This window comes from Emys orbicularis, chromosome 3, assembly GCF_028017835.1.
Source record: "Emys orbicularis isolate rEmyOrb1 chromosome 3, rEmyOrb1.hap1, whole genome shotgun sequence".
NCBI lineage: Eukaryota > Metazoa > Chordata > Testudines > Emydidae > Emys > Emys orbicularis.
In genome coordinates, this window is record NC_088685.1 from 163,172,486 (window position 1) to 163,244,574 (window position 72,089).

The following is a 72,089-nucleotide window of genomic DNA, read 5'->3' on the forward strand; positions in this document are numbered from 1 at the left end:
TAGACATAAGAAATGGAATAGGAAAGATATTATGTATAAAATGAACCAGATTATTAGCAAATATTCCTTATCAATTTGTAGATTCTAAGTTTGAAGAACTCCAAGAAAAATACAATAAAGAAGTTGAAGAAAGAAAAAAACTGGAGGCAGAGCTGAGAAATATCCAGATTAAAGTATGGGTATAGAGTATTTTAGCATTATAATCTCATTTAATGTGTGAAATGGAGAAAGGTGCAGTTCTTCAAAATTAGCCATATGATTTTTCAGGGAAACTGGTAAAATTAAATTTGCTCACTGTTCATGCCATTGAGATTAAAGTATAGATTTAAGAAGAGTAAGCAGTGGGTATGGTTAATTTCCTGGCAGCATTTCTGAAAAGTTAGTACTAATTAGAATACACAAAAAGGACTTTTTAAACATATTGTTGTCATGTAAATAATCACACAGTATTGGGGCCCTTAGTGCTTTAGTCAAAAACCCCATTCAAATGTTAGATGTATTGGAAAACCAAGTTCTGTAAGTACCAATAGCAGCTTTTTTGTATTTTTAGAACATAAGACTGGCCCTACTGGATCAGACCAATGGTCCATCTAGCCCATTATCCTGGCTTCCGGATGGTGCCAGATGCTTCAGAGGGAATGAACAGAACAGGGCAATTTATTGAGTGATCCATCCCCTGTCATCCAGTCCCGGCTTCTGGCAGTCAGAGGTTTAGGGACAGAAAAATATCGGATATTAGAGCCAAAACATGTTTTTTGAGTCCAGGTATTTTGTAAAAGTAAGTGCAAATAAATGAGTCTCTCTCTTGTGTGTGGAATGATTTGCATGTAGAATTCTTGCTAATGGGATCACCACACATTTGGAGATGAATAGAGCCCATAGTCTAAAATGTAGCTACATTTGTCCACAGAACACAAATGAGGATCAGAACTAATTTACAGTAAGTCTAGAATGAAGTACAAAAATGAATATTATGCATGTCAACAGCTAGCTTTACAAAACTGATCTGATCGTGAGGAATGTGCAGGGAAGGTACCTCAATGTTAATTGATAGGATGCCTCTCTTAAAAAACAAAACAAAAAACGTGCTCTACTAAATATAAGGAACCACAAGTCAAACTTCTTGTCCTTGAGATGCTGGCCAGCTTAGATATATTTGAATTGCAGATAGTACTCTCCCAACGCTCTTCAGCTGCCTGTGATGTTAATCGGCAAAGTATTCCAGTCAGTTGACTGCTGGGGGTATAAAAGCAGACTCGTGTGAATCATATAGTACTTTGTGTTGATGGATGATCTGTGTCGCTGACTCTGTTATCAAAAATTGTAACTGACAGCTTGACCAATTGCCCTATCTTATTTCCACCATACAGTAGTGAATTAATTCTCTTATGAATTGTCAGCTGTGTAAAGGTAGATATGCTTTCCCCCCCTCTTTTAAAATGGAAAATAAATCATTCTCATCCTCAAAGTACTAAGAGTCACAGAGAGATTGCTCGGCATCAGGCTTCTTCATCGGTGTTCTCGTGGCAACAAGAAAAGACACCAAGCTGTCCTTTATCCAGCAGTCAAGAAACCCCTTTAAAGAGAAGTTTTACTTTTCCCATTCTCCATGGGAACAAGAGGCAACTCCTAGCCACCGTGGCTTAAGATCAAAGAAGACAGATTTCAACAACAGTTTCTTTGACAATTGTAATAATTCTTCTGTCATCGAGCAATTAAAAACACAGAACCAAGGTATCTTGCAAGTGTAGTTATGACTTTAAATCTATTTTGTAAATAAGAACATCTTATTTTTTTAAAGATAATTAAAACCCTCTGTGTTTAAGGACTTCACTGAAGACTGTTTTATATATAAAATAGGGGTAAAATACCTACTCAACTTGTAAGATGTTTTGAGATCTCTGGGTAAAAAACACTATGTACATGTTTATTAATTATTTTATTGATTTATAAAGTTTTTCCAGTATGAAAAAATTAACTGAGCTAAGAAACTGACTTGTTTTATTGTGTTTTTGAATTTAATTCTTTGGAAGATCCTGTAGAGTAATCTGTTCTATCAAGAAGTCATTTTTCATGGAGATCCTTGCCTGGTTAAACTAAAACCATAGTAGAATGAGCATGTGGAGCTTCTTCAAATGAGAAGTCTTTCCCCCCACCATCCCCCCTACGGCTACACTAGAGAGCTTAAGCTTAAGCTCTCTAGTGTAGCCACTCTAAGCCGATGCGATAGAGATCTTCCACTGGCTTAATTACTCCGGGCCCCGCAAGCGGTGGTAGCTATGTCTCCTGCCGACACAGTGCTGTCCACACTGACGCTTAATTCTGTGTAAGTTATGTCGCTCAGGTGAGTGACTAATTCACACGACTGAGCAACACAACTTATGTCGACTTAAGCTGTAGTGTAGCCATAGTGTCAGTGCAGCTGTGCAGAATATCCCCTTGGAAGTCTTTGTAAACATTTAATGAACACTATAGGATGAACCTTATCTTCAGCAGATAAGGTGACCGGTGACTTAAGGCCATTTCATGTCTTCTGCTCTGCCACCTGTCTTTGGTCTTCAGGTTTTCTGTCAGTAAATTTTGTTACATTGTTGGAAGTGTTTGGGACAGTGTCTGTATCCTCCATTTTTTTTTTCAGTGAATGGATGGGTCTCCTTTCTTAGATTTCTACTTTAATCCAATTAAGCCAAAATCGTTGGCAAATGGTCTTCGGAAAAGATAATTTTTTAAATGGTAATGCTGTTCTGCAGGATAGTTGTCTCAATTCAAACACTCACCCTTTGCTTACCGTTAGTTTAAATGGGAAGAGTTTTCATTCAAGGCTTAGTTTATATGCACGGTCACATCGTAAAGTTAATTGCAAACCTAAGATGAAGTTTCAGCTTTGGAAGCCTGAAGGTTGTTGTTTTTTGTTTGGTTGGGGGGGGTGGGGGGTTGGGCGGGGGAGGAGGAAGGGGATGGGGCAGGGTGAAGGGTCAATGACTGAAAAAAGGAAAATTCTCAACTGCTATTGGCTGCCATCTGTTTGTTTGCAGATAGAGTACCAGTGGAATAGGTCTTCATAAAAGAATGATCAGATCATTTATTTCACATGCTAATAATCTGAAATTGATGATTACTGTTCTTCATGTGCAAAATTCCATTGAAGTCTGTGGAAAAGAAACTATAGATTCTGAGCCTCCCCAAACACACACAGGTGTATCATGACAAAAGCAGTTTTGATTTTTAGATACGCAGTGTTTTAGTGATGTGAAAAAAAGACCCTATATTATATTTACTAAAGCCCCTTCCAAAAAGGGAGACATGCATTGAATAAGTTAAATGAACACTATTTGGTTAAATTTGGCCCAAAACACAGGTTTGTAATAGTTTTTCTTAAGAAGCAGCTTTTTCAAAACTTAAGACCAAATAGAAATATTTCAATAACGTTTTAGAAAATTCCAGTGGAGGTAGTTCTTATAAACAAAGAGCAGTGATTCTCAAACTTTTGTACTGGTGACCCCTGCCTCTGAGTGTGCCCCCCCCCCGTATAAATTAAAAACACTTTTTAATATATTTAACACCATTATAAATGCTGGAGGCAAAGCAGGGTTTGCGGTGGAGGCTGACAGCTTGTGACCCCCCACATAATAGCCTCAAGACCCCCTGAGGGGTCCCGACCCCCAGTTTGAGAACCCCTGACAAAGAGCCTCTGCAAAATTTGTGGCCTAAACGCTGCGATGTTGTGCCAATGCATAAGAATCAGAAAATGAAGCTAGTAAAAAACAAAGTGAAACTGATCTACAGTCACTATCCAAGCTCAAAAAATAAACCTAAATTGTGCCAACTAGACTTTTAAAGGCCTTTCAATTTTCCTAATTTGATAATAGATGTTTAAAATTTTTTATATTGCTACATATTTAACCTGATAAGCAGTTATTAAGTAGTTATTTTTTTATTTGCATCTTATCAAGTGCATAGAATATGTCTAATTAGAATGTGTAGGCTGCTTTAAAGTACTAATACAGTAAATACCTTTTTAAGTAGAAGGCATCATATTAATCCTTTTTCTTTTAAATTAAGAATTAAGCTTTAGAGTTCAAGAACTGGAACATCTGCTACAAGATCAAGAAAAAGAAAAGAAATTCCATATGAACAAACTTCAAGAAATTCAACTCCAGCTGGAGAAAACAAAATTGGAATGCACAGAAAAAAGATTCTGTTTTGCACAAAATTAGAGATGAATTGAATAGAATGACAGCACAACATGATCAAGGTACTGCCCAGGTACTGTACCATGTTGCACCAGGCCTCTTCTGGCTGCTTTTATAATTATTGTTAGCAGTAGTGTGTGTCAAACATTCAGTCATATTTACAAGATTCAAGATACTTGAATAATGTTTCTTAGAACATCCTGAGGATAATGAATTGAAAGTATGCATTATGTTGGACAACCTTAAGTTCTTAATTAGCTTGCCATTTTCTGCAAGGGTCCAAGCACTTCTTAGCAGGTACTTAGCATCTTGCAGCCTCATGCCTTTGGGCATGATTCACTGAAGATCTGGAACATCTTCTCCAGTAGGGCCCTACCAAATTCACAGCCATGAAAAACGCATCACGGACCATGAAATCTGGTCATTTGTGTACTTTTACCCTATTCTATACAGATTCATGGGGGAGACCAGTGTTTCTCAAATTGAGGGTCCTTACTTCTGTGCTACCTTCAGAGCTGGGCAGCCAGAAAGCAGTGCCTGTTGGCCAGGCACCCAGTTCTGAAGGCAGTGCCCCACCTGCAACAGCGCAGAAGTAAGGGTGACAATACCATACCATGCCATCCTTACTTCTGTGCTGCTGCTGACAGTAGCTCTGCTTTCAGAGCTGGGCTCCCAGCGAGCAGCTACCACTCTCCGGCCTCCCAGCTTGAAGGCGGCGCCGCCACCAGCAGCAGCACAGTGATAAGGGTAGCAGCACCGCAAACGCCCCCTCCCACAATAATATTGTGACCCCCCCCCCACACACACACACACAACAGCTTTTTGGATCAGGACCCCTACAATTGCAACACCATGACATTTCAGATTTAAATAGCTGAAATCATGAAATTTATGGTTTTAAAAATCCTATGACGGTAAAATTGACCAAAATGGACCGTAGTCCCTACCAATAATATTACATAGAGCAAGAATGACACCTGGTGGCCAATTGTGACCTTAAAGGGACACTGTCATATAGTTTAACATTTTCAGCCTAAACTACCATAAATTCAGGGGAAAGTTACTTGGATTCTAAACTATCGCAGGCTAAATACTTGGGTAAACTCGAGTTAAGAATGAGAGTGCCTTACAATAAATTTGTAGTAATTAAAACTAACAAGTATTAACTTTGAATTTCCTGTATTTTTAAGTTAAACGTAAATCGCAACCCAACATTTAAAAAGTTGGAAATGTATCATTAAGGCTCTCAAACAACCTCAAATCTGCCTCATCAGTGACTCTAGCCTCTAATCTTTCTTCCTGGAAAATGTGTTGTTTTCAAGTCCTTCACATAAGAGTTTGCAAGATTAGGTCTCCATACTGAACTGGTGTTTTGATCAAGGGCTTTTTGTACTGGCTCTAGGACAATTTGTAAAAGCCAGTGTATTATCGGTTTAGTGAACAGACCACTGCTATCCCTTTGTAACTTTTTCCCCTTCGAGTGGTTATCCATATGCACAGTTTGCTGACGGTGTGCAATGTACCCCACTCACCCATGTTCAGAGTCTCATGCACCTTGAGCGGCCTCATGTCCTGCACCAAGGGCATAAAAGGGTGGAGCAGGCCAGCCGCCACTCAGTTCTTCTCATGCCTCCTGGCTTCGAGAAGAACATGGGCAGTGAGCAGTGCTAACAAAATAAGTGGCTCTTTTCAAATTTGTGCATAGTATAGATAGGGCTGGTTAGTTGTTGCCCATTGGCATTTTGGTTTTTTAACCAGAATAGCTATTTCTTTCTGGTGCCAGGATGGCTTCTTCTAAGTCCCCTGGATTTACATACTGCCCATCAAACAAGGGCACTATACCCTTTAATGTTTGGCATTTAAAATATTTATTTTGTCTGGGGGAATATCCCTGGAAAATGTGCTATTTGCAAGTCCTTCACTTGCAATACCTGCAAATCTAGAGAAGCCCTGCTCCAGATGTACTTCATGGGTAAAGCAATGAGACTAGCTTCAGGCCCTGGGTCATATCATCATAGAATATCAGGGTTGGAAGGGACCTCAGGTGGTCATCTAGTCCAACTCCCTGCTCAAAGCCCAACTTATGCTATCTTATGTCCGGACAAAGCGTCTTTAGGACACATCCTGTGTTCCTACTGACAGTTGTCACAGACTTACATCTGAACTAGCAGATTCATCTGCCTATATTTTTCTCTGAACCACCCGCTTCTAAGGCTGCTGCTATGCTCTCTATGTTGAATGTCAGACGTGCTTTGGCATGTTAATTTGCAAAGGCTGAAATCTTTTAGATCTTCATCCAGTTAGGTGCATATATGACTGTGTGAGGGCCTGTTTAATAAGTGGTTAATATGGATTCTCCTGCTTCATTCAGCATTTATTCTACCAGAGCTTAGGCATCATGGCTGATATATTTCTGTTGTGGAAATATGTAAAGCAGCTAGGCTGTTTGGGGAGGCACAGTCTTCCCTAAGAGGCCCTCCATACAGTTTTGCACCCCGATGTGGCCCAAAAAATTTGCCCACCCCTGCTTTAGGGGCAGAGGGACTTGCCTACTTTCAAATGTTAGGCTGTCTTTTATTTTGATCTTAACTCTGAATTACCTTGGTTTCTAATGCTTGATTTTGTTTGTTTTTAATAACTGCAGCATTATTATGAATGTAAAAAAACACTTACATGTACTGTCAACTTTACTCACAGATTTTAATGATTTGTTTGGTTTGGTTTCTGCCTGGGGATTTTCTTCATTATTTTTTTAAGACATTTTGAAATCTTTTCCATGCAAAGAAAGAAAGCTGGCAGAGAGCCCCCGGTGTTATGCAGAGAACAACGGGGGAGCTAAGTAACAGGAAGCATTGTAGTGCTTAGAAGTACGATAGGGGTTAACCAGTCTGTATTCCTCAGGTTCTGTTGTTACCAGGAGCACTGCAGGTTCTGGTGGAGCTTCTGAACTTTGCAGGCACTCTGAGTTGACATTAGTGGAGAAACTCTGAGGGGCTACAGGAATTCCTGAGAACATGGGGAAGTTCAGCTGAATGTTTTGGCCTCTGCCAATTGCTGCAGCTCCACAATTTTCCTGTGCATTTGGTAGAACATTGTAGCTCATGCAAGTCATGGATTCCATGATTCTTCATATTTATCTTTAGCTTAACTCTTTTCCCATCCCCTTTGTGCCCCTCCATACACACTTAGATTAAAGAAGTTATGTTGCCATGGGGAAAGGGACCACCACATGTGTCTTCTGTAGATGTGATGGTTGTCACCTACCCTTTGCTGTCAGGGTTTTTATATATGCATGCAGATTCTGCTGCCTACTTAAGAATGTTAGAAAATTCTGCTGCTTCCTACATCCTATATACAGGATGCTGAAGATTATACCATCATATGAATGGGGGTTAAGAATTTCCCTCTGGAGAGGTACGGTAATGGCTGTTCTTTGCTACCTCTGTGAGGCCCCCATTGAGAGAAGGTCTTGGCTGGGAGTAGGTTGAGGCCAGGGACATTGAGCCAATCCAGTGTTATTACCATGTTTGTATACAGATGTTCAAGTAATTTAACAATGAGAACTTTTGACCTGTGAATAGGCCCTCTCCACTTCAGTGACTGATAGCAAATTGCAGAGGAAAGATTGATTGGTTGCTACTTCTGATGTCACAATGATGCTACTTATGAATCACCTGAGTTACTGAGCAAATTGCAGAGGAAAGATTGATTGGTTGCTACTTCGGATGTCACAATGATGCTACTTATAAATCACCTGAGTTACTGGCATAACTCTGTCACCATAACCTCTAGGTGTGACTGTTAAGAGCTTTTCTTATTACAGTCTAGCTTCTTTAAATGAGTTGGAAATCTGACTGAATTACAAATTATATTATTAAATATGGAATATATGAAGAGTCTGGGGTGGGTTGCCACTGGAATATTCAAAACCCAGAAAAAGGTGAGAGAACAAGTGGTGAATTTTATTAATATTGTGATTTTTTTTAAAATTGTTTTCTTTGGCAAAGTAAGAAACTATTTGATGCAGAAACTTAATGTCATCTAAAGTGTAACTCTGCTAAACTTGGAAAGTAGATACATTTATTACACTGTGAAACAGGGATTTTTAGTTCCACTTTAAATGCCAATGTCAACCTGTTGGGTGAGAACCAAATCCACTTCAATTTAGGCTGAAACAATTTATTTTAGCCTTTATTATATATGTTTTCAGAAAATGCTACTATCACCTATGAATTACATAAACATTCAAAAAAAGATAAGGCAAGAAAAGGAAATGCTCAAGTTATCTTTCTTGGGGACAGGGTGACTCTTTTCAAATCTCTGCTATGCTTGGCTATTTTTCCTCTGTATCTTCTCCACTATTATGTCAATCATCTATTTTTTTAATCCTCTGTTCTGTAACTTTGCGCAGACTCAGTATAGCAAGCTACCTCATCTGTGTCTTTATCCGTATATATTCCACTCTAACCCCCTAATTAAAAGATTCTCCTGCATAAATCACAATAACTAACCCAAATTAATACATTTTTTGCTTATCCTGCTAAAACTTACTTATATCTGTGTAGTTCCCACTGCATCTATTCCTTGCTGTCACGCTCACTGGCTCCATGCAGTTGTACTTACATTACAGCAATTTTTGTCTTTTTACTCATCTGTTTTTGTGGTCTTGAGTTTTTACTTGTTAGCTGGTCGAATGGACGGGTGGAGGATGAGGGATTGTACCTGACTTACTGAAAGCTAACAGCTCTCTTCTCTACCCTGCTATCTGCTTGGTCAAGAACTTTATATATGAAACACACAAACCAGTTTTCTGATTTACAGACTGTTTCAGCAAAATCTGATGATCTAAAGCAGCAGAAATACATACAAAAAGCAAAAATTCCTTCCTATTTTCTTATAGTATTATATATAATAATTTCTCTAACATTACTTAGTACATATTTGACTAACACAATTCATTACACAGTTCTCCAACAAAGCTTAACTATGTATGTGCTTGCTCATGGTGGCTCCATAATGTACAGTAGAACTTCAGAGTTACGAACACCAGAGTTACAAACTGATCAGTCAACCACACAAATCTCATTTGGAACCAGAAGAACACAATTAGGCAGCAGCAGAGACACCCCCTTTCCCTCCCCCCCCCCCCCCACAAGGCAAATACAGTACTGTACTGTGTTAAACTACTAAGAAATAAAGCAAAAGCAGCATTTTTTCTTCTGCATAGTTCCTCACTTCAATAAAGCATAAATTAAAATGAAATATATCTCCACATATGCCAGTAGCATTTTTCACATCCTTTTAAAATTATATTCAAATAAATTGTTCATCTTTTGCTTTAAAAGCATCCAACCATGAAGATGATTTAAATCTTATCAGCAGTTCACTTTTTTATTACCTTTAAAAATAGTTACTTGTCTTAAAGAAAAGATTTCAGAAAATAAAAATGTGTTCTGTAGAGAGAAAAACAGTTATTCTGCTAGGACAGCTTTCTGGTAAATTGGTTGTAAGTCTCCCTAACATGCTGTGAATACAATGAAACTGTAAGAGGCAAAGGAGCGACGGTAGTATTGTGTTCTGAGAAAATGTATAGTAGTGTGCTTTGGGCAACTTTCAGACTTTTATCAGCAGATTGTTTTCACAATAGAAATTACACTGGGAATTTATTAAATGGGGTTTCAGTGTACTCTAGTTCTTTATAAACCACCAAAATTACAAGCAATATATTATTTTAATAAAATGACAGATAAACTGAAACACTTCTAATAGGAGAATTTCCTCTAAAAAGGACATTCTTAGCATATTGATTTTCAGTTTAAAATTCCAGTCTAACCTACTTTAAACAATGAAAATTGTTCTGTTCTTGCTGTTCAAAATAGTTCACTAATTTTTTTCAGTTGAATCACTGTGCTGATTCACTGTAAATTGAAAGTTGCATTGAATTTATCTCCTGTGCCTAAACACTTCTAGTTTTTGCTGCTCATTTATTGAAACTTAGCACACACTTGTACTATAGCCAAGTGTAATCTGTTATCAGTTTGGGATGGGATACCTGTGTGGGTGTTCACTAGGTCATGGAAGACTGTAAGCAGTTTGGGGGCAGAGACCATGACTTCCTTGTATGTATGTGGTTTTTTGTTTTTTTTTTTAACAGTGCCTACTAAAGTGGGGTTTCAATCCTGATTGCGGGGGCGGGATTGCTATTGTAGTACAAATAATAAATATTCCCCTTGCATCACTGTGATTTATGATTAAACTTTTTATAGACTGAAATGATGGAGGAAAACATGAAAAGATTACTGAAATGGCAAAGCGAAGTTGAAATTAATCGTCGCTCCTTAGAAGAGAAAAGAAAAGAACGGGAAAAGGTAAGACAAGACCCATTTTTTCACAAGTTTAAAGTTGCCTCCAGACTGCTGTTACCAGAGTGAACAAGTTGTTCATTGAGTATTTGTCCATGTAGATCCCACTCTAGGTGCATATGTGCCTCAGGCACGCAAGATTGGATTCTTCTTCTTTGAGTGCTTGCTCATGTCGATTCCATATTTGATGTGTGCGCACCCCCTAGGGCCGGCTTTGGCAACCTCTGGAGCCCTGTGCTTATGCGCTGGTACATTGGGCCCTGCTGGCCCCATGCCCTCTCAGTTCCTTCTTTCCACCAGTGACGGTTGTTGGAACGCTTCTTGTTTTCACAAGTCCGATAGTGGTTTCTCTAACTTTGGACTCTGAGTTTTTCTTGTATATCGTTACTGTAGTGTTAGTAGTTAGTATTTAGGAGCGGAGTCCCATTAGGGACATAGCCTCAAGGACGGGGTATGCCCCGGTCCCTGGGGTTTAAGCCATGGGCTGGGTGCAGCAAACCTATGTCTATTAGTGACCTGAACATGAGCTGCCTTAAGTGCCTCAGAGAGGCGCATATTAAAGAGAAGTGTAGGATCTGCAAAAACTTCAGACCTCGCACTCTTAAAGACAGGGATATCTGATTAAAAGCCATGTTGATGGAGGCTGCCCTGTGTCCTGCGTTGGAACCATGCCGCTCCAACTCTGCATCGAGCACCTCGGCATCATCAGCACTGGTCTTATGGGCCAGAGCCCTCAGCAGGCCCGCCATCGGGTCCCTGGCCATCCACCCAATGGCCACCCCAGTGTTGTATTGGACCCTTTGGGGGTTCCCTCCCATGCCGTGCTCATATTCTCTCCAGGCACCCTTGGTAGTTTCTGAGGGCCAGGCCTTGGCTATGCCGAGGATGAACCAGCTGCAACACTCATGGCTGCCTCGTTCCCTGACGAGGCGGTGGCTGGACCTGCCAGCCTTTTGCTACCCGACGATTTCCGTGCCCACCAGGAGCTGCTTGAAAGAGTGGCCTCCAACTTGGGGCTGGAGATTGTGGTGCTCAAGTGTAGTTGGCTACAGCAACTACACTTCCCCAAGTGAGGGACCTTCCTGGGACCAAAGTATTGTATTCCTGGACCTAATGATCTCCCCCCTGTCCCTGTTAGAGCCTTTATCACCTCTCTATCAAGACAGGATTTTTGGTGGCTGTTATCTCCGCTCAAAGGATAAGCTAGATTTAGGCGTTAATGGCAGGACCTCTTTTACTATATTTCACAAAGACAAGATGACTGTTCTTTGATCTTGCCCTAGGTTCTTATTCAGAGTGGTCTCAGGCTTTTGTTTGCATCAGTGCATACACCCTCAGTGTTCCCCCCCAAACCTCATTTGACTCCTGGAGAGGCAAAACTTCATATGAGTGGTGTCTTTAGGGCACTTTTCTACCACCTCCATAGAACAAAGCCTTTCCATAACTGGCCTAGAACTTTTTTGGTAATATTTGGGATAGGTCTAGAGGGCTCATTATTTCAACCCAGAGACTTTTGAAATGGATATTTGACTGCATAAAGATCTTCTGTGAACTAAATAAATTAGATCCACCTTCTCATATTAAAGCAAACTATACTAGGCCCCAAGTGACATGGGCATGCTTGAGGAAGGTTCCTATGTCAGAAATTTGCTAGGGAGCCAGTTGGAGCTCATTGCATACTTTTATTCAGCACTACTCCCTAGTTGCAACTACTAGATCTGATGCCCAGTTTGTTAGGGCAGTCCTGCAGTCTTTATGTAAATTAGACTCTTGACATCCCCCTCCATAGGGAGATAACTGCTAGTCACCTAAAGTGAGATCCATGTTAACAGATAATGGGAGACAAAACTCCAATTACTTACCTTACAGTAATTCTGGTTCTTCTGGCTGTTCTGCCCACATGGACCCCATGACCAGTCCTCTTCCTCTACTATTGTGAAATCCATTAGTTTTGGGATTCTGTATTGGCAAAGAAGCTGAGAAGTGGCTGGGCCTGCTTTGCCCGCAGGTGTTATGTGTGTGTGAGGGGGGTGCGTGTGTGTGTGCGTGCATATTAAGATACCTGCTGATGCTACACTGTGCACTGTCAACCCAAAAGAACTCAATCTCATGCACATGGGGCACATGCACACCTAGAGCAGGATCCATGTAGCCAAAACATCTCAAAAGAAACCAGTTAGTGTAAGGAAAATAACTTTTTTGTAACATGATATTCTGATTTTGCTACTAAGGGGCAAATTTTAGTAGCTCGTATTCAAATTGAGGGTAAGTTAGTGGGAAAATATTTTCAGTATCTCCACTCTGACCTTCCCGCTTTCATTTTTTTCTCCTTTGTCATACTCTCCCTTGCTACTTTTATTTGGATTTTTTCTTTTCTTTTAGTTTGGCAGCTGGATGGATCTGCATTTGTTAGTGAAACAATTTATTGGCCTACCACGAATTAAATTGACTAAAGCCATGTTCCCTACCTGTTGATAATAGTAGTCTGGTGGTTATAACTTGGTAAGAGGAAGTGTATCCGTATTTCTTCAAGGTAGGCTGGGCAGGCAGGCTACCAATTTGTTCCCCCCCAAATTATTGTTAGATGATAAAAAAAATCAGAAAAAAAGTGTGAACATTTTGCTAGTAATTGGCTCACTTATTCCTGAGTGTGACCCTCCCCACCTGCATTCTTCTGCTCCTGGCAGGCCAGCCCAGGGTAGGAGTGGGCCTTTGGAAAGGGTATGAGGGCAGAGAGGCTGGGGGTAAGTGGGGGAGACATAAAGATTTGGGGAAATGGATCACTGGGATCCAAAAGGGTTGGGGACTTCATAGGATGGGTCTCTGGCTGGCAATGAGAGTGGGAACAGGCTGTGGGGGTACTTGAGGACATGGGATGGAGCAGGTGTCTTGCTGGAGGATAGGAGGGTGCTTAGGAGAAAGCAGAGGGGAAGCACTAGCACTTCACTACCTTCTCCATCTGACAAACCTGCTGTGATTTGTTAGAGGGGAGTCCTGCAACTGCTGCCAAGAGAAGTTTGGCAGAGAGGTTTGTTGCCAGGAGACGCCACTAGTGCTTTCCCTTCCCTATCTTCCTCCACTTTCTGCTCCCCCACTTAGCTCTCTCTTTTCCTTACCAACCTCAACACCCTCTACTAAAAGTCCTGTGCCCCTCATAGCCCTATTCCCCCACATAAATCCCCTCTCAAATTCATGTAGAGCCCCAACCATAAGGACCGTGGGGCTGGGAAGAAGCCTCAAAAACTAATTATACCTGGATGGATATCTACTTTGCATCTCCTAAAGATTGCAGGAGATGGGCTAGATTCCTAAGGATCTTAGGAGGTGTGCATTAGTGAAGTTCTGCTCCCCCAGAACTGAGGCGGGAGGAGTGAATGCCCCTCTACCAAGCTTCTGTTGCTACTCAGTCTTATGGTAAGTCAAAATGAAAAAAACTAAGGCAGTTTCCTCACAAAAAACATTTTTACAGCAGTAAGTTAAACATGTAATCATAGCAAAGAAGGGAATTTTTCCCCCCAAAGGATCATGATTATTGGGGATTAGTCTGGTTGCTTAGTTGTAATGCTCAATGTTGTTATGGAGATCTACTTTTGAATTGATATATAAGCTTCATTCCATTATTTGCTAGTATTTTTTTGATCCACCTGTATTGGTGTAACAGATTCAGTAGGCTACTCTGATTGGCCAAACTGAGTCATGGCCATTAGTGGCCATAACAGAATTTATGCTTTACTTAAAAATGGTTTTTAAACTCTTTTTGCTTCTGTAAGAGAGGGCTTTAGTGTAATTAGTAACTATTTACAGAGACTATTTACAGTCCCTCCCCCATGTTTTCCAGTGTTAATAGTTATAGTAACTTGACTAGAAACATGTAACAGGAGTGTGTTTCTCTCCCCTCCTCCCTCCCCCTCCCCCATCTTCTACATTTCTAGGAAGTATTACGTCAGCTCCGTGCCTTAGAGACAGTGGCTCAGCAGGCCAAGGAGATCATACTGAACCAGGACTTGCAGCAAGCCAAGCATGAGTACCGTGGTCTACGGGCAGAATTTGACAACGTAGGATTTTTAATATCTGAACTATTCAAATGGAAGTGGTGATGCTGAGTTTTTCTTTTATGTAAAATTTTAACTGTCCTCTTTTTTGTGTTTAAAGCTCTAGACATGACTAATATTTAAGTGCAACTAAATACATCCCAGGTCAGAGCAAGCTGCGATATGTTCCTGTCACAGGGTGAGCTGGTCCATTAAAAGACTGGGGCACAGCTGCACTTTTTCTCAGGTTTAGCCCATCTCCCTGTATGATGGGAATGAATACAAGGGTCATGTGACAGAAGCATGCATCTAAACCAGGCCTGCTGGTTTAGATGCATGGCAGCCTGAGTCATTCAAGAGAGAGACCCCTCCCCCCCACCCCCCAAAAGTTCAGAGAGACACTCTCTCTCTCCTTAGTTCCCAGGCAGAGAGCCTGTGAAGAGGACAGGTGACAATTTTCCAGAACTCTAAGGCAGAAGACTTTTGGGGGAAGAGATTTACAAGGAACTGGAAACTGTGCAGGGATAAGCCTCCATTGATGGACCTGCAGGATGCAGAAATCCCAGCTAGGAGAGGGGCTGGACTGCAGGGATGGGCATGTTCTGATAAAGACCTGGAAAAACTTGAGGCATTATAAATGGAAAGGAATAATTGAGGCTGGTAAGGGTATGTTTGAGTGTTGTGTTATGATAATAAACCAAACTGGAAGAGAGCACTACTGTAAAATCGCCACATGTGATAGCTGGTTTGATGCAAGATTGAAGGTAAACTGAGGTAGCAGATGGGCCCAAAGGCAGTTTGGGGGTAATGCCCTGGAACCGTTCCCTTTAGCCTTGTTCGGATTTGAGCACTGCTTCTTTTCTACCCACACTCTCTAATAGAAAACTGCTTTTTTATTTTTGATACACATGGTCTACACTGACTTAATACAGAGGTTCTAAATTTGTCCACGATAGCTGTCCGGCATAGCTATGTGTCATCCTAGCTGTGTGAGCACATTAATCAAACATTTTCTACAGAGGAGAAAATACTAACCACTACACATACTCTTCTTTCCATGTTTACTCTTGAAACACTCGATTCATACTGAAACTTGGACGTACTCCTTTCTAGAATGGAACTAAATTATTTCATTCTCATTTTTTTCTCTCTTGATGTTGGTAATAAATTTACTTCCTTTTTAATTTGGAGTACTATAGAGCTCTTATGACAGATATAAAACAGATTAAAAAGGTTGAAAACCAGTTAGAATTTGGTGGTGTTACAGTTATGGTCTTGTTAACTTCCTGGTTTAGATAGTGATATAAAGTCAGGTGATAAATTTAAGATTGAGCATAGCACTACACTAATTTCCTTTACCCCCGAAGAATGTAGTTCTGGAGACAGAGGTGCAAGCTGAATGTCTTTGTTGGTCCATAAATACGGGGAATTAAGGTGTACCAATACTGGTTTTTAAGAACATGTAACCTATTCCTTGAATATATAGTAAGTGGAAAAGGTAGAGTAATTTGTCAATCTCTTGATATTTGGATTCTATAGAATTGAGTCTAGTTTGGTATTGATCCTTTCTGTTTGTTGGCTGTTCAATGGCATATTTGGTGATAGCTGATCATCAGTCCAACAGCTAAATGTTACCTCTCAAATGAGCAGTTGAGGACTGAGTGGGAATGGGGAAGCATCTTCTAAACCTAATAGGTGCTTGCTTTGACAAAATATGTTACGTTAAAAAAAATTGAGAGCAAGTGTTAAATCTGCTGCCCTTATGATTGAACTTAAAAGAAAGCTCTGGTTAGGATTCCCAATGATTAACAGACTGTACTATAAATATTGCTTAAATTATGAATATATTTATACATTACAACTATATACTTGAAAATGTGCCTGAAAACATTTTTCATATCCTTGCCCAGTCTTGAGTTAAAGATTTGTGTTACCTTAACATGTACTGGTTTTGGTATGATACAGAATCTAGAACCCGGGACTGGACAGTGAAAGGAGGATGGATTTTTCAGATATCTGGGCTATTTTTAATTGTACTTTTTTAAAGCCATCATGCTGAGTTTCAAGGATTAGGGCCAAATTCTGCTCTTAGTTATACAACGCAGAAGTCAACAGTTACTCCAAAGTTCTCTTTCTGTAAGAGGAAGCAGAACATAGCTTATTCTTTTTGCTTTGTTTTATAACGTATCTTTGGAGCTCATCATTTAAAGGGACATCAGGAATTTTTAATTTTTTCAAATAGATTAAATATGACTACAAATAAAATGTGATGTGTTTTCCTCATAGGCAATAGCCGAGAAACACGATTTGGAAAACAACTCCAATGAGCTGACACAGAAGCTGTGCAGAGCATCACGGGCTTTACTGGCAAGCCAGTCAAAGGCAAATGAGCTCAGGAGAAACTTTGAGGTAAAGAAATCAGAGGGGCAACTGGAATAATTAATAATTTAAACTGGAAATCAGTAAGAACTGGTGCCATTTAGGCCTTACTGACTCACAGGAGAACTCTGCAAGCTGTGTGTTGGAGAATAGTGTATTTCCACCAGAAGTTGTGTTTCGATACTGTCTTAATCTGGCTGTCCTTTTTTGGACCATCTTAAGACTGTGACAATGTTCCTCCTCTGCCTTGGTGGGCCCTGCGCTTATTGGCGGATTTGCTCACCTCAGAGATTCACGGCTGCCCTCAGTTTGGACACTTTTGTGGCTCAAACCTGCCGTTCATTCAGCTAACCTCATCACTGGCCAGCATGGAGAAAAGGAAGGAGAACAATCCCCGCAGTCTCTGCTGACCCACCTTGGGTCAGGGGGACAGGCCAGGGACCTTCCCCTCTGGTGGGACTCACAGTCCAAGTCAACTCCTCTTAGGGTGACCAGATGTCCCGATTTTATAGGGACAGTCCCGATTTTTGGGTCTTTTTCTTATATAGGCTCCTATTACCCCCCACCCCCTGTCCCGATTTTTCACACTTGCTGTCTGGTCACCCTGACTCCTCTTATATCCAATAGGGGGGAGGGGAGGGGGGGAACCTGGGCCTGCCCTCTACTCTGGGTTTCAGCCCAGGGCCCTGTGGATCGCAGCTGTCTACAGTGTTTCATGTAACACCTGTGTGACAGCTACAACTCCCTGGGCTACTTTCCCATAGCCTCCTCCCAACACCTTCTTTATCCTCACTACAGGACCTTCCTCCTGATGCCAGATAGCGTTTGTACTCCTCAGTCTTCCAGCAGCACACCCTCTCACTCTCAGCTCCTTGCGCACCCTTCACTGACTGAAGTGAGGTCCTTTTTAAACCAGGTGCCCTGATTAGCCTGCCTATCTTAATTGATTCTAGCAGCTTCTTAATTGGCTCCAGGTGTCCTAATTAGCCTGCCTGCCTTAATTGGTTCCAGAAAATTCCTGATTTTTCTGGAACTGCCCCAGGGAAAAGGGACCTGCTTAATCTGGGGCTAATATATCTGCCTTCTCTCACTCTCCTGTAGCGGGCCCCTGCCCTGTGGACCCAACCGGCCTCCCCGCCCTTTCACCGTAAGCCGGCTACACAACTTGAAGCCGGTTCGTTTCCAGACTGTGCCAAGGAAACATCTATACACGCTCGTGCTCCACACCCTGCACTTCCTCACTCTCGCGTCACACACCGACACAAAGTGGCGGGACCTCCTGCCACTTCTAGAGGGTGAGGAGCCCCGGTGGGCCAGCCTATACTCCACCCTGCTCCCAAGGCCTGCCGGGGATGTCAGTTGGCAGCTCCTTCATGGGGCCGTGAGCACGGGCATGTACTTGGCGCGGTTCACCCCTGTCCCGGGACACCTGCCTCTTCTGCGGCGTGAGGGAGACCCTGGCGCACGTTTACCTGGAGTACGCCAGGCTGCAGCCCCTATTCCGGGTCTTCACAGATATCCTGTTGCGTTTCTGGCTGCACTTTTCCCCTCACCTCCTTATTTATGCACTCTCTATCCGTGGCCCCACAAAGTCATGGGACCTCCTGGTCAACCTCCTCCTGGCCCTGGCTAAAATGGCCATCTATAAAACCAGGGAGAGGAGGTTGGCCAATGGAGTCTCCTGTGACTGTGGGGCCTCTTTCTGATCCTCCGTCCATTCATGCATCCGGGCAGAGTTCCTCTGGGCGGCATCCACTGACTCCCTTGACGCCTTCGAGGAGCAGTGGGCGCTGTCCGGGGTTCTCTGCTCAGTGTCCCATTCAGGTTCCCTTCGGACCCTTTGACCGCACTCCTGTCCCTGTTATTTCATTAGTTGTCTCCCAAAATCACTTGGTTTCCAGGTCTTGTGGATCCCCCGCTAAGGCTGGGGGGATCTTTTAGCAGTGGGCGGGCTTTGGCCGGCTTTGGCCCGCCCACTTCCTGGATCCCAATAGGATCACTCTCCTGTAGCCCTCTGGCCCGACCCTGTCACAAGACCTATAGATGTGATACAAAATAAGGCCCTGATCTTGTAGTTTTTGCAATTGATTCCATGTGGACTGACCCCAGGCACAAAATTGGTTGTATGGTCAGGGTTTAAAAAAATTATTTTGCACCAGCATACTACAGATAGGGTTACAGTTCATATGGAATTATTTGTCTAATCTAATTATGTCGTATGGTTCAAAAGACTCTTTGTTTAGTCCTAAAAATAAAATATATTAAATATCTGTTTGAGTTCATTTGGAAATTCTAGAATCATTAGCTGCTTCCTAAGTATAAGTGTGTTTTGCCTAATTCCAAGATTTCGTGGAGGAATGGGTACTTTTTTGGTCACACAATCAATTTAAAGCAAGAGAAAATCCCAAAAATGATTTGTACATTTTTACTTTTTCAAGCACTATAGACTAGCATTATCATCAAAATTCTAACTATGAAGCCAGATCCTGACCTGGAATATATCAGCATAGCTCCATTGAAATCAATAAAGTTATTCCAATTTACACTAAAAGGATTTGGCTGTAAATTTTGATTTAAAAAAAACCTTGATTGTAGATTAAAAGATTTTCCTTTTAATTTGGAATTAGAAGGAAAATGAAAGGGAAGAGAAGTCAGAATAGTCATAGAAGCAAGATCAGAGTTTTTTTTTTTTAAGTTCTTATATTGTGCCAATTGCTGTTGTATCGGAATGCTTTCCAGAGTTAAGAATAATTAAGGTGACTAGCATCTGTTATTTGAGGTTTCTATTTCTCCCATATCCCCCAGAGCAGTGGTTTTCAACCTCTGGTCCACAGACCCCTGGGAGTTTGCAGACTGTCTAAGGGGTCCTCGAAAGGTTGTCGTTACAACGGAACAGTGGTTTTCAACCCGTGGTCTGTGGGGATCCACAGACTATGTCTAAGATTTCCAAAGAGGTCTGCGCCTCCATTTGAAATTTTCTAGGGTCCGCAAATGGAAAAGAGGTTGAAAGCCATTGTCCCAGAGGGTAAAGGGTGTGTGTGTGGGGTGGGGTGGCGGGAGTATAAATATGAAAAATGGTGATGTTAGTTGTCATTCTAAGTTTTTGCAGGAGTGAATTTCATAGTATTGGGCCAGCTCCTGAAAAAGCCCTGTCTCCTGCATATGCTAGTTTTACTTCTGCTGTGTAGACAGTTGTTCCTGAGGAACACAGCTACTGAAGTCGGAGAGAGTAAGATGGTATTTTGGGCCCATGGTCTTTATAACTTCGAAAATAAAGACTGAGATTTGATTGAGTGTTCTGTTGGGGAATCAGCGGAGTGAGTGAAACATAGGACTGATGTACTCAAGTGAACCTGTATTACCGAGGGGGTGTGCTGCTGTGTTCTGTAACTGTTGCAGATTTTTCAGGGCAGATGCATTTGAGTCTAAATACATTGGATTTCGATTATTCAAGCAAGAGTTAATGATGGCCTATGTGATTGAGGCCAAATTGTAATTGCAAAGGATGGGATGGGATGTACGTTAAGGTGGGAGAATGCATGTCTTGTAAATGGTTTTGTGAAAGTCCAGCATCAGAGCATGGGATTTTTTTGCAGCTATGTTAGGTTGTTGGTTCCAGATTTTTGTTGAATGCTTCTTAATCAGAGCCACTTGTGCTGAGTCACAGCAAGAGGGGCGGGCCTTTCAGCCATTTAAAGTCCTTGAATTTCATTGGTATTTTGAACACAGGAAGCTCAGAATTCATGCAGCTTTGAGACATTTGTCATCCATCAGCATTGTCTAAAAATTTTGTCTCTTGACAACTGTGTATTTTAGAATGATTGATGATAGAGTGTGTGTGTGTGTGTGTGTGTGTGTTTCGGTATAACAGTTGGATATTTTGGACTAGGAGGTTGTGAAACAAAAGGAAAATAACTAGAAGCAGCAACGGTTTTATTCATGTTCTTTGGGTGACTTGTTTAAATAGCTGAAAATACAGACGTGCTGTGCCAGCAAGGATTTAAGTTGTTTTCCATCCAGACCCTCCCTTTTCTTGAATTTGGCTTCTGTGCACTGGTGCCCATCTGCTAGTAGTAAGTAGATGAATAAATGATGGCTTGCTTCCAAGAGAGTCCCATCAGTGCCATGCCATCTGTTACCCAGCAATGCAGGAGTTTGGGTTTCTTAGAAATAACTTTTATTTTAAGTTCCCAGGTAGGACATAGATGTATGGGGTATTTTAACTTTTCTTAACTTATTTGGAAAAAAGATGCTTAGAAAATTTTCTATCCCGAACCCCCAGGTATTACTGAGTAATAATACTTTGCATCTAATGCTATCTTGCTAACAAGAGCAACTTCATATATTTGAATCATCCACACAGAGATGGGTGGTCTGAGAACAGGAGCTGGAACTGGAAATTTCTCCTGTGTTCTGATACTGGCAGTGAAATTGACTCCCCTCTGTGGCTTTGGGCAAGTCACTTAACTTCACTGACTCCGTTTTTGTGGGCTGGCTTCTATCCTGTGTCAAGATCTGCTATGGGCAGGCAACAGAGAACTGGTTGCAGCTCCCTGGTTCCATATCCTGAGCCAGCTAAGTACTGCTGTGATCTGTGCCAGCTGGGAGATGTCCCAAAAGGATTGTCTGCCCTCTGAGGATTGCCAAGAGTGCAGTTTGTGTTCCTAAGTCATGTAAGTGTTTAGAAACCAAGGCCCAACTTTCCAGAGTCTTCATGGGACTCAGAGGGGTAGTATGCCACATCACACTACTCTCAGTTTATTGACTTAATTGACTGTTTTGTAACTAATGTTTTGTTGTAGGAAATGAAGAAGGAAAAAAACCACCTGTGCCGCCAGTCTGATGAAAAATCAGAAAAAATCCATCAGCTGGAAGAAGCACTAAAAATAACCCAACACCTTCTGAAGGAGACCCAGAAGAATTCTGAAGAGATGAAAAGTGAGTGACACATTTCTACCTATTTAAATCCCGTTACAAAGTATTACTTCAGTGTGGGGGATCTGTAAACTTTATTATAAATGGTGATTTGAAGCATCCCCAAGAAATAAAAAGTTCCCACTGTGTGATATAGTTAAATTAACTTTCAGCTAATACACGCAATTCTCTTTCCAAACTGAGATGGAACTTCTTTATACAAATATACTAACTCATAAAATTATATGGTTTTAAAGCGATTTAAAATGAGGAATAAATACGTCCCAAACAAAACTATATGGTCAGCAAATTAAATACTACAATGTGCTCCTGTGTTTTAAAATCCCAAGCAAACCAATATACCTCAAACTATTATCCTTTAGCTTGTATATGGACTCCATCAAGCTAAAACGTGATGAAATGTTCCCCGCCGAGCCCTAATTTGACTTTTCCCTACATTTGTCTATCTGGTTGGGAAAATGCATTTTGCAGACTGAGGTTTAAGAGAACAGGTCATTCTGCTAAATAGCCATTGTAAAGAAGGAGACTGCTCCCACTTATCGCTGTAGAAGTCTAACCTCACTTAATGAGATTTCAAAATTAAATTTATGGACCTAGTCCTGCTCCCATTTTAATCAGTATTTCTGCACTCTCCAATCCACGAGGCCATCCAAATAACTGCTTTGCGTTTTGATCTTATTCTTGGCAAGTGGCAGCACTTTCGGCTAGCTAATAAAATGTAATGCCTTCGAAGTCCATTTTCTTGCTTTCGCTATCTTTTATCTGTGGTTCTTAAGGTGTCAAATGGGAGCATTATCTCAGTTTTCTGGAGGGACTAATTATGAACAAAAAAATAAGTCAGAAGATGTTTGTGCTGTAGCTCTTCACTGCAACCAACAATAACTTGTCCTAATTGAAACATAACTGAATGTGGGTGCCCAGAGTCCTAGGCTGTCACCCTTAACCCCCGGACGGTTCTTCCTCTCTAAGAAGTCTCTGATTATCCTCTCTAGTTATACCTTTTCCCCCTTGTAACGGTGTGGGACTCACCCCTGCGGCGCCTCCTTCTGGTCATCCAGGGACTTAGCTCATTTCTAGCCAGAGCACCCTCTGATGGTCACCATCCTGCTCGACATTAGCCCCCGTGTCCCTCCCGGACCCTGGTGTCCTCCCCTGTCAGGGTCCTGCCCCCAGCAGTAACCCACTATCTGGGGATTCCCACCCAGGGGAATCCCCACCCCCTATCCTCCACCTTGCCTCAGTGGCTACTGCCAGTCACCGTCTAGCCCTGTTTCACTGGGGCCGACTGCAGTCTGTAATGGCCACTCATCATTGGCAGGGGACTTTGGACCTGCTGCCTTTCCCTACAACTCAGTACCTCTCTGGGCCTTGGACAAGGCCCTGCAGCCTGGGGAGTTGCCAGCCTGGAGCTCCCCAGCTCCTCTGGCCTTTCCCTAGCCCTGCTTCACTCCAGTACCCTTAGCTTCCCCAGCAGCTAGGTCCCTCTCCCTTCAGAGCTAGAGGAAGATTGACTGAGTGTTTGGCTCACAGCCCTTTTATAAGGGCCAGCTGTGGCCTGATGGGGGCGTGGCCCAGCTGTAGTTGCCTCCCCAATCAACCCAGGCTTGCTGCTTTCCCCAGCCACAGCCCTCTGCAGGGTTGTTCCAACCCCTTCAGGGCTAGAGCGGGCAACCGCCCCGCTACACTCCCCTTTGAATCACCACCCTAAATAATCCTTCTCCATCCTATGTGTTGACATATTTCAAATAACTGTTGATTGCGATCATTTCCCTTCCCCTCTCTGTGCCCCTCTTTCTCACCAAGTTCTGGGTCTTGGAGACATTGAATTTTCCTTGTCCTGTAGGAAGGGAATGCGTAGTCTTGTTTTATATGGTAAGTTGGTGTTATTCAATAGAATTCTCTTTGCAATACGGGAAATCTCTTGTATTGTCTGTGTCTCTTAATTTTACTCCATACATCAGTCCATCAAACACCTTGATCATTTTTATATATTCTGGATTTTGAAGATAGGAAAATGGACAACTAGGGCACCAAAATTCTTTATCTAGCCATTGATACTGTTACCTGTCAACCATGAGTTTCAGAGTACAAGCCATCAGACCTCAGTGAAGATGGGCTGAAGAAACAGAGTTACAATTGTGAAGCATAGAGCGGTTTGACTAGCAGTATGTTCTTTCAGCAAAACTGAATTCTGGCAATGCTAAAATTGTCTCAGCTATACAATTTCATGGTTTGGGAATAAAGGCAGTTTTAGAACACATACGTAATTATATTCTGAAATACTAAGAAAATTTATTGCTAGGTGAAAAATTGAAAATTGTCAATATTGCCATTTTATAGTGTTACCCATAAAAGCTAATATTGCATATTTGACATAGTTTGCTTTCACAAATTAACCACTTAATTTTTTTTATTACTATAGATAAGAGTTTGTCTCAGAAACTAGAATTGGAAGCACTACAAGCCGAGCTTCAGCATTTAAAAAGCGACAATAAATTGCTCCAGGATTCAGTCCAGGAGCTACAACTTGAAAATGGAACCCTTAAGAATCTGAACAAGGCTTTAGAAGAAGAAAAAGTAGACTTACTAGAAACAAACATAAGTTTTTCATATAGTTTAATAAGGCATTTTATACTTAAGCTTTTAAGAGCCAAAATATTTATTTGTGTCCTTTTTAATATCTAGTCTCTATTCTAATATAACATTTGCTATAACTTCTCCATTAGTAGCATGGAAATCTCATTAAATCTGTTATCTTATAAACTTCTGGCTATCAAAGATACAGGAGGTCTTTAGCGGGACACCTGAAAACATGATAAAATGTGCACGTTTTGTCTGTTCTGTGGCCCAGCTTTTCTCCTCATTCGGAACAAAGAGGTGATTCCTCTCACCTGTAGAACTGGGAGGTGGACCAGTGTTGTTGCTGAAGGCTCCAGGACTAAGCTCCATCCTTCACCTCAGGCCACCAGAAATTGTGTCCACCAGCAGAACAAGTTGGCGGTTCAGTTTCTCCCAACAACTTTGTTTTATCATTAATTTTTGTTCATTTTTCTGCAATATTGATTTCATTTCAACTTCTTGCACCTCTTTCTCTCTCCTCAAGTAAGTTCTCTGGATCCGCAAACCCAGCACTTCTCAGTAACTCCCTTTGACCACTAGTGCAGTGGTAGAAAAGCCCTGCAAGATCAAGCTAAGTCCAAGTAGTTCAGTGGGCAGCTTTTTAGGGGTCTTAGAGGGTAACCTATGTCTTGCTGCTACAAGCCACCAACCCTTGCTGTGTGAGGGGATGGGGCTTTGTTGGACCAGCGCACTAGTGCCCTGCATGCGCACGTAAACACACCCATTTGAAGCCCTGACTCCATTGTGAGAAGGCTTGATCAGGAGCATGAGGATTCTCAAGGAGATGAGAACCCCACATAGTCTGCTCAGGAATAACACTTGGAAACTCCATATGCTCTGGGTCCCAAAAAGACAAACGGAATTGTCCCCTTTGTAAGGAAGTAATATGTATAATTAATGAGCAGGTCGTATAAACATCAGGCTTTAAATCTTTTCTCTTGCCTTCCCACTCTTAGGATGTGTTTGCTGGGGTTTTCTCCTATATGCGGGTCTCCTGGAGTGCTCTGTATCAGACTCACTGCCCCCTCCCATCCTGGAGTATATCTGGGTGTGCAGAGACACGTGTTACTTCTGTGAAGCCCTGTCTCAGGTGGCAGGATAATGTAAATTGTTCATCTCTGCTTTTCAACCTGGGATCCTCTTTCAACCAGGGAAGGGGGCCCAAATTTGAGGTCACAATGGAGTGGGAATTGTCCCTGTCCGTTTATCAGGTCAAGGACCCAGGCTTTACCAGGGAAAGGAGTTTGGAGTCTCCTCCCCCTCTCCATAGGCTTGCTCAGCGTTGAAGGATTAAAGAGCACTTTAGACAGTGTGTGCCCAGAACAGAGGCACATAAGAATTCCATTCCTTATGTAGCTGCACCATCAGGGGATTACAGAGGCATCAAGGAGAAATCCCTTCCCATGTTCAAAATGGCTCCCGCTTTACTGAGTAAAAAGCCCCAAGTGGTACTAATTCTCTTCGGAAAGGTGTAGACAGACACCCTTTCAGGCACCTGGGGCCATCTAGCAAGCTATTCCAACAATCAGCATTTGTCTCAGTACCCCTACTTAGTTGAGCGATGCCCAGAGCAGGGTGATTAGCGTGCTACCTCACTTCTGTAAACAATCGGGGGAAGTACCCCATGTACACAACCACACAAAAAAGAAATCCCAAACCCACATGACTCTCTCAGCACTGGAAGCCAGTGTCTTGAAAAAAACCTCAATAATAATAAACTATCTAGTTTCTCATGCTTTCCTCCTTTGAGATCATCATTTCCGGTTAAAAGTAGATGTTAAAGTAAAATGTAAGGAAAATTTGAAAGTTTGGGGAACCTAAGTGCAGCAGTAGTCCTACCAGAGAGAGACATCGCCATGCCTCCACTTATGGTGCAAAGGAAACAATACCTTACTTGCCAGGGTCTGTACTTCCAAATTAGACCGTGTTTAAACATGTCTTTTCACTCTGCCCCTAAGGTTAACCATAACTGACTGATGTGATATTAAACATAACAGTGCAGTGTCTACACTGCATGTTGTAACATCATGTTAATGAACACATTAATTAATACCTTGTGAAACTTCCCACTGTAGACGTGCCCCTATTGTCTTGAAACTGCTTCTACTACCTCATTATGTCACACTCAACTTGTGAGAGCATATCCGTTCTGATGTATGCAGAATTTCCATCTAAATTATTAATTAAGTGATTCTTCTTATGACAGCACTATTTTTGCTAATAATTTAGATAGGCGTTTTTAGTTTTTAAACCTGTCCATCCAGGTGAATTTTTTCTTATCAATTCCCTCTGCATTTTCTAGCCTGCAGTCTTTTTCTACTTCCATTTGTGGTGAATGACGGACTGTAGTTCTGTGCTCTCGCTTCAGAAATAAACACATGAAAAAGCAATCATGTAGCACAGTGTGGAGCCCGAATTGTGGCAAGCAGGCACTGAGTTACAGTGCTCACTCCATGCCCAGCTAATGGAGCACTGTGCTTGATATTTACGTTATCCTGAAGTGTGTTTTATAAGGCTGCCAGATATCCACCATCCATTTCTTTTGGCATTCCAATGCACATAGGGTGGACAAACATGCCTGGACCACATGCTTTTCAGCTGGGTTTTGTCATTGGGTTATTTTGAATATTCTATTTAGATTATTATTTCTCTATCAAGGAAATCTACACACATGTAGCTTTCCAATAAACATGACTTTAATGTTTCTCTGTTGGAATTAGAAGCTGCTATAATTCAATTGTATATTACTAAGTGAATCTACTATACAAATGCATATTATAACTTTTGTCTGGTTTTTTAGTTGCACTGAACTTTTAATGACAGGTGAGATGCCATTTGTGATAGTATAATGCTTATACAGAAGAATGAAGTTTCCTATTAGCAACTAAAAACAATTTTTTATTTTATAGTTGGACAATCTGAAGTCTACAGTTCAACAGAAGAAGCAAAATGGATTTGCTCACAGTAAAATGAAGACGTGGATGAAATCCTGTAAGCAGCTAGAGAAGGGAAAAAAAATGTTGCAGAAACAAATTGCTGATCACGGTGCTCCATTAAAGGAGCAAAAGCCAAGTATGGGGTAGTTTAAGAAGGAAATGCTATACTAGAATGTTATTATAAGGCTGCAAATCATTCATGGAAGTCACGGTTTCCGTGACCTCTGTGAATTTTGCAGTGCTGGTGCAGCTGATCCCAGGACCACCCCATCAGCTGGGGAAGCCCAGGAGCCAGCCGCACTGGCCGTTGCTCCGGCAGCACTAGGCATGGTCCCTGGTGCTGCCCTGGAGCAGCAGTCTGGGACTAGTGGCAGCGGGGTCCTGGGCATCCCCCCAGCAACAGCGTCGCCCTGTTCTCTCTCCCCCACTCCCCAGCAGTCTTCAGGAGCGTCCCCCCTCCCAGTAGGTAAGATTTAGTCACGAGTATTTTTAGTAAAAGTCATGAACAGGTCATGGGGCCGTGACTTTTTGTTTATTGCCCGTGACCTGTCCATGACTTTTACTAAAAATACCCGAGACTAAAACATAGCCTTAATCATGATCCTGTTTCTAACCTTAATGCATTTATTTATACAGTATGTTTTCAAAACATGCATTATTACGTTTGATTCAGATGAGGCGCCAGATCCTCAGCTGGTGTAAATCAGTATAGTTTCTGAAGCTCTGCCATTCACACCAGCTGAGAATTTGGCCCAAGATCTGTCTCCTCAAATTTCAGAGTCTCCTTATATGTTATGAATATAGATTTCCAATGCCTATGTTTTGAAATCAAAAATGACCTTAGGATGAAGGGGAGGCTATTTTTTAAAGAACATTAGAGTGCTGTGTATACCTTCTTACAATGCTTTGTTTGAGACATGAGAGTGTAAAATGTTGGAGTGTGTCTGTTCTTTCCGTTGCTGGCCATCACAACAAAGAAAATTCACATTCTGGGTATAGATGGCTGATAGTTCAGCATCCACCATGGAGAAATTGACATCTTTTAGAGTTTATACATATGTCCTTCCAAACAGCTTTTGGTGTCCTTCTGGATTGTAGACAGGGAGAGAGGAGCAGCTCTTAAACTGTTATGCTTCAGACAAGTATCAGAGGGGTAGCCGTGTTAGTCAGGACCAGACTCCAAAGAGAAACTGCTGAGCTCCAGTTCATTTGCAAATTTGACACCATCAGATCAGGATTAAACAAAGACTGTGAATGGCTATCCAACTACAGAAGCAGTTTCTCCTCCCTGGGTGTTCACACCTCAACTGCTAGCAGAGCACCTCACCCTCCCTGATTGAACTAACCTCGTTATCTCCATACTGATTTATACCTGCCTCTGGAAATTTCCATTACTTGCATCTGAAGAAACATGCTTCAGACAGTTCCTCCATTTTCTAACTATCATCAGCCTGGTACTAGTTGCAGCTTTCTGGGACCAGGAAGTGCTGGGGTTGATTAACTTTAACAAATATTTTTTAAGACACATACATTGGGGTTTTATTGATCACAAGCTTCAGTCATTTCAAGAGTTGTCAGGGGCTAAGTATAGAGCTAATAGGACAACCATTTAAAGTGGTCACCACAGTGTGTAAAATATACTACAACTTGTCTGCCATTAGCTAGGGTAAGTTAGGCTAGCAAATATTCATGAGTGTCCAATAAGCAGAATCACTAGCGGTATAAAAAGAGATCCATATTTCTGAGACGAGCTATATTCAATTATATACACAACAATTGTTAAAATAATGGTAAGGTGGTAATGTTAAGCACTTCAAAGTTAGGAAATGCCAGAATTAATGTTGCCCATGCATTGTGTGTCCAGGGGCAGATTCCAAAGAATCGGGGTACCTGGCACCCTGACAGTAAATATGGTATCAACAGAGATCTCTTCTGTAAAGTAACCTTTACATGATGTCTGTTTTGTTTTATTTGGTATAGTTTACTGTGGTTGCACAAGCACACATCTTATGTACTTAATTAACAAATGAATGATTGAGATCATTGCATTCTAAACTCATCTTTCCAGAGTCTCCTTAAAGTTATTTGTACAGGTAATGACTCTTTCCTTTGGTCAGGTGCTGATGAGGTTGCCATCTCCCTACATGAGAATGAGTCCGTCCGTCCCCATCCAGACGGACTCCCAGAGGTGGTGAAAAAAGGTAATTGTTACCTCTTTAGAGGAGAACAGACCACATTGGTGGGGAGTGTGTGCGCGCACGCTTATCTAGAGAATCGTGTTGTCATATGTGTGACTTGGAAGCATTGTAAAAACTTGGACATCATCGGCCAGATTCAGCCCTCGTATAGGTTGCATAAGTCCATTTAACTCAACTGCTTGTCAGAGCTGAGTTTAGCCGCATGTGCTTTAAAAAAAAGCCCTAGTATACAATTGAGGCTATAGGGGGCTAGTATATTTTGTTGTAGATGTATGTAATTTCTAGTGGTTTTGGTTTTTGTTCTGTGTGATGTCTTCCCATCTGTACAGTTTTGTAGTATTTGATGACAAAAGCAAAACAGCCAAAAATTCTGAAATCCAGAATCCTAATATCAGGTTGTAGTTTTGAAAATCAGTCTAGATACATGCTGTTGACTTTGGGACTCCTCCAAAAACTTTGCAAAAGACCTCTGGCAAAAAGAGAGGGATTCTAGGCCCAGCCATTCCCAGTATAAAACACCTTTTTCTTCTGGTTGAGAGGAAGGGGGGAAATTTTTGCTTAAACATTTTTAACTAAATGTTTTTTCATTGAAATGTGCTGCATTGTCAAAGCCGAAATGTTTCACGGAGATGTATTGATTCAGACCAAGTTTTTGCTGGGAAGGTTTCTGAGGTGCAAAGTGGACTCTTGCAAGGAGGAAGGCCCCCAAATTGAAAACCTGATGTTTTTGATTCAATTTCATTTTGTGAAAGCCTTTGAAAGGCTTATGTTTTCATTCCAATCTAGAATAAAAACAAATTTTGAAACCTCGAAAGGTGTCGCAAAACAGAATTGTCGCCCTCTGGCCAGCTCCACTTAGAACAGTAGAAGAGACATCATTTTCAGATGGAAATGATTTTCCAGTTAATCGTGTTCCTTTAACGGAAAAAGAGAACATTTTCTTGGGGAAAACGCTTTTTGCCATTTTAGTAGAGCTGCTGTTGCACAGATCCACACCCTTGCCTGAGTTCACCTATAAAATTCTAGGAACGCAAGATAGTCCTAATAATTCCCCCATTATATTTTATTCAGTGAGTAAATGCCATTTTACTTTCTTAAATTATTACCAGTTGTCATCTCCATCTTGAAATGAGCAAGATCAGATTGATTAGAACAATAAAGTAATTTAAGCAACTGTGGTTAATAGAAGCTGTTTATTTTTTAGGGTTTGCTGATATTCCTATTGGGAAAACCGACCCTTACATTTTGTGCAGAACAGCTCTACACCTAAGGACCAGTCCCCGTCTTGCTGCCCAAAGGCAAAAATTGTCACCATGTTCCCAACTTTTAGGAAAAGGCAGGTCAGATAATCTTGGGGAGATCTGTAAACTGACAGCTGGTGGCAGCAAATCACAAAAGGTAACTGATCTTAAAAATGTATCTGAATGTGCAGGGCATGGGCAATCCACATAATGTATTTATCTCTCCAAGTGAGTTTGAAGATATGCCGTGTTATTCATACCTCCTTTATATCTGCCCTGAATATAGTGAAGACAAGGTCATCAATGTAAATACAATCAATAAAGCGTGGCATATAACAAAGATCTGGACATAATGGTAAACTTTAAATTGTTGGTATGATCAAATCTGTGATCTCATGCCAAGTGCTCATTAACTTGGTAAATAGAAATGAGGTAAATCTTCCCACTTGAATGCTCATCACAAATATTTGATTATTTCTTGAAAGACCTGGCTGCCTAGAGCAGGGGGTGCGTGTGTGCGTGCATAGATGGATTACACACAAAAGCACTCAAAAGTTCGGATATGCTGGAATGAAGGCTCCTTGTCCCAATCTCTCTGTTCAGCCAGCCCCAGTTCTCTTCTCCTCCTCCTCTTAGCTCTGTGTCTTCTCTCAGTGTCTCCTACACATTCCTTTCCCCCTACCCCCGCCTTCTCTCATAGTCTTCTAGTCCTAGCCTCGCCTACTGGCTCCCTGTCCTTGGCCCCCTCCCCTCACCCCCGTTCCAGTCCCAATCTTGGCATACTCCTTGTCCCAGTCTGCCCTCCCACCCCCACCCCCACATTTGCCTTTTGTCCCCTCTGCATTTGAGTCCAGTATCTTCCTCCACCACCGTGCATGTGCACCAGCTTGGAGGGGTCATTGGGAGTACAGGAAAGAAAGGTTCCTGTCTCAGTTCTGGTGCTTGGCCCAAAGCAGCTGGGAAGGACCGTTGCAGGGAAACTCTGGCGTTGACCCCTGTAGGCCTGGGTTGGAGCATATCAGTTGCTCTGTGAGGATGGCTCAGTGCTGTGTTTTCATATCCAGGAGCTGTGGGGAAATGGCACATGTGCAGTCACTCTGTGGGGAATAGCTCATGCGCAGTTTGGTTAGCACTAAGAGCTGTGCGAGATCCAAGTATACGCAGCGAGGATGAAATCTTCAGAGATTTTAGCTGCTAAAAATCGAAGAATTCTCTCTACTGAGCGTCTGTGAACTGTGATTTTTTTCAAAGGCTTCTAATTTGGCCAAATTTGGGCAGGTTTTCCTGGGGATGGCAAAAAGCACATTCTCTGACACAAAGGCCACTCCCTGCCAAATTGCAAGTCCCTGCTCCAACACATGGAGCTTTTCAAAGAAAAGTTGCCAGAATATTTTAATATGAGAAAAATGTAGATTTCCCTAGCCTTGCTCTTGGGAATAGCTTAACCATTTTGGCTGAAATTCTGCCTCTGTCCCCCACCCCCGAAGAAAAAGAGCATGAGGCAGACATACAGCATGGAAAATTTCAGCCCAAGCAATTAAAGTTTGTAAAGTTATAAGCAGCAGAAAACAGGGTCTTGTAATGGGAGGAGACAGGTAACCTTAATAATAAATGATCCTACTAGCTTTCCCAGTAATATATGTTGGTAACAATTTTGTTTTTGCTGTTGCATTGCTGTGAACTTAGCCAATTTAAACAACACACAAAATCATTCTTTAAATAACAATCTCTACAAAAACAATCATGCTTCAACAAATTGTTTAAAGAGATATTCTGTTCCCAGAGTTTTCATTTTTTAGGGCCAGACCCTGAAGTCGTTTCTCAGTCCTTATGCAAACTTGATCTGATTTTTTTCCTTTGCTTTTAATTATTGAGGACACTGGAATGAAAATTGATCTCATTCTTTAGAAGTTCTGGTACTGAACTTTGTCTTAATGCTTGTATTGTGATAGCCTCAACCAGACACTGGTAACTGCATGTCCACAATCGGAGATTTTGCCCATTGCTAGAAAAACACTGTTAGAGTGAAGGAACAATTAGAGAGGTGGCACACTATCTCCACAACTCTTAGGTCTAAAAAGGAATGCTTCCACAGTCTCTGCTTTCAGTGGTAAAAATCATTTATTTTTAGACTTAGCCTTATATTTCTCAAGCTACTATTACAATTACGGAACTGTAAGGACTGTCTTCCCTTTTTCCACTTGACATCAACATTTTAACAGCTTTTATTTTGATAAGTATTGGCGCTAGAAGGATAAGCCCTGATGCTCATCTCTCACACAGGACCCACATCAGTGTAAGTGGGATGAGAATTGAGACCAATTACCTACACTATCAGAAGCTGTGGCATTTGGGATTTCAATTGTCGTGAAGCACACATTTATAACTACTTAAGTTTTAACTAATTGATGCTAAAATCATGTCAGAATTTGGTGGGAAGTGCAGGGGAGACAAGGATGATTGTAATAGCAGTGGGGACTGGAATTTGAGATAACCCCAAAGGTATAAATATTGTGAAATTTTTCAACAGTTTTACAAAGCTAGTGTTGAACAGCAGAACATCTGGACAAGATATCCTCTGCAGGCCAGTGTAAATGCTTCAGGACAAAACAACTTTTTCAAGTGCTATTATATTGACAGAATAAACTATAGGACATTTACAAATTCATTATGAAATATCAGTAATTAAACTTAAATTACATATCTCAAAATACAGTTCTGCAGATTAGTGATTGAGCAAGAATAGACTAGAAAAGGAATTACTGTGTACTACTCCTTAGCTTTGCCTATACCTTGTTATATTATGTGACTTGCGATTTGTAAAACTTGAACGTGGTGAGGAGTAGGTAGTTGCTGTAAAGCATTCTGCATAGCACTGTTGTATTTTCAAAGTGATAAATATAAACACTGAAGATTCTTGCATTTAGCGGGTGTCTGCTAATTCATGGTATTCGGTTGCTTGGAATGCGTCTCTCACTTCCTGCTGCTACTTAACAAGACTATTTTTTGTTGTGTTGCAGGTAGATGATTCTCAAGAGGGCCAAGCAGAAACAGCTATTGAACCCAAGGAAACTAGTTCAAGATCTCTTGGCATAAATGAGCAACCCACAAAAACTGTTGCTGAGACCTCTAGGGAGAATCTTAACATCATTGAAGAAGGCAAAACCTGTATACTCCTGTAAACCTGAGTAGTATAAGGGCCCTACCGTCAATAAAACCCTAACCCTGCCTCTTGACCCCTTAACCCTGCCCCTTGACCCCTTAAACCCCACCCACCTGTCACAGGAAGTCCCGCCCCAGGGGGTGTTACTTCCGGGGTCAAGACGGCCACATGACTGGAAGCAAGGTGTGTCATGTGACCCTTCCCCTAAGAACTCCTCCTCAGTATTGGTTTTACCCCGATAGGACCACCCTGAGAGGAGATTTGACCAGTCAGGGTGAGTTCCAGGGCGGGGTGACCTGTCCGGATGTGGGTCGTGTGACTCCTCTAAGAACTCCTCCCAACACCCTCTGCCAGTCAGAGTGCATCACCATTACCCCATAAGTCCCAGCTCTGGGCAGAGGAGGCCATCTCTTACCAAGGACACGTGTTTTAGAGATTGTGGAAAGGCTGCTGAGAGGAAACGTGGACTCCTTTACCACCCCTGTGAGAACTTCAGATTTTGTTTTAGCCCCGAGCACCTTTGGACTTGTGTGGAGAAAGCGCTACATCAGTGACAGTCCCGAGGAGGACCCTTTGACTCAACCGTTGATGGATACGTTGGAATCCGACCCCAAAACCCTTGTGAGGCACCCCAATGAGTGTGACGGCCTCTCCTTGTTCAACCCCCTAGAGGTGGAAGGCGATCATGGCTTAGGGGAGTCACCAGCTGACAAGGTGAACGGAAAAGACGTCGCTCAGGTAAATGAATGATTAAGAAGCGACGGTCGAGGATGGGGTATAATGGGGCTAGGAACCAGGGATTGCGTAAATTAACAACAAGCAGTGGGGTGCTTACACTGTTTCTTTTCTGAAAATCTCTCAACAGCTCGACGATGCTGTGACGGTACCTCCCATAAGGCTTTATGGAAATATGCTTAGAATGTGTTTTATGCTACATATTCCATGTAACATATCTCTGTAAAGGTTATGATCTACTGAATGTATTAATCCTATTTGTATGCATGTATCATTTTTGTATTCGAAGTTATGAATGTTGACTGTGTACTGGCTTGATTTCTAAATAACCTTACTAGAGCATTTGGTCAGTTCCTGGAGAAAGGAATGTTGAAATTAAGTACGTAATCAAGAAACACTTAAAGGACAATGGATCTTGGAATGCTCCAAGCCACATAAGAAGTCTACTTGAGGACGTTCAAGGTAGCATGTAAACAATGGATGCTCCCTGTAAAAACTGTGAGTCATGCATGGACATGTGACTTGCCCAGGTGACTCCAAAACTCCATCTTGGAGCTGGATTTTGCATAGGAGTGAGGAGGGGGTCTCCACCCACAAGAGAAAGTCTGTTTAAACCCCTGGGAGACCCCTCCATTTTGTCTTCAACTGGCTAAAGAGAGAGCCTCTCCACCCCCACCCCCTCCCAGGATACCTGAAAGAAAGTGGAACAAAAGACAGTGACTGCAAGGGGTGTGAGTGATTGCTGGACCCAGGCTAAAAGGAGACTAATCTGTTAAAGGGAGCATTCTGGAACTGGTGAGGATCTTATCTGTATTCAGTTTGATTAGATATAGATTTGCGCATTTTATTTTATTTTGCTTGGTGACTTACTTTGTTCTGTCTGTTACTACTTGGATCCACTTAAATCCTACTTTCTGTATTTAATGAAATCACTTTTTACTTATTAACTCGGAGTTTGTATTAATACCTGGGGGAGCAAACAACTGTGCATCTCTCTCTATCGGTGTTATAGAGGGTGAACGATTTATACAGGGTAAAACGGATTTATTTGGGTTTAGACCCCATTGGGAGTTGGGCATCTGAGTGTTAAAGACAGGAACACTTCTGTTAGCTGCTTTCAGGTAAACCTACAGCTTTGGGGCAAGTAATTCAGACCCTGGGTCTGTGTTGGAGCAGACGGGAGTGTCTGGCTCAGCAAGACAGGGTGCTGGAGTTCTAAGCTGGCAAGGAAAGCAGGGGTAGAAGTAGTCTGGGCATATCAGGTGGCAGTTCCCAGGAGGTTTCTGTGATCCAACCTGTCACAGTGGCGTAGTCGACAGGATCTGTGCACAGCTGATTGCTTTGAGGTACTGCTAGTGATTTTAAGTGAGTTTTAAATGTGGTGGCTGGAGAACAGACAAAGTGGTTATTGGTTTGTTATTTTCTGTTTGCTTATTTTGGGTAAGGGAAGTAGGGACAGAAAAGGAAGCAAAATAAGTAAGAAGGAAGATCTGAAGAAGCTAAAACTGCACAGGGTGCAAATTGCCCAGAAAGGCTGAACACTGGGCACTGTGAAAGTCTCTGTTAACTAAAAATCCCCTGAGCTGAGTGCATCCCAGTTTCAGTGAACTGCAGAGGGGGTGTGGCCCAGAAGAAGAAAGCAGGAAAAGGACTACCAGTGAAGCAGCTAACAAACTAGAGCTGGCTAGACTGGAAGCAAAAGAGAAAGATAATGAACATAAAAGACTGAGGGAGAGGGAGGAGGCTGCCCACAAGAGAGCTACGTAGGCAGAGACAGCAAGGGTGGAGGCAGAGGCAGCTTCCCACAAGAGAGCTATGGAGGCAGAGACAGCAAGGGTGGGTGCAGAAAAAGCCAGGGAAGAGGCTGCCCACGAGAGAGCTGTGGAGGCCCAGAAGCATGAACTGGCTGTAATGGAGTCGAAGAGACAAAACCTTCCACCTGCTGGCTCCACTTCCCCAAAAATCCATAAATAGGAGCGACTGCGTCTACAGTATGTGGAATCCAGCAATATTGCTGAATATTTCATCACCTTCGAGAGGCTGTGCACCCTCCATGCCATCCCTGAAGATCAAAAGATGACCACATTGATAGCAAAATTGACTGGCAGAGCTCTGGACATATTCAATCAGATGCCTAGTGCTGATGCTTCAAACTATGGTAAATTTAAGGATCTGGTTTAGAAACCGTTTCAGATTACACCTGAAACCTACAGGGTTAAATTCAGGAGTCTTATGAGGGGATCTGGATTGAGTAATGTCGCTTATGCCAATGAAATGAGAGATTTGGTAGATAAGTGGGTGCGGGGGAAAGGCATTACAAGCTTCGAAGGGATGTGTGATCTGCTTACTCAGGAACACTTCCTGAATATGTGCAGTGATGATGTAAAATAGAATTTGTGGGACAAAAAGGTAAACGCAGTGGGTGAATTAGCTGGGTATGCAGACTCTTATGAGCAAGCAGAAGCTGCAATCAAACATAAACCACTGGCAGAGGGATACAGGGTTGGGGGAAAGCAGAATAACTGTTTTACCCCTGGGAAAAAGGAGGCTGGGCAGTCAACTCCCCATTCCCCTGGTACTTGTCCCAAATTTCCTGTGCAAGTAGAGGAGCCCAAGAGGTGCGATCATTGTAAGTCTTGGAGGGGGCGGGGCTTCGGGTGGCGCGGTGCTGAGGGGGCGGGGGCTTGCGCGGCGCACGGGGGGTGGGGCTTCGGGCAGCACAGTGCTCGGAGGGGGGCGGGGGATTGGCGCGGCGCTCGGAGGGGGGGCGGGGGCGGAGGGGGCGGGGCTTTGGGCGGCGCGGCGCTGGGGGAGCGGGGGCTTGCGCGGTGCTCCGGGGGTGGGGCTTTGGGCAGCATGGCGCTCGGAGGGGCGGGGGCTTGGCGCAGCGCTCGGAGGGGGGCAGGGGCTTGGCACGGCACGTCGCTCGGAGGGGGGGCGCGGTGCGGTGCTTGGAGGGGGCGGGGCTTCGGGCGGTGCGGCGCTGGGGGGGCGGGGGCTTGCTCGGGGGTGGGGCTTTGGGCGACATGGTGCTGGGGGGGCGGGGATTTCGGCGGCGCTGGTGGGGGCGGGTTCAGCTGTGCATCGCTCACAGGGGGGGGGTACGGCGGGGCGGCACTCTTCTTTTTTGCCTGGGGCGGCAAAAAAGTTAGAGCCGGCCCTGCTTGTAACAGGGGGGCCACCAGAGCTGCTGACTGCCAGGAAGTTGCAGGTCAGCAGGGGGCAGGGCCTGCCCTGGTGTGCACAGAGGGGTCTGTCCCAAAGGTGGAAGTTGGGGTCCTGGTGAACACTGTGGTGGAAACAGGCCCCAAGATCTCTTTAGCTGGAAGCAAACCTAACCTGAGTGGAAAGGGGGGAATTTTGCTGGCCAGTGAAGAGTCTGCCATAGCTGGTAGCTGTGAGCCCACAGCTGGACCAGGGTCACCTTCCCTTTCGGGGGACACAGGAGTGTCTGACCCAGAGGGGAGCCCAGAGAGGGAAGCCCAGATGGAAGGTGAGGTGGGGGGCAGAGAGTCCGCCCACCTTTAGTAGGAAGGGACTTTCCCAGGAGGAGGGTGAAAAGTCTGCATTTAAAATGCCAGCCCCTTCTCCTGTGGATCAGGTTTTAAGGGAAACCTGGGGGTCAGGTCTCCTGGAGGGGGGAGTCCATCCAGCTGACTGTTGGGAACAGAAAGTGGGGTGCCCACAGGGGTCCAGAGCACCCCATTGAAAGATGTTGTTCTTGCTAGACTTGTAAGAGATAAAACTCTCTCTCCAAGATAGGGATGGGGGGGAATCTCTGCATGGGTGGAACTTCACAAGGGAGTGGGGTCCAGCCCAGAGAAATTCCAGAGGGAGGGGCAGGCATGATTGCAGTACACCCGCTCCTTGCCAAAGCCTCAAACACATGCCTGAATTAAAAGTCTTCTCCGAAGAGGCAGAAGAATCTGCATCAGAGGGCCTACCAGAGGGTACAGAGAACTGGGAAAATGCAATAGACACTAAACGAGTCAAATTGAGGGAACGAAGCCTGTCCACCGTAGATTTGCTGTTAACCTTGTGTCTTTTGCTAATTTACCTATGGGATAAAACAAAGGAATTCATACTAGTGGTAAACCCTTTAAAGATGTGGGACATAACTGCTTCGTGGAAGAAACTGTTGTACATGCTAGGGATGGTGACAGGACAGCCCCACAAGCATGTTACTTTTCAGCCTATACCTGTAAACAGACTGGAAGCTTGGCACAGCAGCAAAAGCATAAAGGGGAAACTGAGGCACACCGCCTCATGGCATTGGTGGCTAAATGCCCAGACACCTCCACTTTAACAGATATTGCTGTCTGCATTCTGGTAACAATACTACACCCCAACCTGTTTTCAGGCATCTGGGGACCAGGAACCCCAAAACTGGCTAGGACCCTTAGGAATGACATCATATGGTTTAAAGGTACTGAAAAGGAGTATGACCAAAGACAAACAGGGATTTTACATGTACTGCCTCTGCCTGCACAGTGTCCAAGTCTCTGGCAGTAAGCTCAGGGGGAGGGTGTGACACTACCTCCCATAAGGCTTTATGGAAATATGCTGAGAAAGTGTTTTATGGAAATGTTATGAATGTTATGAATGTTGGCTGTGTACTGGCTTGATTTCTAAATAACCCTAGTAGAGCATTTGGTCAGTTCCTGGAGAAAGGACTGTTGAAATTAAGTACATAATCAAGAAACACTTAAAGGACAATGGATCTTGGAATGCTCCAATCCACATAAGAAGTCTACTTGAGGACATTCAAGGTAGCATGTAAACAATGGATGCTCCCTGTAAAAACTGAGTCATGCATGGACATGTGACTTGCCCAGGTGACTCCAAAACTCCATCTTGGAGCTGGATTTTGCATAGGAGTGAGGAGGGGGTCTCCACCCACAAGAGAGAGTCTATTTAAACCCCTGGGAGACCCCTCCATTTTGTCTTCAGCTGGCTAAAGAGAGAGCCTCTCCACCCTCCCAGGATAATTGAAAGAAATTGGAACAAAGGACAGTGACTGCAAGGGGTGTGAGTTATTGCTGGACCCAGGCTAAAAGGAGATTAGTCTTTAAAAGGGAGCATTCTGGAACTGGTGAGGATCTTATCTGTATTCAGTTTGATTAGATATAGATATGCACATTTTAAGCTTTATACAGGGTAAAATGGATTTATTTGGGTTTAGATCCCATTGGGAGTTGGGCATCTGAGTGTTAAAGACAGGAACACTTCTGTTAGCTGCTTTCAGGTAAACCTGCAGCTTTGGGGCACGTAATTCAGACCCTGGGTCTGTGTTGGAGCAGACGGGAGTGTCTGGCTCGGCAAGACAGGGTGCTGGAGTCCTGAGCTGGCAGGGAAAGCAGGGATAGAAGTAGTCTGGGCACATCAGGTGGCAGCGCCGAGGGGGTTTCTGTGATCCAACCTCTCACAGATGCCTTTCTGGAGGCCTTTGAGAACTTACACATCGGTATCCCCATGGGAGTAAGCATATCATGCATCAGCTGTTTTTGCTCATGTCTGAGTCACAGATCTCAAGAGGAAAATCTGGAAAAGGACAAAATGGAAGAATGAACCAGCTCAGACTTCCTTACGGTAGGCGTCATGGCGTCCATTTTTACAGGCGGCTGTAAAAGGTTGTGTTAAACCAGGTGATTCATAAAACTTATTTAAATGTGTCAATATGAATGTGTCCCCCTCCATACTTGTGTTAGTAAACGACGGTACATGATATGTCTCCACAGACGGCTCTGTTAAATAAATATATTACATCCCCGGGGAAGTTGGGAGCTTTGGCGAGGTTGCCCCTTTTTCTAAAGCTCCTTTGGTTTTAGATACTCTCACGTGGTCGCCTTTTCTGAAAGGGGCAACAACCGGTTTTATTTTAAAACCATCTCCGTAAACCGTTTTCCATACCTTCAGAGAATTTGAAGGTTTAACATCAGCGGGTCTGGTACGTATAGTTCTGTGAAAGCTCTGGTTGTAACTCTTTATAAAGTCAGGTATCATGTCGATGTAGCGAAAGGTGTTATGGGCTGTAAAATATCTCCACATCCTAGTTTTTAAAGTTCTGTTAAATCGCTCCACAACCCCTGCTTTGACTTCATTATTAGTAACAAAATGGTGAACACCGTGCCACTTTAACAATCTGCTTGAAAGCTTGTTTAAAAATTCTTTCCCCCAATCGGTTTGTAATTTTTGAGGCATGCGCCCTTTGCTAAAAATAGCTTTAAAGGCCTTGGATACCTCACCACTTGTCTTTTCTTTTAGGCCTAAGGCCCAGGCATATTTGGATAGAATGTCTATCACTGTTAAGATGTACTTAAAACTGCTGTTGTGTTTGGAGAACCGGTGCATATCCACCAAATCTGTCTGCCATTGCGCATCCACATCTGAAACAACGGTCTTGTTTTATAACGTATTCGAGACAATTTGTGTAAAGTGTAAGCATCCTGGTCTGAAAACCAAGCTGTTACCTGTCTTCTATTTAAAGTTTTACTATGCTTTTTGGCCACTTGAAAAAGAGGGTTCACCCCGCCGAAGCTCCCAACTTCCCCGGGGGTGTAATATTTTCTTTAACAGAGCCATCTGTGGAGACATGTCATGTACCATCTTTTACTAACACAAGTATGGAGGGGGACACATTCATATTGACACATTTAAATAAGTTTTATTAATGGCCTGGTTTAACACAACCTTTTACAGCCGCCTGTAAAAATGGACGCCATGACCCCTACCATAACGGAGTCTGAGCTGGTTCATGTTGTCAGTAGCTACCGGTGTGGTGCTCTTCTCTTGTTCAATGATTATAAAAGTCGGCTGCGTGCGTATTCCCTGTGTGTGCTGCCCGGGCTCTGCACAGATAGCTGACACAGCAGACCCGAGAGAACCCCCAAAGACCACAGACTCTAGTAAGGTTCGAAGGCACCCGGCCAGGTTTATTGTTGAACAAAACACAGTCTCTAGCTTTAGCCGGATTAGATATCGACGGGTCTGCTAGTACATATGTGCTCCCTGACAATGGACACAGCTCAGTCAGTGGCGGGGCTTTCCACTGCCCCCTAGGCCAGACAAAGATGTGCTCTCTGGGACGTATTCTTATACACAGATGCAGAACAGATTACTCATCACTCCTGACGCATTGAGGTGCAGCCCCTTTACGCATTACTGCCATTCTCCTGGCACAGGTGGTTTCGAACAAATCTATCCATTATACTATCTATCCATCCATCATACTGTCCTTTCATATTGTCTATCCATCATATTGTCTATTCATCATATTGTCCTTTTATACTGTCATTAGTCTGGGTCTGCCTGTTGCTTGTTATCTGTGTGGGATGTGTTCATACCCAGCTGTTCTGGTGCCGTCTTGGCACACGTTCCTCTTCTAGCAGCCCTCTTCTTGCCAATTTCTGTGAGCAGGGCCTGCCTCTGGCTCACAGCCTAATTTGCTTAGCAACAGCTTGACCCTTACTTCAGATCAGGCCTCATCTTACTACAGTTCATTCTTCCATTTTGTCCTTTTCCAGATTTTCCTCTTTTGATCTGTGTTTCAGACATGAGCAAAAATAGCTGATGCACGATATATTTACTCCCACAGGGCTACCGATGTGTAAGTACTCAAAGGCCTCTAGAAAGGCATCGTCGAGCTGTTGAGAGATTTTCAGTAAAGAAACAGTGTAAGCACCCCACTGCTTGTTGTTAATTTACGCAATCCCTGGTTCCTAGCCCCATTACACCCCATCCTCGACCCAGGGCCGGCTCCAGGCACCAGCCGACCAAGCAAGTGCTTGGGGCGGCACCTTAGAGCGAGGCGGCGCTAGGATTTTTATTTATTTATTTATTTTGGTTCGGCGGCGGGGCGCTCGGGGGGCTTGGCGCGGCGCTTGGAGGGGGAGCAGGGTCTTGGCACGGCGTGTCGCTCGGAGGGGGGCGGGGGCGCATCGCTCGGAGGGGGGCGGGGGCTTCGGGCGGCGTGGCGCTTGGAGTGGTCGGGGCTTCGGGTGGCGCGGTGCCGAGGGGGCGGGGGGCGTGCGCGGCGCACGGGGGGTGGGGCTTCGGGCAGCACAGCGCTCGGAGGGGGGGCGGGGGCTTGGCGCGGCGCTCGGAGGGGGGGGCGGGGGCGCGGCGCTCGGAGGGGGCGGGGCTTCGGGCGGCGCGGCGCTGGGGGAGCGGGGGCTTGCGTGGCGCTCCGGGGCTGGGGCTTTGGGCAGCATGGCGCTTGCAGGGGCGGGGGCTTGGTTCATCGCTCAGAGGGGGGGCAGGGGCTTGGCACGGCACGTCGCTCGGAGGGGGGGCGCGGTGCGGCGCTTGGAGGGGGCGGGGCTTCGGGCGGTGCGGCGCTGGGGGGGCGGGGGCTTGCTCGGGGGTGGGGCTTCGGGCGGCGTGGTGCTGGGAGGGCGGGGATTTTGGCGGCGCTGGTGGGGGCGGGTTCAGCTGTGCGTCACTCACGGGGGGGTATGGCGGGGCGGCGCTCTTCTTTTTTGCCTGGGGCAGCAAAAAAGTTAGAGCTGGCCCTGCCTCGACCGTCGCTTCTTAATCATTCATTTACCTGAGCAACGTCTTTTCCGTTCACCTTGTCCGCCGGTGACTCCTCCAAGCCATGATCACCTTCCACCTCTAGGGGGTTGAACAATGAGAGGCCGTCACACTCATCGGGGTGCCTCACAAGGGTTTTGAGGTTGGATTCCAACGTATCCATCAACGGTTGAGTCAAAGGGTCCTTCTTGGAACTGTCACTGATGTAGCGCTTTCTCCACACACGTCCAAAGGTGCTCGGGTCTAAAACAAAGTCTGAAGTTCTCACAGGGGTGGTAAAGGAGTCCACGTTTCCTCTCAGCAGCCTTTCCACAATTTCTAAAACACGTGTCCTTGGTAAGAGATGGCCTCTTCTGCCCGGAGATGGGACTTCTGGGGTAATGGTGCTGCACTCTGACTGGCAGAGGGTGTTGGGAGGAGTTCTTAGAGGGGTAACACGACCCACTTCCGAACAGGTCACCCCGCCCCAGCACTCACCCTAATTGGTCAAATCTCCTCTCTGGGAGGTCCTATCAGGGCAAAACCCATCCTGATGGGTAGAGGGAAGTGGGAGGAATTCTTAAAGCCACTTCCAGATGGCTCACACCGTCCCAGATCTCGCCCTGATTGGTCAAAGCTCCTCTCAGGGTGGTCCCCAGCAGCTGAAACCCCCTCCTGATTGGTAGAGGACGGTGGGAGGAGTTCTTAGAGGGGTCACATAAGGCACCTTGCTTCTAGTCATGTGGCCGCCTTGACCCCGGAAGTAATACCCTCTGGGGCAGGACTTCCTGTGACAGGTGGGCGGGGGTTTGAGGGGTCAAGGGGTGGGGCTTACGGGGTCAAGGGGCGGGGTTAGGGTTGGATTGACGGTAGGACCCTTATGTTACTATCCTGCATGTAGTGACTCAGTGTGGCTCCCCTCCTGCCCAGCAGAGGGAGAGCCCTTACAGACACCTAAGTGGGTGGAGTCACCGACGCCTTTTCCCGCCCCCCGGAAGTCAAGGGGCGGTACAGGAAGTATAAAAGCTGGCCGCCAGAGCTCAGTGAGGCCCCAGCCACCGCAGGGAGCAGACGTGCGGCCGGGAGACCTCCGAGGCCCGAGGCTGTTGCCCTAACGGGCCGGAGCTACCCCGAGCCCACTACGAGGAGGAGCCGTCGGAGCCCGTCCGCTCCCGTCATTGGGAGGAGCCGTCGGACCTGCCCCGCGCCAACTACGAAGGCGAGGAGCCCCCAGAGCCCCTCCGCCCCTGCTGTTACCCGGAGCAGCCGCGGGAGCCTCAGTGGCCGGATTTCCCCAAGGAGCTGCCAGACCTGCCCCCAAGCCCCGGACCAGAGGAACCGATGTTGCTGGACTGGCCCGAGCCCGGCGTCACCAACGAGATAGGCCCCGAGGGGGAACACGGAAGTAGCCCGGGGGTAGCCGACCCCGGTCAGGCTGCAGATGCATGTGAGCCGATGTCAGTGTGTTTCGGGCAGGATACCCCACTGACCAGCAGCGGTGATAGCCGCTGCTAGGGCCCCGGGCTGGGACGCAGTGGAGTGGGTGGTCCTGCGTCCCCCCCTGCTACCCCCGCTCACGGGTGGCAGGCTTCCCCCTCACCCAACGCTCAGGTGTAGGAGCCTGCACTTACCCCAACTGGAATATTGTTTGCTCAGCCCCTGCACCAAAGGGCCTGAGTTGTGACTATTTGTGCCCCGCCCTGCTCCAGGGCCTGGGCCTACCTGTTGTGTAATGTTTGCTCAGCCCCTGCACCAAAGGGCCTGAGCTTTGACTGTTTGTGCCCCGCCCTGATCCAGGGCCTGGGCCTACGACACTCATTGTTGTACTGGTGCTCAGCCCCTGCACCAAAGGGCCTGAGCCCCCTAACTGTGGTGTATTGTTGCTCAGCCCCTGCACCAAAGGGCCCGAGCTCCCTAACTCTATACGGTTGCTCAGTCCCTGCCTGAGGGCCTGAGCCCCTGAACTAACTGGTTGTTTGTTCCACCAGTAGTGAGTCGGTGTGGCTCCCCTCCTGCCCAGGAGGGTCGAGCCCCGGCACGAACCTTCTACACTGCAGTTATATCACTTCAGATCAAGATAACCTTTGGACGATAAATAGTTTTCATGACTAGGTATGAAAACTATATGCTCACTGTTTTTTGTCAAAATAATTTGTATAATACTTTGAACACTAAATCATTTTTACAGGTCTTGTTGTTAAACATTTCCTGATAACTATGTCAGGAAAGCTATGTTGAAAGAATGGTCATATCCATTTTTATTTCACAACATGTTGGTAATATAGCTGATCGTTGTACAATGTTCTGTAAATAATTCTGAAGAAACTTGTTTGAGATAAAACTTAATAGAAATGCAGTTAAATACCAAACCACACATTACATTAGCAGTATTCCTTCTGTATATAGATGTTTCATTAAATTTCCAAAACACATTTCTGAGACTATTCATTACTAGAAGTTCACCTTGATCGATTGGTCCTTCAGCCCTCGTCTCGATTGCACCAATCACAACATATCTTCCATTCTTCTTGTATCATGGAAGGGAGGGACAGCTGAACTGCCCGCAATTGATAGCCTGCTGGGCAGCTGCTGCACAGGGAACTTAGGGGAGCGGGGAGATGAAAGGGGGGGGGCTGCTGGTCCACCCAGATTCTAAGCCCCCAACAGCTAGCTGCAACAGGCTGCTCTTCCTGCAAGCAGTGGACAAAGCAGGCGGCTGCCAAACGACGTTATAAGGTGTCATAAGTTTCATCCCCACTCTGGACTTTAGAGTACAGATATGGGGGCCTGCAGGTGAACCTCTAAACTGAATTACCAGCTTAGATCTGGTTTTGCTGCCACCACTCCCAAGTGCTAACTCCCTTCCTGGGTACCCTTGAGAGACTTCTTCACCAATTCCCTTGTGAACACCGATCCAAACCCTTGGATCTTAAAACAAGGAGAAATTAACCATTCCCCCTCCTTTCCCCCCACCAATTCCTGGTGAGTCCAGATCCAACCCCCTCGGATCTTAAAACAAGGAAAAATCAATCAGGTTCTTAAAAAGAAGGCTTTTAATTAAAGAAAAGAAAGGTAAAAGAAAACCCTCTGGGAGAGATTAGCATACCAGCTACTCTCACAGACAACAGATTCAAAACACAGAGGATGTTCCCCTGGGTAAAAACTTAGTTACACAAAAAATACCCAATTTGATTATTCCCTAATGCCCAAGACAAGTTACAAAGAAAATAAACATAAACCTATTTATTTCCTTCACTAATACTCACTACTTGATAAGAGGCTGAATTCTGGAGCTTGCCCACTCCGGTCAAAAGTGAAACTAAACAATGGAAACTTCCCTCCTTCCTTTTGAAACATCTTATCCCCCCATTGGTTCCTCTGGTCAGGTGTCAGCTAGGTTAGGTGAACTTCTTAACCCTTTACAGGTAAAAGAGGCATTAACCCTTAACTATCTGTTATGACATAAGGCAGCATTGCACAACTTTAAACGAGTGTGTTCTGTAATTGATCAGCAACGTAACAATGAAACACTGTTAACAGGGATGACTTTAAGTGAGGAGTTACTGTACTGTTTAGTTGAAGAGGCATTGTGATGTACATTCAGCTGCCATCAGGAATAGAGAAATCACCACTGACTTTGGAGGGTATCAGGGCCGGCTCTAGGTTTTTTGCCACCCCCTCCTACGTGCCTGCTACTGTATCTAAAGTTGCCCGGGTCCTCTAGTAGATCCTCCTCTCTATTACGTTTCATTTTAAATTCTAGTGGGATCCACATACCTCCCTTGCTAGGCTTCAGATAGAGAGGTGCATTGTCCATTTAGTCCACCCAATTCTTCCTTTGGGTGCTGCAAGGTGAGGTCACACCAGTATCCCTAATCCAGTCTGGGGCTGTCTTCTGAAGGGGATATCTGGGCCAAAGCCTTCTACTCCTTGGGCATACTTGTTCCCCGTTCTAGGGTTACCAACCATACGTCTGTATTTTCACGGACATTTCCGGCTTTTTGGGTTTAAATAGCCATCCGGGAGGAATTTGTAAAACTCTCAAAAGGTCCAGGATTTCCCTCCCAGTGCAGAGCGCGGCACGGCTGGCAGGGCGGCCCGGCCAGATTGAGCCACTCGCATCGGGGCCTCCAGCAGCCAGAGCCCCTCCCCTGCTCCCCCCACTCCTCCCCTGCAGTGTCAGCGTGCCGCACCGCGCCGGCAGCACTCTGGGGGGATGGAGCTGCGCGCTCCATGGGGGAGCGCAGCAGCGTGTCTGGCTCTGCATGGAGCCAGACACGCTGGTCTGAGCAACACAATAAGGAGACCGGGGGGTTGGAGAAGGGGCATGGGATCCCAGGGGGCAGTCAAGGGACAGGGAGAAGGGGGGGGTTAGATGGGTCGGGGGTTCTGGGGGGGGCTATCAGGGGGCGGGGGTGTGGATAGGAGTAGGGGCAGTCAGGGACAGGTAGGGGTGGGGCTCTAGGGGGGCAGTTAGGGTGGGGGGGTTTCAGGAGGGGGCAGTCAGGGACAAGGAGAAGGGAGGCTTAGATGGGGGGTAGGGTCCCGGGGGGCAGTTAGGGGCAGGGGTCCCAGAAGAGGGCAATCAGGGGACAAGGAGCAGGGGGGGTTGGATGGGTTGGGGGTTCTGTAGGGGGCAGTTGGGGGGCGGGAAGTGGGAGGGAATGGATAGGGGGCAGGGCTACCCCACCCCAGTGAAGTGTCCTCTTTTTTGAATGTTAAACTATGGTATCCCTATGATATGCCCCTGTACAAAAATCGATGTGTGTGGCTAAATTTGGGAAGGACGCCTGATTTAATAACTGCTCCTTCAAGCTGCGCTCTCTACTCGGATTGACATGATTTGTGATGGGGGGGGGGGGAGAGAGCACCATCACATTTTCCTTTCAGTCAGAGCTCCCCTCTTTTTCCTCCTATATTATCACGACCTGCTGTCCAAACCCAAATCCAGGGGCACCTCAGGGTACATCAAGCCTCGTGCTGTAGACTAGGAAACTGCTCCTCTTTCTGCCTGGCTTCGACATTTGCAGACAGACACACACACATCCTAGCACCATGAAGAAGGGCAGACCTGCCCCCCCCAGTTCTCCTGCTACACTCCCCCTGCAGCCCGCTGAATGCAGCTAACAAAGGAGAACAGGACGGCTGCGAGGCGCCCTAAACTGATCCACCCAGTGATGCTCCGCATCCCTCCCATCAACTTCCCCAGCCCCCTGCTGACACCCATCCACCTTGCCAGGAGCCGGGATAATGCAGTCGACGAGGACATTTTCACACCCCCGAGAGAGGCAAAACGTGGACGCTGGGCCCTGGCCCCTTTCCTCTACCCCTCTCCCCAGCAACCAGTTTCCAAAGATGTGCTGGATTTAAAGCGCTTGCAAAAGGCATCCTTGCAGAGCGGGGTTTGACTGGAGAAATGGTCTGGGTGGGAGCCCGGAGCCCAGCCTGACCCTCCCGGACAGGGGGAGCTACACCCACCTTAGACAAAGGAGAAGTGTTAGAAACAAAAGCCAGGCGGGTGTTTAACCGAGCGTGCAAAATCCGGGACGGAGGCGCAGGAAGGAAAGGGGCGAAGAGAGGGACTGAGCAGCCCTGGGTCCCTCCTGCAAGGAGGCATTGGGAAAGCAAGGGAGCATGCAGCATTCAGACAGACTTTGATCTAGAAACAGACGCCATTGTGCCAGTACTCACTTCATATTTACAGACCCGGCGTCCTCTCCTCGCTTCACGGGCAGGCATTTTTTCAGGGCTTGGGTAGGTGCCGTTTGACCAAATGGAAAAAGAGAGAGAGAGAGAGAGAGAGAAAAGGACCAGACCCAGGGCGTATTTGCTGCTGCTGAGCTCAGATTCCACGCGGAGCGGAGCCTGGCGTTCTCCCTGTCACTGGAGGGTGAGTGTGTGTGTGTGTGAGATTGCGCGTTGTGTGTGTGTGTGTGTGTGATCGCCGTGTGTGTGTGTGTGTGTGATCGCCCTGTGTATGTGTGTGATCGCCGTGTGCGTGTGTGATCGTGAGATCGCCGTGTGTGTGTGTGCGCGCGTGCCCGCTCCTCTCCTCATTCTCTTTCCCCCGGTGTATCCCAGCTGCTGGGTGCGTCTCCCCCTCCCTCTACCCCGCTCCAGGGGCAGCTGCACCCTCATCTTGGTGAGCTGCTCGGCATTTCTACCCCGCCCCTTTGCTCGGCAGCGCAAGGACCAGGCTGAGGCAGATGCTGCAGGGATGAAGGGGCGGGAAGAAGGAGTTGAGAGAAGAGGTCCGTGCAGAACAGATAAATCCCAAACTGGTGGGCACTGACTTGGGAGCCCCCGGGGGAGTGCAATGGGATGGAGGAAAAGCCAACAGCCACCCCCAGCACCAAGACACAAGACCTGCTCCTGGTCTTTGCCACGGCCCCTAGGGGATCTTCCTCCCACAGCTTCCCCCAGGGAACTTTTGAATGGGACGAAATATCGCTATAGCCAGCAGAGAGCCCTCAGGCCAGGCTTGGGAAAGTTTGAGTGTAGTGAGCTCCCACATCCCGGCGACCCCCTCTATTTCTTCCTCCTCCACAGCTCTGCATTGTAACCCCCCGAGTCAGTACTTTGGTGGGAGGAGTTTATCACCTGGGAGCAGAGAGTCACTGCTTGGTACCTCTCCCATACCATGAACAAGCTTCTGCTTGCTTCCAGTTTAAATCGGCACTATAAAGTGGAAGCAGAGTCTCTCCTGAGATTTTAGCGCTTGAGACTCACGAGATTATTGTTATGTTTGTCACAGACTGATCTGAGGTCTCCTGGTTATCTATCAGCTGTGACATTACCCTTGGGCCAGTTTCACAAGTGGTTAATAGGTGGATGCCGCTGCAGGGTAAAATGTATGGCCAGTATGCACCAATCAATAGCTACAGTACCATCCATCTGCCACCCTTCCTCCCCCGGCCAAAAAAAAGTCAGAACAAATACAAATATTCAAGAAGCAAGAATAATAAATTGGTTTGGGTCACAAACATTTGAAGCCAAAGGCTGTATCGTTAAAACTGCTCAAGTATGGCATTCCTCCCTAGTTTATAGGCCATAATCCTCCTTGAATCAGAAGCACTGTCGCTGAACTGACTTATTTTAACGCCTCTTCTCTAGGGCGTTCATGTCTCTACAAGACTCAGAGTATAACTCTAAATCTCATCTGCTGTTTCAGTCTGAGCTTTGTAGACCACTCGCCACCATTGTGGCCTAGCAAAACAGTTGTTGAGTAATAAGAGACATTGGGCCAAATCCAAAAAATCCAGTTGCAAATTGTGCTTAAATCACACAGTACCGTTTCATTGCCTTAAGAGCACAATCCTGAAACAATACAAAACAGGTAAGTAACTTCATTCATGCAAGTATTCTACTCAGACTTGTCACCTGCATAAAATGACTCATTAGCTTAAGTAGTTGCAGGATTGGGGTCTAATACTACTTAGGAAAGCAAGGGTTTGCAGGATCTGGTCCCCTTTTAGTAGAGAATCCAGATAGCCTCGGGGTCACTGCTTATTTACATGACCCAGCTCTCTTCCTTTAGCGCGTGGAACATTTCGTACATAAAATACCACCATCTACCCCTAAGCCTGTACAAATACTTTCTATTCTTCTCATGTGGAAAATAATCATTTCGCAGGATTCCTTCCAATCCCTATGGGAAAAAGAGCATGAACACTTTCTTCCACACAGCGCTGAGACAGTAAGAAATATTATGGAAAATAGTACCACATGCCTTTCTTTAGTTATCTAAATATTTTGCATGGGATTCTTTTTCCTGAGTTGTTACAAAGTGCTCAAACGGGGCCAGATCCATGGCCCATAACTTGAAATCAGTGGGAACCTTCCAATGACCAATGAGTTTCGATCAGGCCCTAAATCAATACATTCTGTGAAACAGGTAGAACCTATTTTGATGACACAAGAAACTCCACTCCAGGAATTATTGTATTGTACCCACAAATCTGATACCTGAGAAGCAGTCTCTAGGAAATTAATATCAATCTGTCAACTGCATACACTTATTAGCTATCACTTTCCACCTGAGGCAATCACTGGTAACTTTCTTGACTGACGTTTATTGCTTTCTTAGAAAGGAGTCTAGCTATGCCATGGCGCTCACTTTCTGTGCACTCAGCACTAATGCTACCAGATGTGGCATTTTTATGAGAGGCTTCTTGAAATCCAGAAAGAACAACATTTCTGTTGGTGGGATACAACAAAAATTGTTGTGTAGAGGAACTCCTTTTCTTGAGGCCTTCTAGAGCTCCTGCATCTATTCTGTAGAGTCATGACCTCCTATGTGTTTTGTGACAAAGTTCCTCCTCTATCTTGGTGGGTCCTGCGCTTAGTGGCGGATTTTCTTGCCTCAGAGATTCACCATGTGGGTTGGGGAACAGCCCAGAGACCTTCCCCTCTGGAAGAACCCACAGTCCAGGTCAATTGGGAGGTTTGGGGGGAACCCGGGCCCGCCCTCTACTCCGGGTTCCAGCCCAGGGCCCTGTGGACTGCAGCTGTCTATAGTGCCTCCTGTAACTGCTGCATGACAGCTACAACTCCCTGGGCTACTTCCCCATGGCCTCCTCCAAACACCTTCCTTATTCTCACCACAGGACCTTCCTCCTGGTGTCTGATAACGCTTGTGCTCCTCAGTCCTCCAGCAGCACCCCCTCTCACTTTCAGCTTCTTGCACCTCTTGCTCCCAGCTCCTCACACTCGCCCCACAAACTGAAGTGAGCTCCTTTTAAAACCCAGGTGCCCTGATTAGCCTGCCTTAATTGAGTCTAGCAGCTTCTTCTTAATTGGCTCCAGGTGTCCTAATTAGCCTGCCTGCCTTAACTGGTTCTAGCAGGTTCCTGTTTACTCTAGTGCAGCCCCTGCTCTGGTCACTCAGGGAATAGAAAACTACTCATCCAGTGACCAGTATATTTGCCCTCTACCAGACTCCTGTACCCCCCTGGTCTGGGTCTGTCACTCCACATACCTGTGTGAACAGGTATTTTCACACAAGAAGTCTGTCCTCTGTCCCTCTCGGAGCCTGCTAACAACTAATCACTCAGAAGCCAGTGTGCAGCTTAAAGTATCCAAATACATGCCAGATATTGGAAAACTCAGCAAGGAAAAGCAAGGGCAAGGATCACACTAAACTGATAAGATCTGCATTTTAATTTAATTTTAAATTAAGCTTCTTAAACATTTTAAAAACCTTATTTACTTTACATACCACAATAGTTTAGTTACATATTAGACTTATAGAAAGAGACCTTCTAAAAACGTTAAAATGTATTACTGGCACGCAAAACCTTAAATTAGAGTGAATAAATGAAGACTCAGCACACCACTTCTGAAAGGTTGCCGACCCCTGGCCTAACTGTTCAGTTTTTTGTAGGCATCACAATAAAGGAGAGTTGTAAGGAGGGCTTTAAAAGAAGATGAGGGAACTTTGCAGATGGTTATGGGGAGCTCCTCCCAAGCAGAAGTTGACAGTCAGCATGGGAGAAAGCACGAAGATGCTTGTTGAAAAATTTAACAAATGGATGTGTTATGGGCCGATCAGAGGCTGGAGTTGACATTTCAATAGTGAATGAAAAAAAGGATACCTAGGATGGGGTAGGCCATGAAGGTGCTAGGAAGTGAAGACAAGCAGCTTGTTTATTGCAATAGAGAATGGAGGGGCGCCGAGAGAGGTGACATGGTCAAAGTGACAGGTAGGAGAATCGTTGCAGCAGCACTCTAAATGGATATGAGCAGAATAAAAATGCATTAAAAGTTACTTGGTGCGTTAAGACTATGACCTTCTGCTTTTGCAAAGCTGCCTCCAGCGATTCAAGCTGAAACTGTCTTTGCTGTCGTTCTTTTTTAAGCTTGTCTAGTTGACTTTCAAGCTCTTGAATCTTCTGAAGCGCCATTGTGGAAAGGCCTTTTACCACTCTTCCACAACCCAGCTCATTTTATATCTGCTTTTTTCCTTAATACAAAGTGTACATCACTGAACCTGAAACACAAGGAGAACATTACTACAACTGATTTTTAAAAGGCTTAGGTTTCAAAATTTTGATTTTTTTATTAGTTGAATGCAGTAAAGAATATGTATTTAAAAATTACTCCTCACTTTTTAATAAAAATTAAGACAGGGCTAGAAAGAATTTTAGTCAATGAAACCGTTACAATGTTGGATCACATTCCGGTCTCTTGAACCTTGGTTAGCAATTTATATCTGGAATATAATTTCTAATTTGACTTTCTGCTTCCATAAGCAATTTCTATACTAGAGACCTTACAAGGTCCCCCATGTAGCCGCTCTATGCAGACAGCAAAGAATTCTCCTGTCAGGATAATTAAAACACCCCCAATAAGCAGCAGTAGCTATGTCAGCGGGAGAGTGTCTCCCACCGACATAGCGCGGTCCACGTCGGCATTTTTGTCGGTGAAACATATGTTGGTTGGGGTATGTTTTCCTCAGACACCGGACCAACAAAAGTTTTACTGACAAGTGCTAGTGTAGACATAGCCTTATTAAAATAAGTTGGATAAAGGCAAGTGACTTCCATCTCCTACAGGGATAATTTTTACTCTACTGGTCCCACACTTGAGCTGCATTTCAGAAAGATGCCTCCTACTATGTTATTTTTATGATCACACGAAAACAGTTTGTTAAAGATCTTTCCATTGATGTGTAGCTATGCATGCGAAACACTCACACACATGCGTTCGCTCTGAAAGCCTCACTTTCTCTGCTGACAGGGCCGGCTCTAGGCACCAGCAAAACAAGCTGGTGCTTGGGGCTGCACATTTTTAGGGGCGGCATGGCCGGCGCCAGAATGCCGCCCCTAAAAATGTGCCCTGGCCGCCCTAGCTCGCCACGGCACGCGAAACAGCTGATTCGCGCGCCGCTGCTCCCCCTCCCTCCCAGGTTTGAGAGCCTGGGAGGGAGGGGGAGACTCCGAGTGGCTGCGGCGCGCGCGCCGCTTCTCCCCCTCCCTCCTAGGCTTGAGAGCCTTGGGGGAGGAGGCAGGGCTGGGGATTTGGGGAAGGGGCGGAGCTGAGGTGGGGCCGGGGGTGGGGTAAGAAAAAAACGGGGGGGCGGCCAAAATTGTTTCTGTTTGGGGCGGCAAAAATCCTAGAGCCGGCCCTGTCTGCTGAGAGAAATTATACCTTCATTTTAGGTGGCTGCTGTACTTTTCTCTTTACAAGTTTTACAGTTTTTGGAAAGCAAAACAGCTGCGTTTGTAAGCACTGTTTCTGCCAGCATGGAGCAAGCACTCAAATGTAAACATGCATTCAACTGCTGCGCATATTGACGCGGCTGTAGGATTACCTGTTTCGTCAAGCTGAACTGTAGTTTGATGTAATGGCAAATAAAGTAATCAGATTTTTAAGATTATTAAGAGAAAAAGTGTATTAGTTATGAAGCACTGTAAATAATTGCCAGGAAATCAGATCTAGATTTTTCTTTGAGAAGCTATTGTACTACCAAATGAAAATAAACACTTGGGTCTGGTGTACACTAAAAAGTTAGGCTAATATAAGCTGTCTTGTGTCAACCTAGTTGTGCATGTGTTCACACTTAAATGTCTCTTCCACTGATGTAAGCGCCCCATTACAGCAACACAGTAACACCACCTCCCCAAGCAGCATTGAGCCATGGTCAATGTACCGAGGTCAATGCAGCACAAATATAGATGCTGCGTTACCTTTGTCAGCCCTAACAATCCTCCAGCAGCTGTCCCACAATGCCTGACACTGACTGCTCTAGTCACAATTGCAAACTCCCCATTGCCCAGGGATCACAGAGACCAGAATGCCTGCCCCCTCTCCACATTGAAGTCCTGCAACTTTTTGAAATGCCTTTTTCTTGATTGTCTCCCTAGCATTTTTCCATTCCTGTGTGCAGCTGCCCAGCCGACCATGCTGGCCAGATGCGCTCCAGCCTTGATTAGACAGGAGATATTGGATCTCCTGGGCCTCTGGGAAGAAGAGGCTGTGCAAGCACAGCTACGGACCAGCCCCAGAAACGTGGACACCTATGAGCAGATTGCATGGGGGATGCAGGAGAAGAGGAGTGACAGGGACTAGCAGCAGTGCCATGTGAAAGCAAAGAAACTGCATTAGGCATATCAGAAGGCCAGAGAGGCCAATGGTCAATCTGATGCCAAGCCACAGACCTGCTGCTTTTACAAAGAGGCATGCCATACTTTGTGGCATGCCATCACCACCCCACACACCATTGTGAATAACTCAGAGGAGCCCAAGCCACAGGCCCCTGGTGTGAACAGTGAGGCCGACAAGGTGGAGGAGGAAGTGAAGAATGAAGAACATGCAACTGGGAGATCCAGCTATGCCATGAGCCAGAAACCTGTTTGAGACTCCACTGCAGTCCAGTCAGTCCCAGCAGTTGAGCACAGGCAAGCCCCATGCAGGGTAAGGAACCTTAGGTAAGTGTTTGTTTTTCCTATACAATGGTTTACTTATGGCGCCCCCCAATTTAACAGGGCACAGCTATCGACTCTTCATTAATTCACTCATATTAGAAGAGGAAGCGGTATAACAAAGAGGTAGCATTATCTCCTTTTCATTCCCCCTGTAGAATTAGGCAAGAGGGCTAGGTGGAGCAGTTTATGTACAAAGGGACAGTTCTTTGTATCCTCCTAAGACAGCGCAATGAAGAGTACCTCCGTGAAAGTTTTAATCCTCTGCCGAAGCCTTATTTCTTCCTCCGTAGTTGGATGCTTTCCCATGTCAGTCAGTGATAACTTTGGCAGGCATCATTGCAGTACCCAGGCTAGCAACATGCGGGCAGCTTCAGAACGCCAGCAGCAGCTGTGCTCTCTATACCTTTGTTACCCTCTGGAGTGAGATCACCTAAAAATCACCACCACCTGTAGAAAACGGTGCTAGTATTCAGTAGCATCGCCATAAACTCAGTTTCATGCAACCGAGCGATTTCCTCACCCCTAGTAGGCTGTAGTCACCATGGCTGTTGCTCTTTAGAGTGCGTGTGCACAGCATCACTCAGAAGTGTCAATAAGTACATCTTGTTTAAACCTTTAGGGGAGCCAGGGAAGGGAGTTCTGAATTTTAACTTGCACTTTCCATTGTGATTATAGTAGAACCTCAGAGGTATGAACACCTCGGGAATGGAGGTTGTTCGTAACTCTTAAAATGTTTGTAATGCTGAACAACACGTTATGGTTGTTGTTTCAAAAGTTTACAGCTGAATATGGACTTAATACAGCTTTGAAATTTTATTATGCGGGATTAAAATGCTGCCTTGCTTTTTTTTTTTAGTAGTTTACATTTAACACAATACTGTACTGTATTGGCTTTTTATTTTTGTCTCTGTTGCTGCCTGATTGTGAACTTCCAGTTCCAAATGAGGTGTGTGGTTGCCTGGTCAGTTCATAACTCTGAGATTCTACTGTACATCAACAATGATACCTGTGTGTTTTATCTGAAGCTGCTGCTGTTGCAGCATTGAGAGGTTCCCCCTCCACACCTATAGAACACCTGAGTAGCTTATTTGTTACTGTACAGCGTGACAACTAATAGGATCAGTGACAGTGTAATAATCAAATGTACAGCAAGCACTGCAAAAATAATAAGTGCACTGATAGTGTAATATTTATAGATGTACACCAAGCACCCCATAATTCCCAACAGGCCCCAAAACAGCAGGACCAGATAGAGCACAGTACACAACGTATTACTATGGCTCACTGTTAAAGTACTCTTTGAAAGCAACCCTGATCCGTACAGCTTCACTTTGAACTCTAACAACCTTCGTGTCTAGCTATTCAAACTCAATCAGCCACTCCACCACCAGCCTAGTGGCAACTTTTCCCCCTTTGCTTCACGGATATTATGCAAGACACAGCAGTCAGCTAAACCATTAGGATCCCCCACACACACACACACACACGCACACACGCACACACACAGATCCAATTGTGTGATTAAACACCACCAGCGCCCCTTCTATCTACCAAAAGCGCATTCAACTGTCATTCTGCACATGTTGAGCTGGTAGCTGAATCTTTCCTGGGTACTGTCTCGGTGGATGGCTTCATGAGCCAAGGGAGCAAGGGGTAGGTTGGGTCATCCCAGTATCACTACTCACATTTCAACATTGCCAATAGTAATCTGCCAGTCAAGAAAGTCCCTGATTGTAACTTTCAACAGTCCTGTGTTCTTAACAATGCAAGCATCATGCACCTTCCCTGACCAGCCAACACTGATGTTGGTGAAGCATTTCTGATGACCCACCAATGCTTGCACAACCATATAAAGGTAACCCTTTCTGTTGATATACTCGGTGGTATGGTGCCAAAACAAGGATATGTGCGCCATCTATCATCCAACCACAGATTGGGAACCCCATTGTTGCAAATCCATCCACTATGTCCTGCACATTGCCAAGAGTCATAGTCCTGCACAGGAGATGATAAATGGCCCTGTACACTTACACAACAAGGGCCCCAACAATGGATTTTCTGACTCCAAAATGATTTCCCACTGACCAACAACAATCCAATGTTACAAGTTTCCACAGCACAATCACCACTCATTTCTCCACTGTCCGTACAGCTCTAATTTTGGTCTCCCTGCACTGGAAGGCTGAGGTGAGCTCAGGCCATAGATCCAGCAATGTGGCCTTGTGCATCCAAAAGTTCTGCAGCCACTGCTAGTCATCCCAAATCTGAATTACAATGCAATCTCACCAGTTAATGCTCATTTCTCAGCCTCAGAACCAGTGCTCCATAAACACCACCAACCACCTTGAATTGGTTCTCACTATGCCCCACAGCAATCTGTCCTCCAAGGAAGTCACATTCCACACTGATTCGATACTTCTTATGGCTCTGGAAATATTGGAGGATTGTGCGTCCTGTGCTTGCAATGCTTATGACAATAGAGCAGAGCTGTGTGGGTTCCATGATTCTGTCAGAGATAGCAGACAGCGAGGAGGATCATGCATGTTTGCGGAATCTTTAAAAAGGCACGAAAATTATAGGACAGAGCAGCAGTCCCCAAACTTTTGAGGGTTGCACACCCTCCCCCCCAATCCTCCCAGAGCTGGGGCAAGGCGTGGAGCTGCAGCTCCGATGGGGGGGGGGGCAGGGAGAGGGGGCCAAGGCTGGGGCTGCAACTGCAGGCAGGGTCTGGGGCCAGAAGCAGGGCCAAGGCCAGGGGCAGAGGCTGGGGGTGTAGTGGAGCCACAGTGAAGCTGCGGTGTGGAGCCGGCAGCTGAGCCCACAGGACCCATACCCTTGAGGTGAGAAGCCACTCCAAGCAGCAAGCAACAGGGAGCAGTCTTAAGCCACGCCTCAGGGCTGGGGTTACATGTGTTATAAAACCCTAGCGAAGACATGCCCTAGATTAGCTGTGTCCTCAGCTCTACCAGTGAGCCTGATCCCAGAACATCTAGACGTTCTGGAAGACTTTCCATGAAGATCTAAAGTAAAATCCTCAACAATTTAATAAACAGCACCTTGACCCTAATCATACAAACTTGTAAAGACTTTGGACAAGGTGGCACCAGAAAAAGAGAGAACATCCTACCAGCAGGCCAAATTGCTCGCCATTTGCTACACAGAAAGAAGTTTTCTTACAACAGTTGACAGCAGTCACAAGAAAAAACAGTGCAACACGAGTCAGAAGATGCTAAACAAAGATCTGCACACAAACAAACAGGTTTCCAAGGAGGAGTGTGCACAAGGGGGCTTGAGAAACAGTGACCTGCTGGCACTTGCTATGGAGTGTCTGCCGCAAATTTATTCCTACTGGCCAGTGCCCTGTGCAGGCTGGGCCAGCACAGCACACTCCCTGTGAGCACAGGCGGCCTGCTATGGGCCACGCTTACACACGCAGCTGAAGCCAGGGCTGCAGCGGGTGGCTTGGGAGGTTGATCTATACACAGCTCGTGCTGGGCAGAGCCAAGCTGGTGCTGGGCAAACCCCTCCCGCCCCCCGGCCGCCCTTGTCTCTGGGCAGGAGCCGGTTTTAAACAAGGCTTTTTAGGGACGAAGCCTAAGCCGTAGACCAGAGACAGGGGGAGGGGCAGGAAGCGACCTCTGAGCGCCCGGGGAGAGCGGGCCGGAGACCCGGCGGTGCCCACAGGTGAGCAGCCAGAGCCGCACTGGGTGACCCAGAGAGAGGAGGAGAAGGGCCGTGCCGAGGCGCCCCCCAGCCCCGCTGCCTGCGCGGGAACCAGCGCCCGCTCCTTCACCCCTCCCCCCGCGCTCCCGTCCCTCTCCGAACCCCAACAGGAGGCGGCGCCCGGCTCCCCTCCCCACCCCGCTCTGCCCCACACTCACCGCAGCGGCCGGGTCCCCGCTCCCGCTGCCTTCCTCAGCGCTGAGGTTCAAAAAGCTGCCGCTGCCGCACGGTCAGTTACATACACACACACACACACACACAACCCAGAATAGCACTGATTGGCCATTAGCGCAGCCACTCACGAACCAGCCCTCCCCATTGGACCAATGGGCTCAAACCGCAGGGCCGAGTCCCTTCGATTGGTGCGTTCGGCATGATTGGATTCCGAATCTAGCAAACTCCATTGGCTATGGCGGGAGGAGGGTGGGGTGTGATTGGCTCCGATGCTGCCCCGCAGGCTGGGGCAGGCTGTAGGCACAAATGAAAAAGCAGCAGCAATAGCAGTGGGCATGGGAGTTAATGGCTGTTTATTAGGGAGGTTCAGAAGCAAGACGTCACCCAGTATGGCCAATGGGATGGTAGATCCCTCAGCCAAACAGGGCTGTGTTCTGTGGTGCTGTGAAGGGGCAGGAAAAGGAAAGGTAGCATGGAAATGTTATGGTACAGGATAGTGAGTGATGCTTCTAGTCTAACTGTACACATCTGCCTCCACCCCTCACCCCCTTCTTCACACCACACCACAGCACGAGGGTTGATCCTGAAGTTGAACTCCTACTTACCTCAATGGGGCTCTTGCATAAAGATGATCTGTCTAGCATGATGCCTACAAAGCCTGCTGATCTTGGCTAGACAGGTGAGAAGCTGTGCCTATTCCTTTCCTTTCCCTTTCCTTTCTCTAATGCCTATTTAAAGGAAAAAACCACATCCCCACAATACAAGTTACTAAGAAAGCTGTGCCAACTCTTCACCATACTTTACATCCTCTACCGTCCTCTGTTTGTATTTTGAAATAATAAGCCTTTTAGGGCAGGGAGTGTGTCTTTTCTGTGTTTATACACCACCCAGCACAATGGGCCCATAGGCCTTTGGGTGCTATCTTAATATAAATTACATACAAAAATACATTAAAACAATGTTATTTAGGTTGCAAAGTCAAGCACTCAAAAGTTAAGAAATACCAAGTTTAAGGATGTTCATACAACCCAATTCTGCCCCTTGTGCATCCATCCTGTGCAGTGAATGAGCAAACGGTGTGTTATCATGTAATTATCATGTAGTTATCATGTAATTAAGGACAGTATCATAATGCCTCAGGCACTGGGGGGCTGAATTAAGGTTGCACGAGCAACTGTAAATCTGGTTGTGCAACTATAACAATCCCGCTACCATCACCAGTGGGACTTTAACCTTTAGCAACATAGGACTATAGCTGGCAACAGGAGAAAGCTGTTATTCCAGAGGGGGAAATGGACCACTGGGTCTAGCTGCTGCCTGGGTCCTGGGTGTGGTCAAAGGGGAGAGTTGAGCTCAACACTGGTATTTCTTTCTCTCTCTCTCTCCCTGTTCCCCAAGAAACTAATGCAGCTCCTGCCCTTGTGGTACCCCTGGAGGGGGGATGGACACTTGGAGCCATGTGCTAAATCCAGGAGTTGGTTGAGGGGAGTGTAGCCATCTCTCTCTTCCCACCCTCCTTTGGAGTTGGCAGAACTCCAGTCCCATATAGTAGCCCTTGGGGTGTGTGCAGGGCCGGTGCAAGGATATTTTGCACCCTAGGTGAAACTTCCACCTTGCACACACACACCCCCTCCCCCCCGCACATCAGTTCATTGAGTGGCAAATCCCAACGAACCTTTATAGACCCAGGGGCCAGCCATGCCCAGGGGCTGCTCCCCAGACCAGGTTCCCCCCTCCCCACCTCCTGAACTCCTCTGGAGGGTGCACAGCCCCCCCCGCGAGCCCTCCCCACCCCACCCAGCAGCCCCCGCCCCAAGTCCACTCACTGGCTTTGCCGGGATTGGGCCACTGCAGCAGCTCGGCAGGGAGGAGCCGCTTCCGGAGAGCCAGAGTGTCCTGCTTGCGGCGGCAGTGAGCCCCAGCCATGGAGGAGCCGGCGCGGCGCAGGGGGGCAGTAGCCGTGCCCCCCGCCCCTCCTGCCCAGGCTGCGGCCCAGCGCCCCCCCGGGGGGCTCCTGCAGGCTGCAGCGGATGCATGCGGGCACCGGCCCCCATGTGCGCCCCAGCTCTCCCTCACAGTGCTCGGGCTCTGCAGCTCCCGGGCATGTGAGCCGCCAGGGCGTGGGTCCCTGAGCCTGCTCCGGGAGGGGCAGCAGTGGCTCACACGCCCGGGAGCCGCAGAACCCAAGTGCGGTGAGGGGAAAGCCGGGGGGCGCACCTGCCCGGGCTGCGGCCCAGCACCTCCCCCGGGGGCTCCTGCAGCGGATGCATGTAGGCGGTGGCCCCCGTGCTCCCCCCGGCCCCCCTCTTGCCACGCTCGGGCTCTGCGGCTCCTGGAGCAGGCTCAGGGCCCCGCACCCCAGCGGCGGCGGCGGCGGCGGCTCACATGCCCGGGAGCCGCAGAGCCCAAGCACGGTGAGGGGGGAGCCAGCGGCAAATGGGGGCCGCCCCCCGCATGCATCCACTGCAGCCTGCAGGAGCCCCTGGGAGGGTGCTGGGCCGCAGCCTGGGCAGGAGGGGCGGGGGGCGTGGCTGATCGCCGCTAGCGGCGCCGCCGCCTTTGCAGGGCTGCTGCCCCCCTGCACCGTGCCGGCTCCTCCATGGCTGGGGCTCGCCGCCCCCGCAAGCCGACGCTCTGGCTCTCCGGTGCCTCCGGAAGGCGGCTCCTCTCTGCCAAGCCAGGGCACCGCTTTTTGGCGCCCCCAACCACTTGGCACCCTAGGCGACCGCCTAGTTCGCCTAGTGGTTGCACCGGCCCTGGGTGTGTGCGTAGGAAATGAACTGCTGAGGCCAGATGGTGAGTCCGGCAGGATCTGGAGGAATGTGGGGAGGAAGATGTCCCATATGGTGTCTCCAGAGGCCATGTATGAGATCCAGAAGGGTGGAACCTCATCCTGGTCAGCTCTCTTTCCCCTTAACTCCCACGCCACTGTAGCTTAGCGGGCTATTCTCAGGCATTGCCATATATCTGCTGCTGCTGCTGCTTTGGGGGATGTATGAGCTCAACCTTTGAATGTTTGTGTGTTTGGTTATTCTTTTAGCATACTGCCAACATTTTATCATGGAACACAAGTGAAAGAAAGAAATAATAGAAAAAGACTGACGAGGTCATTTCCTTCCCTCCATGATGAGGCAGGCTTAGACCATCCCTGATAGATATTTGTATGGCATGTTCTTAAAAGCCTGGTGATTTTTAACTGTTTGTACATCAGCAAAAGCTAAATGGAATTTCATGGGACAAAGAAAAGGTACTTTCCTAGCTTACGGGCAGTCTCACTGTTGAATGTTAACGGACCGCTGCAAACACTAGAGGTGTGAGAACTTCTCAAAGGAATTATCTCAAAAATCCTTTATAACAGAAAGTGTTAGACAATCTAATTTTAGGGGTTACTACCAGCTCCCCCTATATTCACTCCTCCTCCAACCCATCATTTGTCCATTTAGCCTTAATCCCTCTGAGCAGACCCTCCCTTACATCCACCAAAATCATATAACATTGGACACAAACCTCTTGTACAGAATAGCCTGAAATGGCAAAACCAAAGCAAAATCCTGTAATTCTTACCCTGAGAAAGATACCCTCCTTATCCTGCATAATAATTAGTATAGCCAGGTCAACAAACAGTCAGTTAAAAGGTGCAAACCAAATTCAGGATTAATTTGAAATTCATTAGAAACTCAGAATATTTCCCACTGTACTGAAAAACCAACTACAGTGCAACTACTAGCCTCAGATATACAGACATATAGCACAGCGAATCTTGAAGGCTATGCAATTGTGCTTGTGCATACATCAGAATTTCCCCCCCAAACCTCATAAGAGGTTGTTTCCCATATAACTCAAGTAAGAATTTAGGCCTTTGAGTAATATCATTTGCACTTAAGGGTTTGTCTGCACTTGCCATTTATTTTTTTGTCTGAAAAATTTCCAACTGATTCTAGCAGGCAGCCACAAGTGCCAACTTTCTTCTTTCTCGTGGGTGCTCTACCCCTGCACCTCCCCGAGACCCTGCTCCCATTCTGCCCCATCCCCTAAAGCCCCTCCCTTGCTCTGCCTCTTCCCATCCCTGCTCCGCCCTCTCCCCCCCCAGTGCCTCCCACCCACCCACTGAACAGTGGATGATGGGTGGGTCCTGCCAAACAGCTGTTCAGCAGGTGACTGGTGGGTGCTCAACACCCACTAGTTTTTTTCTGTGGGTACTCCAGCCCACAGAAACTTTGGTGATGCATGTTAAACAGACCAACTGTTATTGGTTTTGTAAAACCTTTTAAGGTAGGTTTTGAAGTTTACAACCCCAAGGTCAGGAGGGAGTCTCATTGAGGAACTATTTTATCCAAACCATTGCAGTTTTTTTGAGAGGGCCTGGAAAAGCTGCTTTGGGACAACATGACATTAAAAAACAAGAACATCTTGATACCACTGCCTCAGGCTGTGTTGTTGTATTGACCTTTGAGGCCATAATCCTCAAGCTGCTACATAGTTCCATGCCATCTCCTACGTCCCACACATTCTTTCCATCCTGCTTCCTCCTGGCACAATGCAGCCTCATCTTTTCCACATCACCTCATTTTGTGATTGTTCTAGGCCACGTGATTACACCACACAATTTCCAGGATGTCTACCTGAGCACATTTGTAACCAAAAAGAGATCCATCTTCTCATACCATGTCATTGCCTTATCACTAACACATTGTTTGTGTGCTATCACTTTATGCTGTATCACTAGCAGAGGTGATTAAAAGTGTGAGTGCCACTACCCTCTGCAGGGATCTGTGCCTTTTGGTTTTGGAATACTGTATATGGACCCTGAGTAATGCTTGAACAACAATTAATTGATCTGTAAGGCCTTTCAGAGTTCAGGAACAAAATCAAAGACCATCCCTTATGATGAATGATGAACTATAACCGTGTCTATATGGGAAAGTGTTACCAGTTTCACTGATTTAGTATTCTGGAAAAACTCACCGTGTGGACACTCTTATTGCGACATGAGTGGCTTTTTTCAGTACAGTTTAATCCCCTTCCCAAGCTACAGAAGCTGAGCTGAAAAAGGGACACTTACACTGGAATAAGAGCATCTACACAGGGTGTTGTACAGCTATAACAATATTTGTTTACATTCACACCTTAGGCTACACTGAAAACATTTCCTGTGTAGACAAGGCCTAATACTTTGCATGTGTATAGCACTTTTCTCAAAATCACTTTACAAAGGTGGATAAATGTTCTCTCTCTTTTACAGATGTGGAATCTGAGTCATAGACGCCTTGTTTACACTGGCGCACTCTGCATTCAGCAGCAGCTAGGTCAGCTGCCCTGGTGTTAACAGTTTAAGTGCTAGTGTAATCTCCCTCTGCAACAGGAACCACATCTTTCTCTGTGTTTGTGCAGTGTTTAGTACAGGGGCAGGCAAACTTTTTGGCCTGAGGGCCACATCGGGTTTCAGAAATTGTATGGAGGGCTGGTTAGGGGAGGCTGTGCCTCCCCAAACAGCCAGGCCTGGCCCACCCCCGCCCCCTATCTGACCCCCCCACACACTTCTCACCCCCTGACGCCCCCCTGGACTCCTACCCCATCCAACCCCCCCTGTTCCCTGATGACCCCCCCGGGACCCCTGCCCCATCCACCTCCCCTGCTCCCCGTCCCCTGACAGCCCCCAGAACCCCCGCCCCTGACTGCCCCCTGCCGCCCCATCCAGCCCCTCCTCTCATTCCTGACTACCCCTGCCCCAATTCAACCCCTATTCCCCGCCCTCTGACCACCTCAACCCCTATCCACACCCTCGCCCCCTGACCACCACCACCCCGAACTCTCCTGCACTCTATCCAACCCCCCGCACACTCCCTGCCCCCTTACCACGCTGCCTGGAGCACCGGTGGCTGGCGACGCTACAGCCATGCCACCGCGCAGCACAGAGACCGGGTCAGGCCAGGCTCTGTAGCTGCGCTGCCCCAGGAGCTTGCAGCCCCACCGCCCAGAGCATTGCGCCAGCGGCGCAGTGAGCTGGGGCTGCGGGGAAGGGGGAACAGCGGGGGAGGGGCCGGGGGCTAGCCTCCCAGGGCTGGGCAGGAGGGTCCCGCGGGCCGGATGTGGCCCACAGGCCGTAGTTTGCCCACCTCTGGTATAGTACATCTGGGGGCTGATCCTGTTTGAGGCCTCTGGGAGCTACCTTAATAAATAATAATAGACCGGAACAAACTGTTTCCAACACTGTATCCAAAAGACTTGGTTCAAGCAAAGCTCAACCATAAGTTTCAGAAATGGTTCTGAACACGACTAGGCCCAGTGTGCACTTGCAGTTAAATAATTCTGAGTCATGGTTCATTTGCACCCTTTGGGTGCATCTCAGTCAGCAAATTTCTCACCTAGTATTCCCAAACAGCACTGCTGCACTGGTGCTAACACTAATGGAGGTATTAATATAGATTGTGTGCGCACAAGTAGTAAAAATGTCCACATCTGGTATATTGTAGTATTTAGTTCAGTCCTAGCTTCATTGAGAACAACCTACTGGACAGCATTAGTAAAATTTCCTAGCACAATAGAACCTCAGCGTTACGAACACCAGAGTTACAAACTGACTGGACAACCACACACCTCATTTGGAACAGGAAGTACGCAATCAGGCAGCAGAGACCCAAAAAAACCAAAAAAAACAAATATTGTACAGTACAGTAGTGTGTTAAATGTAAACTACTAAAAAATAAAAGGAAAGTTTAAAAAAGATTTGACAAGGTAAGGACAGGGGCGGTGAGTAGTATGGGTCCATGGTGCCTCGGCTCAAGCAAATTCAGGGTCCGGGGGACCCAGCTCTATCAATGTTTGGGGTCGGGTCTCTCCCCCAGCCCCGCCTGCTGCCCCCGCGTGCCCCATTCCCAGAGCGTCCCTGCATGCCCTGGGCAGTGGGTGGTTGCCCCCTGCAGTTCTGTGCTGTGCTCCCTCACCGGCCGCTACTGCAGCCGGCTACAAGGGAGCGGTGCCGGGGGCAGATTGAGGCGGCTGCTGCACCTGCGGAGGGAGGAGGCGCATGGCAACCCCCCCAACCCCCCAGCAGGAGACTCCGAGTTGACTCGGGGGGGGGGGGGGGGGCTTATCCTGTGTGGAGGAAATAAAATCAATAAAGGAGGCTCAGGCTGTCTGATCCAAAATCAACCGTGTGGTCAATTTTCCACAACACCTGGTGGACCTCCTGAGCAACAGCCTGGGGGGACTTGGGTGAGTGTCATGCTGTGGGGGCTGGGGAGGGGCCCCCCTAGCCCCCAGAGCTCGCTGCTGCCAGCAGGGAGAGGTGTGGGGGAGTCCTCCTCTCTGGCTCCCCGCCCCAACCCCAAGGCAGCCTGCCTGCTGCACCCCAAACTCCTCATCCCCATCCCCATCCCCAGCGCAGCATCCCCTCCCATATCCCAACCCTCTGTCCCAGCCCAGAGCCCGCACCCAGCACCCAAACCCCCTCCCACACCCAGCACCCTAACCTGCCTCCCACATCCCCTCCTGTACCCCAATCCCCTGTCCCAGCCCGGAGCCTGCACCCAGCACCCAAACTCTCTCCCAGAGCCCACACCCCTCCCGCACCCAAACCCTCTCCCAGAGCCTGCACCCCAAACCCCTTCCTGCACCCAAACTTCCTCCCAGAGCCTGCAGCCAAACCCCCTCCTGCACCCAAACTCCCTCCCAGACCCTTAGGCAGGTGTGGGGGGGAGGAGAGCAGGACTTGAACCTGTTCTGGGCACCACCATAAATTATACAAACCTGCCAACCCTGGGTAAGGAAACTGTTTCTGTGCTTGTTTCATTTAAATTAAGATGATTAAGAGGAGCATTTTTCTTCTGCATAGACGTTTCAAAGTTGTATTAAGTCTATGTTCAGTTGTAAACGTTTGAAAGAACAACCATGACGTTTTGTTCAGAGTTACGAACATTTCAGAGTTACAAATAACCTCAATTCCTGAGGTGTTCATAACTCTGAGGTTCTACTGTATAGAGGTTAGCGAGGTTACATGACTTGTCTAAGGTCACATAGTGAATTGTGTAGAAGTGGGACTAGAAACTAAGCCTGTGATCTAGCCACTAGACAATTGTGCCTTTCTGTCATGTCTGATAGTGCAGGGGTTCTCAACCTTTTTCTTTCTAAAGCCCCACAACATGCTATAAAAACCTCTATGGCCCACCTGTGCCACAGGAAGTGTTTTTCTGCATATCCGGTAGATTAAAAGCCAGGGCTGGTGTTAAGGGGTAGCAAACAGGGCAATTGTATGTGGCCCCACACCACAGGGGGCCCTGCAAAGCTGAGCTGCTTGGGTTTTGGCTTCAGCCCCATGTGGCTTGGGCTTCAGCTTTCTACCCTGACCCCCAGGGAGTCTAACGCTGATCCTGCTCTCTGGTTGATTTTGGCAGACCCCTGAAACCTGCTTGCGGCCCCCTGGGGGCCCCGGACCCCTGGTTGAGAACCGCTGTGATAGTGGGTGATTTGATTCATTCTTTTAACTTTGCTATGTGGGCTAACTTGTATTTCTTTGTTTTAGAACTTTCCATTTAGCATGTTATATAATGTCTTATGGTTGCTGCTTTCACTTTTAAAAAAGTATGGAAAAATCTGATAACTTTTAGGTAAAATTACTGTGAATAGTTATGAATAAGGCTACAATTTAGTCATGGGTATTTTTAGTAAAAGTCATGGACAGGTCATGGGCAATAAACAAAAAGTCATGGCCTGCCCCGTGACCTGTCCATGACATGTACTATATAAATACCCCGACTAAAATTTAGGTGCTCAGGGGAGGGACCTCCGGCGGCTGCTGCTGAGGGGAGGGGATGGCCCGGGGCCCTACCACTCCTGCTCAGCCCAGGCCCTGACGCTGCTACTGCTCCTGGACTGCTGCTCCAGGGGAGCGCCTAGGACCAGCTGCCTGGGGTCACCCGAGCAGTGGCCGGTGCAGCTGGCCCTGGGACCGCCCCAGCGGCCCTGGTGTCAGACTCACCGGCCGCTGCAGAAGTCACAGAGGTCCTGGAAAGTCACGGAATCCGTGACTTCTGTGACCTCCGGGAAAGACTCACAACCTTAGTTATGAACATAGGAAAATATTCCCTTGTAACTTTGATGTAACTTTTAGCTAAAATTTATCTTGTATTATCCCACAAACTCCTGCTAAAATCTTAGCATTTCTATTTGATAGTCAGTAATATATTACATAAACAAAAATAGATCTGGGACTAGGGTTTTTGATTTCAAAAGGGCTAACTTTAAAGAATTAAGGAAATTAGTTAGGGAAGTGGATTGGACTGAAGAACTTGTGGATCTAAAGGCGGAGGAGGCCTGGAATTACTTCAAGTCAAAGTTGCAGAAACTATCAGAAGCCTGCATCCCAAGAAAGGGGAAAAAATTCATAGGCAGGAGTTGTAGACCAAGCTGGATGAGCAAGCATCTCAGAGAGGTGATTAAGAAAAAGCAGAAAGCCTACAAGGAGTGGAAGATGGGAGGGATTAGCAAGGAAAGCTACCTTATTGAGGTCAGAACATGTAGGGATAAAGTGAGAAAGGCCAAAAGCCATGTAGAAGGGAATTAAAACCAATAGTAAAAGGTTCAATAGCCATATAAATAAGAAGAAAACCAAGAAAGAAGAAGTGGGACCGCTAAACACTGAGGATGGAGTGGAGGTTAAGGATAACCTAGGCATGGCCCAATATCTAAACAAATACTTTGCCTCAGTCTTTAATGAGGCTAATGAGGAGCTTAGGGATAATGGTAGGATGACAAATGGGAATGAGGATATGGAGGTAGATATTACCACATCCGAGGTAGAAGCCAAACTCGAACAGCTTAATGGGACGAAATCGGAGGGCCCAGATAATCTTCATCCAAGAATATTAAAGGAACTGGCACATGAAATTGCAAGCCCATTAGCAAGAATTTTTAATGAATCAGTAAACTCAGGGGTTGTACCGTACGACTGGAGAATTGCTAACATAGTTCCTATTTTTAAGAAAGGGGAAAAAAGTGATCCGAGTAACTATAGGCCTGTTAGTTTAACATCTGTAGTATGCAAGGTCTTGGAAAAAAATTTGAAGGAGAAAGTAGTTAAGGACATGGAGGTCAATGGTAATTGGGACAAAATACAATATGGTTTTACAAAAGGTAGATCGTGCCAAACCAACCTGATCTCCTTCTTTGAGAAGGTAACAGATTTTTTAGACAAAGGAAACACAGTGGATCTAATTTACCTCGATTTCAGTAAGGCATTTGATATGATTCCACATGGGGAATTATTAGTTAAATTGGAAAAGATGGGGATCAATATGAAAATTGAAAGGTGGATAAGGAACTGGTTAAAGGGGAGACTACAATGGGTCATACTGAAATGTGAACTGTCAGGCTGGAAGGAGGTTACTAGTGGAGTTCCTCAGGGATCGGTTTTGGGACCAATCTTATTTAATCTTTTTATTACTGACCTTGGCACAAAAAGTGGGAATGTGCTAATAAAGTTTGCGGATGACACAAAGCTGGGAGGTATTGTAATACAGAGAAGGACCGGGATATCATACAGGAAGATCTGGATGACCTTGTAAACTGGGAGTAATAGTAATAGGATGAAATTTAATAGTGAAAAGTGCAAGGTCATGCATTTAGGGATTAATAACAAGAATTTTGGTTATAAATTGGGGACACATCAGTTGGAAGTAACAGAGGAGGAGAAGGACCTTGGAGTATTGGTTGATCACAGGATGACTATGAGCTGCCAATGTGATATGGCCGTTAAAAAAGCTAATGCGGTTTTAGGATGCATTAGGCGAGGTATTTCCAATAAAGATAAGGAGGTGTTAGTACCGTTATACAAGGCACTGGTGAGACCTTATCTGGAATACTGTGTGCAGTTCTGGTCTCCCATGTTTAAGAAGGATGAATTCAAACTGGAACAGGTACAGAGAAGGGCTACTAGGATGATCCGAGGAATGGAAAACCTGTCTTATGAAAGGAGACTGAAAGAGCTTGGCTTGTTCAGCCTAACCAAAAGAAGGCTGAGGGGAGATATGATTGCTCTTTATAAATATATCAGATGGATAAATATCAGGGAGGGAGAGGAATTATTTAAGCTTAGTACCAATGTGGACACAAGAACAAATGGATATAAACTGGACACTAGGAAGTTTAGACTTGAAATTAGACGAAGGTTTCTAACCATTAGAGGAGTGAAGTTCTGGAACAGCCTTCCAAGTGAAGTAGTGGGGGCAAACGACATATCTGGCTTCAAGACTAAGCTTGATAAGTTTATGGAGGGGATGGTATGATGGGATAGCCTAATTTTGGCAATTAATTGATCTTTGATTATTAGCAGGTAAATAGGCCCAATGGTCTGTGATGGGATGTTAGATGGGGTGGGATCTGAGTTGCTACAGAGAATTCTTTCCTGGGTGCTGGCTGGTGAGTCTTGCCCACATGTTCAGGGTTTAACTGATCGCCATATTTGGGGTTGGGAAGAAATTTTCCTCCAGGGAAGATTGGCAGAGGCCCTGGAGGTTTTTCGCCTTCCTCTGCAGCATGGGGCACGGGTCACTTGCTGGAGGATTCTCTGCACCTTGAGGTCTTTAAACCACAATTTGAGGACTTCAATAACTCAGACACAGGTTTGGGGTTTGTTACAGGAGTGGGTGGGTGAGATTCTGTGGCCTGCGTTGTGCAGGAGGTCAGACTAGATGACCATAATGGTCCCTTCTGACCTTAAGTCTATGAGTCTACATAAATGCAACTCAATACTTTAAATGTTAGTAACATGAACTAAATCATGAACATTTTCTACTGCTGCCACTAGGTGATTCCCTATGCTCTGGAAAGAAAGTAATAATGATCCTAACAGCAATGTTTTTTAAAAATACCCAGTCAGTCAGAAGGGGAGTTTGGCAAGTTACATGGCCACAGAAATGCTGTGATTGCAATAAGAGCAAACCCACAAAGATATTCTATTTATGCTGTTCATAGTTACTATAAATGAGTTCCAGTGGAGCAAGGCTATGAATATCTCAGTTAGCATAATGCTCATGGATTTAGTATGAGAAGGAAATTATAAATAATTATGACAGTTACATTATGAAATGATACAGCTAAGTCTTCAGTTCTTTTGTAGGGCTGTAAATTACCAATGCCTGAGCTGCACATAAAGTTGGAATTTTAGTATATAAAAAAAAAAGATACTGTATTTAAGAATCTGTTAGGGCCCACTTACACGGCTGCAAGCACACAAAAGTCAATGTGGTGACAGGTGTAAAGATAAGCAGATTCTGTTTCCTTTGTGTGGGACTCCAGTCAAAGAGCAAATAGAGACATTTGGTATGAATCACTTTTAGTTTAAGTGAAAATCTACACAAAAAAGAAAGAAAAATCTCCATGAGAACAAACAGCATGTACATCATCTGACAATCCATAAGGAGCTCAGCTCCAACAACAAACTAGCAACTGAACTATGAACACAGGAA